This window comes from Lolium rigidum, chromosome 6 (assembly GCF_022539505.1).
Source record: "Lolium rigidum isolate FL_2022 chromosome 6, APGP_CSIRO_Lrig_0.1, whole genome shotgun sequence".
Classification (NCBI taxonomy): Eukaryota; Viridiplantae; Streptophyta; class Magnoliopsida; order Poales; family Poaceae; genus Lolium; species Lolium rigidum.
The window spans coordinates 257,705,514-257,777,602 of NC_061513.1; the positions used below are offsets into that span (position 1 = coordinate 257,705,514).

The 72,089-nt window shown below is 45.9% G+C and overlaps 1 protein-coding gene across 1 annotated transcript; it reads left to right on the plus strand.

Moving 5' to 3' along the window:
* Positions 1–13,021: 13,021 nt before the first annotated feature.
* LOC124660966 lies at positions 13,022–21,321 on the plus strand. The gene is made up of 3 exons (XM_047198817.1): positions 13,022–13,217; positions 13,301–13,718; positions 18,882–21,321. Exons 1-3 carry the CDS (start codon positions 13,192–13,194, stop codon positions 21,249–21,251), a joined length of 2,814 nt encoding a protein of 937 aa, XP_047054773.1. The 5' UTR covers positions 13,022–13,191; the 3' UTR covers positions 21,252–21,321.
* The last annotated feature ends 50,768 nt before the right edge of the window (positions 21,322–72,089 follow it).

The following is a 72,089-nucleotide window of genomic DNA, read 5'->3' on the forward strand; positions in this document are numbered from 1 at the left end:
ACCTAGGGTTTACCCAACCCCTTTGATATGACATGTCATCATATTGTTTGTGCATTGCATTGTTCCATGTCTTGACTGTGCTCTTCCTTTCCGCTATTTGGTTCTTCTCAATAGGAACTGAACGCGAGCCTGAGATCAACGCCAACGAAGAGCAGTACCCGAACAACGAGGGACAGGGCAAGCCGTGACCTCGTACTTACATATTCCATACGCTTCAAATATGTTTTTATCGGCAGTTGTAGTTGCTGAAGTCCGATCCATTACGTTATGCCGACATTATTATTATTATGTACTCGCGATTAACTCGAAATTATTCATGTACTTATCGATTTAATATTTTGCAGAAACAATGGATCCATTCCATCGAGACTTCGAACAGGAAGACATGGTTGAGGACATAATCTGCGAAGCCGACCGAGAAGCCGACGACTCCGTTGATGGAGAAGCCACCGAATCTGGTGAAGGAGAAGCCGACGGCTCCGATGAGGTATATATACATGTATATGATCACTAGAGCCATTAATGGAATTCTATATGTAAATGTATATAAATTAATGAATGTTTATTCTCTTAGGCCTCCCAAGATAAGTTGGACAAACGAGGCCCGGCCAAGAAGTTGGGCAAAAAAATACCACTTCACAATTACAGTTATATCACCTTGTGGCGAACCGATGGAACCCAAAAAGGCCGCAACGACATTTAGAAATTAGTGCGGAGTTATGGTTAGGGATCGCATCCCGATCAGTGTTAGAGAATGGAACAAGACCAAAAAGGTGCCCCAAAGTGGGTTTGTTGCCGATAGGTTCAGAGGCAATCTTTTTGACGACCTCGTGGCACATTTCACCCTGCCAGAATTGGAGATCCAGATTGAGATGGACAAACAGAGGGAGAAAGTGAAGAGGCTGGCTGTAATAAAGATGGGTGAACTATTCCGGCAATGGAAGAAGCGATTATGGGCAACTTATAAGAAGGACAAGAAACCTCGGCTATCTAGCGAAGCAGGAGCATAATTGGGATGCATTTGTGGAGTGCAAGACCTTAGAGGATGCTGAGGCATTGTCAAAGAAACGGGACGAGGGGGCTACAAAAAAGCCATGGCTAAGTGGGTTGAACAAGAGGCTGGGATGCTGCGGAATGGGGTCACTCCAGAACCCATCCGAGAAAACTAGGACTTGAGCACTCGAAATTGGTTCCTTGCGCATGGGTGTGAGTATGACATGCGAACAGGGAACCTTGTTCAAAGTGACAGCAAGATTAAGATACCTAGGGAAATATGGCTTCAAGTGACGGAAGATATTAAAACACGGAAATTGAAGTTTGCTCCCGATAAAGAGAATGACTTGCTGACGTTGGTCCTCGGGAATCCCAAAAAGGGAGGATGAACACGAGGCCTCGACCCTAGTTATCTGTGGTCGATTGGGTTTCCCAACGACGTGGAGGCCGAGCAAGAGCAAAAAAACGCCAGGAGGAGGTGTAGAATGACTGGTTATCCGAGTTCCAACGACGACTTGACCAACACCAGCGGGAGATTGACGAACTTAAAGGAGGGCGCCAGCTAGATAATACCGCCGACACATCTCAGCTGCAAAGCAGCGTAACTGACTCAGAGGTCCCGCCTGACGATCCACGGATGATAGATGGCGGTCCTGGCTACCCCGTGGATGGAATCAAGGGGCAGACACGTTGTGATCTCCATCAGGAGTTCAAGAACCTATCTCTGAAGGTGGCGGCCGGCTTTGTTTTACCTTCATTATGACTTGAAGGTAAGCCAGCACTATGGCATGGAAATGAGATTCCAGCTGGCTATGCTTGTGTCAGGGTGGATACAATTGTACCGTCATTTAAGTCAATGGAGCTTGTAATCCCTGGAGGTGAAGGTCAGGGTACACTCGGAGAAGTACTGGGTGACATCATTCTTTGGGAGAAGAAAAACATCAAGCTTCCAGGCTAGGTACTCCCTACGAGTCGTCGCGGGTCACCATCACCTCCTCCGAGTGGTCGCAGGTCACCATCACCCCATTACTACGACCACCACATCCCTAGTCCATCTTGATCTCCATCGCTGGCTCAGCCATCTTCGCCGCCGCTTGCGCCCAGTAAGCGGAAGCGTGACAAGAGTCCTATCCGCCGACTGTTGCCCCTCCCAGGAGTACCAAAGGTTACCCCCGTGCTTACGATCGTACTGAAGAGGAAAATGACACCATCGCAAAGAGCCAACTGCATGCACATTTTCATAAGGAAAAACCCGAGCCCCCAACGTCATACACCGAGAATAAAATAGAATATGTTCTTGATTTTCTTAACACATCATCGCAATATGACTTACACCAGAAGCAGGATGACTATACACGCACACTTGCGAAAGAAATTGAGCAGAGAAAAGAAAGGAAAAGTGCTAGCGGGAGCAAATCATCAACCAAAAGTGTAGGCAGGAACAAATCAAGTACAAAAAGTTCACCCCTCAAGGCCCATCAAGCGACAGCAAACAGAAAAAAGAAAGGACGTTTCCCAGCTCGGAGAACAGGCCAAATAATCAATCCCACACCTCAAGGTGTTAAATGTTCTCTTAGTGTACCCCAGGGGCAGGGTGGTTTGGATATGGAAGCAGCTGCGAAGCTAGCGGCTGAAATGAATTGTACTATGGAGGAATTGCTGAGTTCCCAAGATACTGCACTACCCTTTGGTGATATAGCCCCTAAATTGTCTACGGGGCCGACTTGGTCAACAAAAAGAGGCTGCAAGAACTACGAACGCATATACGGAACTTGCATCAATGGTACCTTGATGCGTGCAAGGTGGACCAAAGATACATCATGGTGAATGTCCCAAAAGAATATTACTTCCGAAGGGAGGACTCCATATTGAGATTTGCGAACTCTGGCAGTTATTCAATTTAGACGCCATCGACAAATCTCTCGTGAGTTGCTATTGCTTGTAAGTTGTTGAATTCATTGTCTACATATAAGTTCCTGTTCATTGCATGTAATTATACTCACTATATCCTTTTGTACTCTGTTATGCAGAATAAAGATCGATGAGTGCAAAACAAGGCATATAAACAGTATTGGGTTTGTTGACCTAGATAAAGTACATCATGACACGGTAAGGGATAACCCCAATGATACGGGGGCAAACCTTCTAAGGTTTTTAACGGAGCAACATTTCTGTGATTCAATACTGTTTCCTTACAACTACAGGTGAGAGTCTTACTGTATTGTACACATTCAGTTTTTCTTACTCGATGTTAAGTGTAATTCATGACGTATATATATATATATACGTGTGCAGTTTTCACCGAATTCTGCTAGACATTAAAGTTTATAAGGGAATATTCGAAGTAAGGTACCCATTGAATAGAGGCCTGGAAGGGTTCCGCAACTTGCATGACTTGCTCCGGAGGTAATTTCTATCATTGTCGCGCTATATCAATATCTTTTGTGAGATATCAGGTAATTATCCACTCATTCAATCATTCTTTTGCCTGGCAGGGTCTGGAGAGGATTCAAGAATATGGTTAAGGGTAGTAACTTCACAGAGAAGCTAACGTTTACTCATGTATCATGCGCCTAGCAGCCACAGGGGACGATCTATGTGGATACTACATTTGCGAGTCCATTCGCATGTCAACCATTGAGAAGGTCATCATAGATTCAACGTAAGCAATACATTCGCAACTTTAATTTATTACCGTCAATATTTTGTTATCAAGATTGATATATTCGTATTGATCTCATTTTCCTATATAGGTCGAGTTCATGCGGGAGAAGTTCCAACCACAGTAACACCTACTAGGAATTACGGAAGAACTGACGGGACTTTTGATGAAAGAAATAATAGACGACAATAGCTTGTTTAGTGTAAATAGGCGCTTCTAATGATCCCCGTGTAATAGTTCCATGTATGTAAGGGGAACATACGAATAGAGACTTTTACTTCGAATATTTGTTTGCTCGATCTATATATAATGCATGAACATGTACAGCTTGTAGTAGCGTACAAATATATGAAAATTATTTTAAAATGAAAAAATGAAATAAAAGGGGATGGATGCACCCCTGCCCCTACCGAACGCCTCCTAAACCCTAAACCCTAAAGGAGCAGCATCCTACGCACGCCACGTGGAGGCCCTTTTGTTTGGTCTGTGTTACCAACTGGGATAAAAGGTGGTGACCCCTGGGCACCCCGTGGAGGCCACGTGGCGGACTATATGTCCCGGCTGGTAAGCGAGCCAAGACAAAAGGTTGGACCTTTTGTTCCGCCTCCGTTGTTTCGGTTGGTCAGCCGGGACAAAAGCCTCTTACGGACCGACACAATAGGCCTGTTCTGTACTAGTGTGTTTATATTTTTTTAAACGTCTAACTTCTACTTTAATCTTCTATCACGTTTGTCCCAAAATACAAGATGTTTTAGTGGGATAAATTAACATACCAAAATGTCTTAAATATTTAAATTATATTTGGAAAATAAAATTCTTAATCATGGAGTTAATAACTATAATGCAACCCATATTGTTAACTTTACGTGATGTACACATTTTCTGTTGCAAAAGTAACTTCTGTAAATGATTCTTAAATCGTTTGTAGTTTTGTAATAAAATATCATAGGTTTGGCATGCACAATTAGAAACAAAAGAGAACACGGACGTTAAAAACCATTACCCCGTGTATCTCTTTACATGAACACCGACACCGCACCCATAGTCTCATCTGGTTGGCTAGAAGATATAAATAGTGTTTGCGTAAAACACATTTTTTACATTATTTTGCATTTGCAACGTAGTTCCACGTTTCTTGTGTGCACATATTAGAAACTTTTGAGAACTTCTGCTGAGTCGCAGGTTCATGTGGGAGTGCATGGACACTACCGGTGCATCTAGGAAATTTTCATATACCAATTTTTAAACAGACACTCTCCTTCCGCGATATCACACCGGACACTCTCGACGTGGTCATGTCGTTTTCCCTGCCCTCTCCCACCTCAAAATAAAATCCCCCAAGTGGCACAATTTTGATTAGACATGTGTCTCTTCGCTACTTGGTGCCAACACTCACTAGTGCCTCCTCTAAGTTCCACCCCTTTCCATGAAAGCGCTCTCTTCCTCTTTCTCTCCCCGCTCGCTCTGTGTTGCCCAAACAAGAGTAATGAGTATCCACGTTGTACCTGTGGTGCCCTCTCATTGCGGCGGTAGGAGATAGGGCTTGCCGTAGCATTATCACCGGCATCAGTGGCTGCCGCTTTGTGATGCTGCCAGGGTGTGCCGGTAAGCATGTTATACACGTTTTTGTCTAGGTGATGCGTCCATAAGTTTTTTTATTTAAAAAAAAGCGTTCTAATCGTAACTTTGGCATGTATAAATGGAAAGACCGAGAACCACTGGTGAATTGTAGTCTCGTGGGATGCCGTGCATGCACAATGCCAGCACACCCGGGAGTTATATCTTTTGTGGGCGAATATTTCTCATGTTTGTTTTCCTTTTACAAGAGAATAGTCTTCCGGTGTACCCAATTGGAAAGTCATGAGCACTAGCGCGTATCCATCGTCAATATGAACCTGCCATGCGTGTACACTACCAGCTCACTTCGCCAATTGTCTTACGCATATGTTCAGACATGCATTAACACCAAAATATAATCTTGTGCACTGTCGTGCGTGGCGGGTGCCCACTCATCTCGCCAAGTACACTGTACATGCTTTTACATCTGCAAGAATGTTGAACCGTAGTCTTATGCGGGGTCACGGATAGCCAACAATCGAATAATCGTGTTTACATGGAAACCAACACCAAAACTTAGTCTCGTGTGCCAATATGCCTAGTCGCGTCTAAGTTCGCCATCTTTGTACTTCCAAATACAAACAAATGATAAAATAAATGTCATATATAATACCATAAAATAGCTGATATTTTTTGAGGGAACATTAATTTTTTTTTGCGACGTACATTAATTTGAAAGAGTTGGCTTATATCTTTTTTTTTTTTTGACGCAAAATACAGTGGGGAAGACCCCCACTGCGTCATTTTCATATATGGTGCCCAAAAAAAGGCATGGTTATATACAAGTGGAGGGCAAGGTAAAAAGAGAGAAGAAGATAAAAAAGGATAAACCCTAAGAAAATTACAAAGTGTCTATCCATGCTTGCATGCCTTCTTTCAAACTAGGTTTCACTCTGTGTCTAATTTCCTGTATAGTAGCTTTGAAGAAGTAGTAACATTCTTGGACACTTTTCTGTTCATTCTCAAAAATAATCTTGTTTACGTGATTCCAAATACTCCAACATCCAGCCATCATTGCTATTTTGAAGAAGGGGTTACCAGATACGGTAGAATTTTCCAAGATCATATCAATAAGTTGAAGGTCTGTATTCCATTCCTCACCTATTTTCCACCATATCACCTGACTGAAGTCGCATGAGAAAAAGAGATGGACCAGTGTTTCTTCGGCGTTCTCCATACATAAAACACATTTGCTGGATTGTAGATGGAAATTATTCCTGGTTAATAGATCTCTTGTATTGAGTCTGTCTTGCAATAGAAGCCAGAAAAAGAATTTATGTTTCGGTAAACAAGGGGACTTCCAAATCCATTTGAAGGGTTTAGGAGCAGGGGGTTCTTTGATCGAATCCAAATACACATTCCTGGTAGAAAAATTGTTTCCTCCGAGTTGTAAGATTCCATTTGTCATGAGAGTTGATATTGTCAACGATGGAGTTGATGGCTATGTGGAGTTCATTAATTTCCTGGACAGCAATAAGAGATAGTGGTAATTGGAATTGATCATATAATTCATCCAGATTTAGATGTTTTACCTGCTGCAGAGTAATCTCCTTGTTCTTTGCAAATGAAAATAGATGGGGAGACTCTCATTCAGATACAAGTATCATACCATTTGTCCTTCCAGAGTATAATGGAACTTCCTGATTGTGGTGTGCAAGTGGTAATTTGTTTGAATATCTGCAGATGAGATATACAATTTTTCCACCAAAAGGATCCTCTGTTCTTCCTGGAAATATTGGATAAACCATCATTGTAATAAGCTCTCCATAAAAGATTCACCCATGGTATATTCGATGGTTGTAGAACTTGTAAAGATTCTTGATCAAGAGTGCCTTATTGTGTTCTCTCGGGTTTAATACACCTAATCCACCTGACTCTTTTGTCTTGCAAACATTATCCCACTTGACCAAACATTTTCCTTTAGAGCTCTTTTCAATATCTTTTCCATGCCAGAGGAATGTTCTAATAGATTTTTCAATGTGGTCAAGGTGTGTATAATGTACTTTTAGGGCACACATGATAAAATTAGGCATTGCGAGATAACGAGACTTAATAACCACTAGCCTAGAACAGTGGGATAATAAATTTGATAATCCTGCTAGTCTTACGTCCACTTTAGTAACCATAGGTGTCGGATCCTCGATGGTAGGTTTGGTAGTTCCCATAGGTAGACCTAAGTATGTAAATGGCATAGTTTCCTTTTTACATCCAAATAGAAGTGCTAGTTCATTGCATCTCGTCTTCGGTAATATTTATAGGCACCATAGATGATTTGTGGTAATTGATCTTGAGACCTGTAGCATCGGTGAAATCTTTCGGGATTCGTTTAAGTTCCAAAATCTGTGTTGGTTCAGCTGGCATGATTAGCAACGTGTCGTCCGCATATTGTAAAATAGGATAGCTCGACCATAAGATTCATCAATTGGTAGAGAGATAATGTTGTCTTCCCATGCATGATTGATAATTATCCGAAGTAATTCAGCCGCGAGTTACAAATAAAAGAGGTGACGAGTGGGTCACCTTGTCTTACACCCCTCTTACATTTGATGCTTTTTCCCGGAACTCCATTCGGAATAATAGAGGTAGAGGTCTGTGGTTAATATCATTTTGATCCAGGTCAAGAATTTATCTCCAAAACCCATGTGTTTGAGCATGGTAAGAACAGACCTTGTGTTCTACAAGATCAAAAGCTTTTTCAAAATCTAGCTTGATAATAATAATCTCCTTTTTTGATTTATGGCAGATATGGAGGTATTCAAAGGCCCATGCTATGCGGTCTTGAATTGTTCGTTTTTGATAAATCCATACTGAGTTCTTGTGAATCGGTGGTATAATAACATCTTGAACCCGGTTGGCAATTAATTTTGTCAAAACCTTCAATGCCATAGTGACCGAGAGAGATAGGCCTAAAATCGGAGGGATAAGCAGGGCAGCTGATTTTTGGTATTAATGTGATATATGCAGTATTGATACTAGTAAGATCCAAACTTCCATCATAGAATTTGTTGCACATATTGTAGAACTGATGCTTCATCGTATTCCAGAATTTTTTCATGAAAAGACCATTAAATCCGTCTGGTCCAGGGGCTTTATCATTTGGCATATGTTTTATAATATTATCAATCTCCTCATTGGTAAAGGGGGCTTCTACCTCACTTAAATCTTGAGGGATGATCATGCTCTGCGAGTCAAAATTCCATGATGTGTCTCTTGTCTGGCCAAGTCTTTCTTTAAAAGAATTCCATAGAATAGCAGCTTTGCTTTCATGGTCAGTAAATTCTATATCATGTTCATTTTTCAATACTGCAATGAGGTTGTGTCTGTAGTTCCTGGTAGCAAGCTGTATGGAAAAATTTTGTATTTTCATTCCCTAACTTTGCCCATCGATGTTAGCTCTTTTTCTCCAATAAATCCTCTTTGCCTCTATTAATTTTGTCAAGTGTTTCTTGACGATTTTTCTGAAATTTTTTTCCATAATAGTGAGATGTCTCTCGCTCCTCAATCCCATCTATTAGGGCCAATGTATAATTGCAGTTGTCCATAATACCTGATAATTTAGAGATATTTTTGCTCCATTTTTTCAGAGCATATCTTAAGTTCTTGAATCTGGCAGTAATGTCCTGAGCAGCATTATGATATAATCCATTATTGAACCATGCTTTTTCTACTTCTTCAGAGAATCCATCAAATTCTATCCAATATTCTTCAAATCTGAATATATTTGCTCTGTGAATCTCTGTTCCTATTTGAATTAAAATAGGGACATGGTCTGATCCCAATCTTGCCATAGGAGTTGCCAGGGTATTAGGGAAATGAACAGTCCAATTATGAGATGTGAAAATCCAGTCAAGTTTCTCTAAGAGAGGATTGTCTTGCATATTGGACCAGGTATAGTTTCTACCTTTCAGTGGGATTTCTTCCAAATCATGTTCTTGTATAATAGAGTTGAGCTGTAGGATATTAGCGAGATTGCCCCACAGTGCGTTTACGTCGGATGTGCTTCGGATCATATTAAAATCTCCCATAATCATCCGAGAGATCATACATGCTAGAATCAAGTGTCATAAACCAGTCAATAAATTCCGTTCTTCCTTCGAGTATCACGGGGAGCATATACATTAGTAATATATAAAATATCTTGTGAGGCATTGCATTGAAGTTTCACGAGTAATTTGGAATTTTGTCCGGCTGATAATCGTGCCGAGAAAGAGAGATCCATTCCATATAGTTATGATGCCACCGAGAAAGTCCAATAGAGGGTTGGCGGGCAAATTGGTTCGGACGTCTAGAACAGAATTTTTTGAGGTAAGCACTCGTCAAAAGATTCTTTCTTTGTTTCTTGGAGACGAGATAATGGAGGGATTGCTTTGGCTTATTTTATTAGCTAGATCATCACATCTTTACGTAGAATTAATACCTCCGACGTTCCAATCCATGATGTGTAGTGTTCTATTCATATTTATATTCTTTAAAAACGAGTAGTATGAATAATATCGAGTGCGACATTATAAACTCTTGCATGAACACATGAGGATACGGGGGCAAAGAGATGGAACAGGAGGATAGCAGGGGTGGTTTATTACTTCCCGAGAGATAGATCATAGGATATGTTCTAGAGCAAACACAGCCCAAAGGATAGCCATAAACAAATGATATCTCAAATATATGGAAACTCAAGGGATATATGGTTCTTACAAAGCAAGTAAAATTCGGAAATAACAAGCCGATAAGCAAAGATGGAAAACTAAGATAGTGATGTAGCTAGTGCCTCTACATCTAGGCCAGAGTACATTGCGGATTGACTTATTCATCGGAACTATCATAGTTCATGGCAGTCGTAGACATCTCACCGGGAGGTATCCGACAAAACCTTGTCCCAATAGCCTGCATCGTCTCAAGTGGCGGATCGGGTGGAGGAGCAGATCTCGTGGTTGGTCATTGTTGCCTCAAATCTGCTTCCCGGATTTAGGGGCTGAACCCCTTTGATAGTTACGAGCACTTGCACTGGCTTTGTCCTTGTATCCTTACGCCTTGATAGCAAGTCTCCTGCTCCTTACGATCGAACTAACATCTCTTGGTATCACTCGTTTACGTTTACGCTTGTTGAAATTGGCTGGTTCGAGATATGACCACCACATCACTGTCCGAATTATTGTCTTTGTGATTCCTGCTCTTGCTGTATTGGTTCGAGAAGGTGGTGCATAGTTTGCGAGTACGGTGTTGATCTCAATCATACACTTCATGACTTCCACCCCATTGACAACGGCTTCTTCCAGATTGATAGTGGCTCCATTAACCTGACTGCCTTTCAGTTTCTGTATCATCTCATGATCAACCTCAGTATCCATGATCCTGGTGATTAAATTGGTGAGATGAGTGATGGTGCTCGGGGCATGCTCAGCCTCCGGGCTCGGGATGAAGTTATCGTCTTGGGCGGAGTGCATTGGCTCTCGGATCTGCGGCAACGAGGAGTAGCAGGATTGATGTTCATCTCAGCAACATGTGCATTGGCTACTGGAACTGCAGCCTGATTCTGTGCCATAGGTATCTCATTCATCTCGTTATCCATGTTTAAATCATGCCAGAAACCAGCATGCACAAGTGGAATAGGATGAGGGTTGGCACCGTTTGGTGGTAACGGGTCTTCATCTCCAGCATATCCTCCAAGCATGGTGGTGGAGAGCAGAATCAAGGGACAGGTCCAAGTATCCACATGGCCGTCATCAGCCACATTCTTACCCACAACAATGCCGAGAGGCAAAGTGTCAATATTGTGTGCCCTAAATTTGACCAGGATCCTAGCTCCGTTGGACATATCCTTATTCCACACCGAAATCTCCCAAAAGGTACAAAGGTACGCATAACGATTCGGGTTCCCGAGTTCTTGTGGATAATTGAGCGACATACACCAAACATCATGTGTGAGAACAGAACTACGCTTATTAGTCCCACAATCCTCATTAACAAATCTAAGCACTGAATCTCCAATAAAATAAGGACTGCCTCCTACCGCAGCATCTCTATCTGTGACAGTGGAGAATCTGATCAGGGCTGTCCCCATGGCACATTTTGAGGTGCTGCGTACCTGAATACCAAGATCATGCAGATGCAGGCCGATCGTGGCCACCACTCCCAAGAAGTCTCCATCTTCGGGCTACGGTGTGAGAGTGGCGACGCCGGTCGTCGGCATGCATTGGTGGCTCACCACCGAGGAAGACATAGCTGCGTTGGGATCGTAGGGGGCCCGGAGGGATGGCTTGCATCCCAGCGAGGGACGTGAGGAGCTGGATCAAGCTGGATAGTTCGCCATGGAAGGTGTAGATGGAGGGGTTTCGAAACGTGAGAAGGGGTAGATTGTATCGCTGTAGATATCGGCGTAGGGTTTTGAGGGGATTTATATGCGGTCTCGGAATTCCGTTGTCGTGGGCACTTTTGATCCGATAGATTGGGTTTCTGTTTCGTCTGGATAAACAATTCTTGGCAATATGCCCATAATTATAGCAACTACGGCATCTGATTTGGTTTTTGCAGTCACGAACCCAATGATTATCTGCAAGACATTTGAAACAGAATCTATCTCTAGTACGTAAAAAATCATTTTGTTCTAGAGGCCCATTATCATATGCAGGCCGCGTGAGGTGATTAGGCAGAGATCCTGGTGAACGTTGCAGATTTGAATTTGAGACTACACCGTTGGCGATATCTGGAACCACTCTGTTGTTAGCCCGATGATCATCCTGTCTGTCAAGGGCAACTCTAGATCTAAAATATGGAGATGATCTCGCCATATCCTGGTGTCTTGGTCTACGAGGATATTCTTGATCTCTGAAAAATTGTGGACGAGGTGTCTTATGGCTTACCAGTGTCCATTCATTATCCTGTTCCAAATACCAACTTTTTTCTTCTCTCTTCCAATTCGGTCCACCATTACTCCATAGGTGAAAAAAACAGACGAAATCTTTGCATGAATAAGATTTGAGGTTGCAGATCATGAAGCCGATCTCTTTGGAACATACATCGAAAATGAACACACGATCTCTAATGCAGGCCACACGAAATGAATCAAAAGGATCTCCTAGACAAGCAGATAGTGCTAGACCCACATTGACATTGGTAAGATTAAAATTGGCACGTCCAAACGAGATCACCAAGGAAAAACCGTGGTATGGGGAAGAAGGGCACACTGATGAGTGGAATTTGTCACGAACCTGAGATCTGAATGAGTTTCCAGCGGTGAGATCTAGCCGGAGGGCAAGCAGATTGGAGTCTTCAGATCGATCCATGGTGTAGAGGAAGTTGATGCGTTGGCTAGGGTAGGTTTACTGGGGTGGGAAGTGCAGATCGCCATTGGAGTCGCCATGGGTGGGTGGAGAGGAGGGAGTCGCCATTGATAATGTTGGCTTATATCATATGGAGTACTTTTGAAACGCATGTAGCCGAGGCACAGAACCGTGACTGTACCTGTATGCTTGGGTAGGCCAGAGTTGTGAGCACACTAATTCACATCTACCCACGTCAACGACCACACAAATTAAAGGGAAAAACAACTTTTTTTTTTTTGAACTCAAAAGGGAAAAACAACTTGGGCGCTGTCCATCACACGTCGCTGTCTGCTGTAGTAAATGGGTTGTGGGTCTCATGCTCACGACACCGAGGCGAGCCAGGACAGTAAAAAAATGCTTAAGTCGCCAAATAATCGATGTGGGAGCGGGAAAGGGTAAATTATTCGCCTCGAAGTGCGAGCCATCCGGAATATTTAATTCCGTATCGTAAATTGCTGCGTGCTTTAAATACAATCTTCCTTTTCCATCCCGGGCACATCTTTTCTTCCTTCCTTCCAGTCTACTCCTCGTCTCCCCCAAAACTTGTGGCGAATCCCACGCAGATTTGCTCCGCCGGAGCCGGCCGACGTCGCATCCATGGCCGCCGCCGCGTTCTCCATCAGGTCCGTGTGGAAGACCCAACTTCTTCGGTTTTCTGGTAGTACTGCGTTTTTTTACCTGATCTCCGTCTGTGATCTGTCCTTAGGGGGTTCGCGGCGAGCAAGAGGACCGAACAAGCGGCGGAGGGGCGGCGTCCCCTGGGCATGAAGGCTCTCCCTCCTATCGAGGCCCCGAGGTTCCGGTGGTGGGCGGACGAGCTCGCCTCCGCCGTAGCTGCTGGTCCGTCGCCATCCCCGCGGAGGTCGCCAAAAGCGAAGCCGCCGAAGAAGAAGCGCTCCATCTCTGACCTCTTCGCCGCGGCACCCCCCTTGGCCGAGCCGCCCTCCGACGACGAGCAAACCGAGGCGGAGGACGACGAGGCGCTGCTGGCCATCGTGAGGCGGGCCAAGGAGGAGAAGAAGCGGAAGAGGAGACTGCAAGAGGAGGAGGGGGAGGATGAGGCGGCTGCGTCGGCGGACGGCAGCGGAGGTCGCGAGGCCGAGGGGAATTTCGAGACCAGAAAGGTACGTGGTCCAGCCCAGCCCAGGCCGAACCCATCTCTGTCGCTTGCCTGTCTATGCAATGATATCGTCTGCTATTATTCCTGCGTATTTTTAGCTGATTTTACTTTTGATCTGCTCGGTAGTCGGGTGAAATTATTGATTTAGATTTAGATTTAGATTGACTTGCTCCACAGTACTCGGTTGGTTTGATGCTTTCTTAGCTCTACAAGATCGAGGATTCGGACAATATCATTAGATTGTTGATGTCCCATGTCGCAATGTTATTGCTAGCTAGTATTAGTAGTAGCTAATCTGGTTGCAGTCTGTGGATGCATACTTATTATGGGGGCCAATTTATGGGACCGGCCTGTCGACTCGCAGGATATTTTATGTATGGATTGTGCGTACCGTGCCGAACTCGGTTGCTAATCTGAACCAGGCCTAGCTTGTTCTTCAACAAGGCTGCGACCTGTGGGCACTCAGCGCACGATGATTTGCTGGTCAAAGCTGCTAGCCTAGTGTGCTAAGCGATAAAGTTGGAATGCTCGTTATGTTTTCTTTCTTTGGCATCATTACATTTGCTACCCCGTGACTGTTTGGTATATGTGGATAGTGTTATTTCATGCTTAATTTGTTCACTGTTAACGATTGGATCGAGCTGGGTTGACACCATATTACAGTGTGGGGGACTTGGTGGTGAGATACTTACATTCTCGCAGCCACTCATGCACTGAAGTAAGATCAACAATCAATAATAATCGGCTAGACTATGATGACCAGCTAGACTTGTAGTTGTTGTACTCGACAGCTTAGCTGGTACTGCAGCAGCATTTGTACCATATCTTAATAGTACATGGTGTATCGTGTTGCCTTTTCTAACACCATGCACGGTGAGTTGTGAGCTGCGTACTTGTGTCCCCTCTTGAACATTTCAGCTGGGTCCCGACTACCGACCCATACACGAGACTTTATCACAAGAATGGGACGTGGAGCGGGCATTCTACCAAATCGCTTATCTGATACTGTACTTTTATTTGCGTTTTTCTGCGTTTTCCAATTGGATAAGGGACTTCACCATTGCTTATCTGATACTTTTATTCATCTCTTGTTTTAAAAACTGTTCTATAGTTTGTCAATGTCTAGAAATTGCGCATGATAGTAACCATATGAACAGTGCTTACAAGATGGTGGTGGTCACAGTCAGCCTATCACCGTATGTTTTCCATGATGCTGATGCATCGTCTGCTGTTTGTATTCTCTTAGGAAGTGTTCAAATAATTAGCTAGTTGACTGGGCTAGAGCAGGCACTCACATAATGTGTCATGAATTTAAGAGGATACTCTGTAGGGTGCTGTGGTTCTCAATATGTTCTCTTGATCATTCCATCACAATATAAAATATCAGCCTATCCTTTCATTTTCGTTACTTGATGGTTTGTTTTCCTTCTCTCTTTTCTCAAAAGTTAAAATCATAATAGTCATACTTTGGGATATGTATTACACATACTTACTAAATAAACTAATCAGGAGATGTTTACAAGAGATAGATATGGTGGGAAGGCATGGGCGCACTGCCCGGTGAACCCGGTGAATACAAACGTAGAATTGAGAGCAACCTATTTTTGAAACCTTTGGCCCAATGATATGGATTCCCTTAACGTGTGGATAAAAATATGTTCTCAACATATTTGTTTGACCATGACTTCATTGAGTATTTTTTACCTGACCTACTGACTATTTTTTTTATATTTGTTATTTACACTATTTTAAAATCTAGTAGGTGCGTGTATGGATATATTTATCACACAATTTGTTACTTAGTTTGCATATGGATGTGAACATGTCCAAACTATAAACTGTTTTTAGTTTAGTATCAATTCATGTTTGTTAAGATTAGTTTTTCATGCACTTAAGTATATTATTCCACCATTTTCCATCAGATTGATATTTTGGAATAGTTAGTTGGTATATATCTAACATGGGTATTAGAGCGCCTAGGTCTTGGGTTCAAGTCTCATTCCCCGTACCATTAATGGCCAATTTATCCACGACCTCGGTGGGCACGAACGGAGGAGTTATCCATGCCGGATGTGAAGGAGGGTTTCGTGCACGGTCTTGTCACTAGCCTGATGGTGGCGGAGCGGGCTTGATCAGCACCCTTCCGGTTGATATGCTTCTCAAGTCCTGGTTCGCATCTGCTACGCCTCTGCCCTCACCGCACCCCTGTCCCGCCGGTGGTGTGGCCAATGGACGTACGTCACCAACTCTCCTTCTGCGATATCACACCGGACACTCTCGACGTGGTCAGGTTGTTTTCCCTGCCCTCTCCCACCTCAAAATAAAAACCCCCCAAGTGGCACAATTTTGATTAGGCCTGTGTATATTCGCTACTTGGTGCTAACACTCACTAGTGCCTCCTCTAAGTTCCACCCCTTTCCATGAAAGCGCTCTCTTCCTCTTTCTCTCCCCGCTCGCTCTGTGTTGCCCAAACAAGAGTAATGAGTATCCACGTTGTACCTGTGGTGCCCTCTCATTGTGAAAGAATTGAGCGATGGAGCTGCGGTCGAGGTGTCACCTTAGGTTGCAACCACCTCCCGGAGCTCGCCGTTGTTGCTGGCCTTGTTGCTGCCCGGACGGCGATGGACCGGCTTAATCAGTATCCTTCTGGATGACATGCTTCTCAGGCTGGTTCGCCTCCATTGTGCCATGTTCCGCCGCCCTCTTCGCCGGTAGGGTGGCCTCTAGACGCACCTCACCAAGCTCTCCTTCCACGATATCGCGCGGGATGCTCTCGTTGCAGCCAGGTCGTTTGCCATGCCCACTCTCACCTCAAAATAAAAATTCCGAAGCGATACTCCTGCCCGCTTATCTTGGCTACTTGGTGCCAACACTCACTGGGTGCATCCTTTGGCCTCATATGTGGTCTCAACACTCACAGTGCCAACTTTTTCCATTAAAGCGCTCTCTTTCTCTCCCTTCTCTCTCTATGTTCCCCAAACAAGGCAACCGAGTATGCACGCATATCTGCGGTGTCCTGTGATTGTGAAAGTATTGAGCGATGGAGCTGCAGTCGACGTGTCGCCTCAGGTCACATCCCCATCCCTCAGCTCGCCCTCGTTGCCGGCCTCGTCGCTGTGCCTGACCGGGCTTGATGAGCACCCTTCCAGATGACATGCTGCTCAGGTCCTGGTTCGCCTCTATTGTGTTTGTGCCGCCTCCCTCTCCTGCCCATGGTGTGGCTTTTGGATGCACCTCACCGAGCTCTCTTTCCCTGATATAGCATTGGACGCTCTTAGTGCAGCCAGGTCGTTTGCCCTGACCTCTTCCACCTCAAAATAAAAATCTAAAAGCGACAGACCGTTGATCCTGCCCACATATCTTTGCTACTTGCTGCCAACAAGAGGCTTGCCCTGACGGATCTTGTCTTTGAGGTTTGGGGCCACACCAGAGATGGTGACATTGCTATCGAGCTCCCCTGCTCATCCACATTACCTCGATCAAAGCTGGATGCTGAAAACATCTATCTATTACCGCCGGCGGAGGTGTTCATTTCCCTGTGCTGGAGAGGCCATAGATCTCAGGCTGACATGCTCATTGCGGTGTCCTCACCTTCGCGAGCTAGAGGTATACCACAGCTGGGGCCTCAGCGCAATCAGAGTCTGCTCACCAACGATTGAAAATATTTCCATGCACCATGGATGCGTAGGAGGCATTGACATCATGGCTACCTTGCTTAAATGATTGAGGATGTGCGCCTACATGGAGACACATTTCAGTCTCATTCTCAGTCCCGATGCTGAAAATTCTCTGTTTGGGGTGCTTGTGTTTATTTCAAAATGTTGGGATTGGTGGTGTCTGCCATACATGCAACTTGAGATTGAGAAGAGTGTGTATGTCTTATATTTGTCCATAGATTCTCCTGTTCTGATGCTAGACACCATCCTGAACTTTTCTCAACAGTTAACAATACTGGATTAGAACTCTAGAATTCTGCTTTACACCTGGTTGTTACTTTTAGCTGACCCAACCTTCTGACATCTTGGGTCCACTTGGTGCACACGTTTGGCATCAGGTGGCATCAATTTGGATTGTCTTTGAACAGTGTAAGAGCAAAGTGCCCACATATTCGCTTACAACTGAGCGATTTTTTCTTAGATTTGCTCCTGGACAATTGGTATGCTTCCACACCTTTTTTCTGAGGTGCATGCAAGTGTGCCAGGATGTGGTTCAAGCGGTGTATGTTTAAAACACAACCTTTAGTACAATAACCCAGTACTATGAGGAATTATGTACAAAATTTTCTATCTGAACTGATATATGTGCACTTAGTCCTTTCGACTAAGCATATTTTAATTGCTGCTCGAATGCAGGACATGGTTCCATTTTTGTATATCATTCACAATGGTGTGTCTATTTAATGGCACTTGATTATGTAGAACCATACCGTAAAGTTTGGTGTCTCCAACAGGAGATTCTACTATTCGCATTTCAGCATTAGGTCCTAAATTCAAGCAGTATATAATCTATAACTCACTTGTATGTCTACTAACTAATATTTCTGCATCAACAATGTCGAACCTTGTAATTGTTTTTCACATTTATCCAACAGTACATAACCATGTTTGAATAAAAAAAAATCCTACATAAAGTGTTAGAGGCACATTAGGTCTCCATCACAACCCCTATATGTATCATGTCAATGTATTAGTGTTAACAGGAATGTTACTTTCGTATATGATCTTAAAGCTATCTTTTTCCTAAGGATAGACATTAACAAGCGAGGCTGACATTAAGTCATTAACAAGCTGTATCTACACAAGTACATTGAAGGTTGTGAATTTTACATGGGTGTAAAAGCATGGTTCATCACGTAGCTGCAAGCCTGCAACACCAACCTCATTTCTTTATAACACAGTTGTGATAACTTTTCCTATTCGAAATTAATTAAAATAACAGATTATATATATTCAATCACTTTTCCATCAAGAGTGTCCCATTTTCCCGGTGTTTTGTTTGAAAATGGTATACATGTCGTAATCATGAAGTGTGCCATTTATTTTTTTATGCAAAGTTATATGAATCCTATAGTTTCAATAATGTTCCTCGATTATGCTCATGAATTTTCTGTATTAACAGTTATATGTATGTGATGGTTTCCAATAATAATGCTCAATTATGTATGTAGGAAGCACTGGAAAATCCAAATATGGCTGATGGATTTGCTACAAAGCCATCGCAGAAACCTGAAGCTTCACAACATCTCAGAAAAGAGATTGAAAATATATCTAGGAAAAGGAAGCAGGAGAAGATCCATAATACAATGAAGAAGCCTGACACAGATAAGTGCATCGACAGTAATAAGGCTGACAAAGTGCGGAAACCACGAGACATGGAAAAACATCTCCCAAGGCAAAGCATACTGAAGATAAAGCGCACATCTGTCAAAATGGTCAAGGCGAAACGTGGCAATTCAAAAGGCAAGAAAGTGATAGAACTCTGCCGCAAATCAGTGAAGCGGGTCAAATTCTCTGAAGCGGATAATATACTTGGCAGTGATATGCAAAGTTGTGAGCTGCCCAAACGGCGAAGTCTCAGCAAGCTGTTTTCAGATGCTTTGGCTTCTTCGTCGTCGTCATCATCATCATCCGCGTCTACTGAAGGAGACAAATGCATAACTACAGACAATAGTAGTTTTCATATGCCCAAGGAAGTCGTCACTAAGACTAAAGAAGCAAATTTGTGTTCAAATCATGAGGATTCTTCTACTGAAGGAAACAAATGCATAATTGCAGAAAGTTGTAGTTCTCATATACCGGAGGAAGCCATCACTAAGAGTAAGGAAGCAAATCTGAATTCAAATCATGAGGATTCTCCTAAGCCTAGTAACACAGAGCTGTCCTTACATTTGCTTGATCTGAATGAGGAGGCTGTACCAGAAACTACGGATTTGAACTACACGTATAATTCAAATTCTGAGGTACCATATCTGCCTGATGGGAGAGAACACTGGAGGAATTTGTCTTTTGAGTCACACAGATTAGCAAACCAACTACCTGCAGCTGACTCAGGAAGTGTAAGGAACACAAGTTCAGGAGGCACATTGTTGCGAGCTGAGCAAGCCGAGGTTTCTGGCATAGATATTGTTGGTCCTCCATTGAGCTTAAGAGAGCTTGGTGAGACTCATCGTGACTGTGGTAATGTCTCAGTAAAAGATACTTTGACTACGAGTATGTCCCCTTGTGCATTGTCAGACCATACATTTCAGGGTTCATTTCAACAGCACCAGAATGTGTTCCACACTAATCTGAATTATGGTGGCTCCCAGCTCTCTACCCGCGGGAAATTTACTCCATTGAGCTTAAGAGAGCTTGGTGAGACTCATCGTGACCGCAGTAATGTTTCAGTAAAAGATGCTACCGCCATGAGTATGTCCCCTTGTGCATTGCCAGGCCATACATTTCAGGACTCAATTCAACAACACCAGAGTGGGTTCCGCACTAATCTGAATCATGGTGGCTCCCAGCTTTCGACCGGCGGGAGGCTTCCTTTCTGGTCATCTCGTGAGTTGAACATTCAGCGTGACTGTAGTCCTTCTATGGGACAGACACTTCGTTTGATGGGTAAAGATCTTGCAGTTTGCACAACCAGGGGTGAAACGTCTGCGGTGACTAGACAGAAACATACAGGTACCTCCACCAATGACTATGGGAAGACAAATGCTGTCCTGGAGTTGCCACGGCAAGGACAGCCTTTTCTCTCTTTACAACATCAAAGTTTCCCCGGTGTTACACTAAATCCTACCGGTACAATTCATTCTTCGAGATATCATTCAAGCACAAGTCAGGCACACCTGGGCTACAGGACTCCAAATGATTTCAGTCACCCAATCCCTGCAGCTAATTTATTTTCTGGAGATCGGTCGCCATATGAAAACAGGTTTGGCAATTTTCCAAACTCGCAGCCTAGTCAGCCTTTTCTATTGGGCTGTCCTCCTCTTCCCAATAACCGCAGTGCAGCACCACATCAGAATTCGCCGGCTCCTTGGCGTTATTATGCTGATCCTGTCAATAGGACAGAGTCACCCAGAGCCTCATTTTGGCCTACAACCAGACAGCATGGGACACCATCTTCAGTTTTCCATGGGAGTTTGCCACAGCATGGGACACAATCTTCAGTTCTCCATGGGAGTTTGCCACAGCAACATATTGTGCATCCACCAAGCTCTTCAGCTCGCCCTCTTAACTATGTGAATTCTACATTCAGCCATCCAACCCGTGTAGTTCAAGAAGCTTCTAACAGCATAAGAGATGCAGCCCATTCATCCAGAAATTCAGAGAATAGAATGGGGAGTGATGTTCCTGGCAGTTCCAATGCTTCATCGGTTGGTCGCTACCCGCAGAAGAGATCAGGCCCAGTGAAACTCACTCCTGGGGCGAAGCATATATTGGTGCCAAACGATACCACAGGTGATGGCAATTCTTTGCCGGTGTACTCCTGTGTTTCCTTTGGTAGTAGGAGCGCAAATGCTTCGGCGTCTCAGAACAAAGGAGCATAATAACCTCTGTGGAACTTTTGGTTACTGGAAGCTGCATGAATCTATAAACATTGGCACTGCTTTTATTCAATTTCGTTCTTCTAGTTCTCTCGCCTTCTGAAAAATGTTCACTGCATTTTGCTTACAAGTGTAGAGAGTGCAGCTCAAAGGCGACAAGCGTGTGCGTGTCCCTCTCGTGACGCGCGCTGCCAGCAGGCGGATCAGGGCCACATCCACATGCTGGTAGGTCAGGGTGATAAGGTGATACGGCAACAGTAAGTTGGTACATGATGTACATCCCGCGAGGAAATCGTCGTCGTCATCGCTGACGCGTCGCATGCACGCACGACCATGACTGAATCTCGAGAACGACACGGCGGAATCAGGGTACGTTCCTACCTTTTTAAATAGAAGGCCTCTTGGTCGACGTACAACACCAAATGCAAAGGTACGATCCCACGTAGATCCATCAGGGCATATATAGTGCAGGATAGACACACACTGAAACTAGATAGCAAGCTGAAGCCGGTGAAGATCAGTAGTCAAGTGTGCTCAGTCCGTACCCGCGCGTACACGATGTCTCCCACTGCCAAGTCCAAGTCCAGGAGCTTCTTGTCCTTCCGTCTGACCCGTCTGACTAGAATCCTCCAGCACTGCATGTGAATCGACATTTGATAGAACACGTCAGCCGGGCTACCAATCAATTTTCCTTCTATAGTTAGTTTATTGCGCACTATCCAGGTCCAACATTGGGCCGCCACACTAGCCTACGAAGGGGACCTAACAAGCCCTGAGCGAGTGCTATGAAGTCCCCAGCCCTTGTTGGGTTTGAGTCACACGTGAGGAGTTCCCTAACTCCCACACACATCAGTCTAACGATGGGGCATGAGAAGAAAATATGATTGCAGTCCTCCCATTCTCCGCACAAGGAGCAAAGTCCGTTGGATGGGCCCTGTCGCTTGACGAGCTGCTCACATGAGGGAAGCCGCCCCCGGGCTTGATCTTAGGTGCAACTCTGGTGCGTCATACATCCCTGAATGACATCACTGTCGCCCCCTTGCGATAGTCTAAGGTACACTAAATTAGTGGAGAAGATCCTGGAGGGATCAAGGGCACATGAGACAGCGTCCTCCAAATCAGTGGGAAGCGCCCGAACCTCCCGGCATAGGTTGTCCCATTTGACTGCCCCTGCGAGACCGAATTGCCTCCTAAACCAGATGCGCCACTCCCCGGGCTCCCTGTCTAGCACCCTAGCCCCCAAGACTGAGATGAACGGTAACATCCTAGGCAATCTGGCTCGGAGTGGGCCTGACCCTGACCACCAGTCAAACCAGAAAAAGGTTCGCTGCCCATTGCGAACCTTATGTTTGCCCCCAATTTGAAATACCATTTTATCTTCTGGATGGCATTCTAAAACTGAGAGCCGTGAGTGGGCACCTCACTCGAGTAGAGGTCCCTCCCTCCCATGTACTTAGCGTGGAGGAGGTCAACCCAAAAGCCCTCCGCCCCTGGTATAATTTCTAGATCCATTTAAAAATTAATGCAATGTTCATGAATTTGGTGCCGAGGATCCCAGACCCCAAGCTCCTTTGGCTTGCACACCGTGGCCCAGTCCCCAGTTAAGGCGAGCAATGTCTACCCTCCCCAGGGCGAAGTCATTGAGGATTTGTAGGATTGGGCCTCTCAAGATTCCCTAGAATCTCTTTAAAAAGAGGACCAACAGGCCGTCCGGGCCTGGTGCCGAGTCAGGCTTCATGTTGAGGAGCACCTCCTGCAGCTCCTCATCAGTGAAGGTGAGCTCCATAGCTAGATTGTCATCATATGAGATCGCCTTATCGTTATCCCAAAGATGCTGATCGAGCGCAAACACCCTACTTTTACCCTTCGACCCCATCAGGCCCCTCGTAAAAATGGTAGATATAATCCATCGGGTCCAGTTGATCATGGACTTCCCCTGGTCCGTGATAAGTCTAGGGATTGAACATTTCCGCCTACGCCCGCTCGCAATGGTGTGAAGTAGGCTGTGCAGGAATCGCGCCCCCTAAGTGTCAATATCACACGCCTGCGTTTCCTCCAGTATTCCTCACCGGCCTTATCGAGAGCGAGGATATCATCTCCCAGGTGATATCGGAGGGCACATCCCTCCTCGTCCAAGCCCATGGAGTCTGCAACCATATCAAGGTTGGCTGCCTGCAGGAGGAGGATGGCCTCGATGTCCCATTTTTCTCGTCCAAAGTTGGCTCGCACATTGCCAGAGAGACACATTGCCAGAGCTCGACACAACATCTATGGGTACGTTCCCACGTCACCTGTCCAAGCAGCCTCCGTTAATTCTTTGGCCGACGCAGATGGATCGAGTTTGTACTAGTGCTATTGTTAGGGTATCTCCTACCGCCCCCTATAGCACCTAACACATGAGGGGCGAGCGGGGGCTCCAGATGGGACAGACAAAACTTCTCGGGGTCTCTCACGCCTGTTATTGACATGCCTATTGTTCGGTGCTTCGTCTCTCATGCCTTGTCTTCACGCACGAAGTAAATGATGTCGAACCACGGGGTAGGTTTTTCAGGCGAGTGGCCCTCCCATCCAATCGAGGAGCACGCAACGACATTATTGTGCGCCACCGCTCACCTTCCCGCTTGTTCCCACTGCTTGGCTCCGCGCCCTTTTCTTCCCTTAATAAGGCCCTCCTAACCTCACCGCTCGTCACTCTGTTGCCTCTCTGCTCGGTTTTGGTCACCTCACCGCCTCATCAACGCCGAAGCACCAACACCGAATAAACAGAAAGAAGCCACGCCTAAGGGATTCTATGGTGATCCAGTGGCGGCCAACGACTTCGGCCGACCCTAACTCCATGAGTAGGAGGTCTGCCGCATGTACGAGGTATGCTACATGGTGCCGCAAGACAAGCTTTGCCATGGCAAATGGAGGCTTAGCGCCAGTGAGATCCCTATCCCGCCGGTGCAGCAAGGCGCGGAGCAATAGCGGCCATCCACCAGTACATCTACGACAAGCTCGAGCCGGAGCAACCCAATGATCCTCAGAGGAATCCGAAGAACAACACCACTTGGTCCGTCTTCTTCCAGGAGCATCGGGAGAGGGACTTGGCGGATTACGACTGCATCAGTGCCACACCGAAGAACAAGAACATGGCAGGTCCCATGCTCGTGGTGGTACTCGACCAGATAGCCACGGGGGGGGGGGCACGGGTGCACTACTCACCACCGCACAACCGTCTTTGCAGGCACCGCGTAGGTGTGATGTCGCAAACCCCTTACGCCTCTCCCCTCATCTTTGTCGAGGATGCCCATGAGGAAAAGCTGAACAAATTCTCCAACTGTGGCATCCTCGCCATCCGCGAGTCGATGGAGCCTCAGGGCACATTGCCACCGCGTGGCCGCATGCGCCCCGTAAAACCGAAGAGGCAGGCCAGCTCCTTTAGGCGAAGCAGGATGAGCCAGTCTGGGCGCTGCCGCAAGAGTACACCACCCGCCATCTATAGTTTCAGGCCCCCAAAGACCCAAAGGAGTCTCCCTCTACGACATCGCGATGCCTACAAACATGTTCTACGAGGCCCGGTGGAGGATCGAAGCAAAGAATGAGGTGGTTGAACGTGTGCGGCCTCTTATTCTTCCTTGACCTCAGAGGTCACAAGTATTTTGGCGTGCAGTCTTGCCTTACATTTTGGACCATACTAGAGATCTATACATCGACCCCTACTACCGTGACCCTGTGCTGCAGCAGCACCCCGTCGCTCAGGGGTCCCACCGCCAGCCATTCTAGCCCCCTCCCCACCCTTTTCTCCTCCCTCCACCACCACTAAAGGCGTCACCAGCCAAAGGTTGCGGGGCATGACGGTTGCAGGCGCCCACTGGGAGCAACCAAGGGGGCGAGGCGGCACCCTCCCCACCTCTGCAACCATTATGATGCACGGTGACGGTGGCTGGAGGCAACGGCGTCCAGCAGAGTTGCCACATCATGTGGGCGTCGGCCTTGAACAAGTCTGCGTCGACTACCTCGTCCGGAGGTAGAAGGCCATGTTGGGACCTGGTGTGGGGTATCTTGGTATACCACACCGATCATGCGATGAAGATCCAGTTGACGACAAGCTTGGGGTGACGAGGGTAGCCGGTGAAAACTGCACTTCGACTTCGGTCTTGCGGGGCGATGGCGGCGTTTCTTAGCATCGTTACCTTGTCAAAGGCATCGTCTTTGCTTGTCTCATCACTACACTTGGTGAGTTGTGGATGCACGGCTGCCGGTGAAAACCGTGCTCCGACCTTGGTCTTGGTGGGCGATGGCGACATTACGTGTCGTTACCTTCTTGAAGGCATTTACGTCGCAGCATGTGTTTACGTCGCAGCCTATTTGTCATGTCCTGAGATTGACGTGCTCTTACCCGATCTAATAAAAACATGATCTATATATAGCAGCTAGCAAACCCTAGATATTTACACCAATTAATATATATATGGCCTATGTCGATCATGTTGAATAACATCTCCCTGAGATTCATTAAATAATTATATATTTATTGTTGATAAATTGATTAACTTGAATTTTGACAAGTTCTCTCGAATATGAAAACACATTTGATTAAGTTGCCTCATAATATATATATATATATATATATATATATAATTAGTGTGCATGCATGGCCTACAATGCATGCATGCATATATTTTTATATACATTTGAACATATATATATATATATATTCTTGGGGATTTCAATCTCTCTCTCTTGATCTATCGTTGGTGGCCAAAACAACACACATATATATGCATGCACTTTGATGCGCAAAGGCGCAGCTGCATGCCTCTAATAATGTGTGCGTGCATGCACTCGATCGATGATCCCTAAACCCTTAATCCCTAAACCCTAAACACTAAACACTAAACCCCTAGCTAAACCCTAAACCCTCAATCCATAATCCCTAAACCCTAAACACTAAACCCCTAGCTAAACCCTAAACCTAACCCTAAACCCTAGCTAACCCGGCATAAACCCTAAACCCTAACCCCTAATCCTAATTAAACCCTATACATAGGCCAACGACACTTAATTAATTAAATGCGCATCGTTGCTCAATGTTGCCTTCCCCGTGTAGGCAATCCGACGTGGCAAAGATTGTGACGATTTGAAAACGTCGTTATTTGAAATCAGCCCGATCCATTCAGTCTGTTGTATGGGCCAAGCCCAGTAACGTTGAATTTTTTTTCCTTTGTTGGGCCATGACCTGTTACGAGCCCAATTTTTGTTGGATTTTTTTTTATTTTTAATTTCCTTTTTTTACCAATTGTTTTCGGGCCATGTGTTTTTCGCAGCATGTCGAATTGGGCGTTGTCCTTTTTGAGGTCCATTAGAGTTTTGGGCCTTGGCATGTTTGGTGTCCATTTCGGTTTTATGCTCTGGCCTTTTTATGGTCCAGTTATTTTACGGGCTTTTGCCTTTTTCAGCATTTTTTAATTCCTGCTTTTATGAAATGCACGCATACTAATCAATTTTTTGTTGGGATGTACCCTTTTAAGAGCCCATATATTTCCAGGCTACTTTGGGCCTTTGCCTTTTAACAAACAACAAATAGCCCAACTACACATCATTTAAGAGCATCTCCAGCCGCGTCCCCCAAAGCGTCCCCCAAACCACACCGGATTGAGCGTTTGGGGGACGTGTTTTGTTCGTGCCGCGTTTGGGGGACGTCGCTCCCCAGCCGCGTCCCCCAAACGCCTCCCCCAAACATTTAAAATACTTTTTTTTTGCTTTTTTATTTCAATTTCCACAAACTAATACATAATTTGGAACGTGGTTTACATGAAAACACAGTTAGGCACATGGTTTTCCACAAACTAATACATAGTTTGAACCGTCGTGGACACAAATATAAAATTTTGCAAAGAAACTAAACCTAACTAGGCCGTGCATCGAAGGTTTCTCGTGTTCGCTGCTAAGAAAGAACACTCGAGGGCACACCCAGTCACCTAAACTGGAAAATCCAGCGGGAGGATGGTGCCCTTGTTGGTTCTACCGATGAGACGAACATCCAGAAACCTCCGTGCACGTGTTCGCTGCGAAGAAAGAACACTCAGTCGTCCTCCTCGTTGGTGCTGTCGCCCTGGTAGTCCCGGCGGCACCGGGTCTCGTCGAAGACCTTGACGCTCATGTCCCTGTCGCCGAAGTAGGAGAACAGGAGGATGAAGCCAGCTTGGAGGCTGTGGTGCCGCGCGAACTTCTCCCAGCCGATGTTGAGGTACATCTTGCCGCGCGCGTCGTAGATCACGTCGACGATCCACCGGTAGTAGCCGCACGCAGCCTCCCGCAGATGCATCGTGCGCGGGCGATCGTCGCCGGCGACGTAGTCGGCGAAGGAGTCCGGCAGCCTCTGGATGCCGCGCGGGTCGCCCTTGAGGACGAGGACGAACTCGAACCGCACGTCCGGCTCCACGTCCATCTCCGACGATGATGAAGCCGGCGGCGTGTGACGTGGGCATAACCCTTCGGGTACTCGACATTGCCATACCCGATGCAAATTATGAAGGTGGACCAGCACGAGGACTCGACAAGCTGGACCTGTACGCGCGTCAACTTGGACTACAAGGAAAGAAGACTCCAATACGAATCCTACTAGGACTCTTGTAAACCCTAACTTGGCTAATATATAAAGCCAGGCAGGGGCACCCCTTAGGGACACACACAATCGGAAACATAATCATAGAGGCGACACGCCTAGACACCGCAACCCGCGGACTAGAACTAGACTAGATCCAACAACTCCGCCTATGGCGGCCCCCTGTACCTATATATTCATATAGTGGATTGCTAGCAGGACGTAGCGATCCTCCACCGCGGGGACGTGAACCTGGGTACGTCGTGTACCGCCTCGCTCCCGGAACTTCCGTCGTCGCCTTTCTCTAAAACCCAAGCCCCTCATGGTGGGCATTGCCGAGGAACCGCCTCAACAATTGACGCCGTATGTGGGAAAGCGACGACTGGATTTTGTCATCTGGGCGGGACCCTTCATCGACATCTGCAACAAGATCTTCATCGGCTTCTTCACCCGCGCCGACCGACGTGTTCAAACATCATCATCATAATCGTTCCGGCTGGATCGCATTTAAATCGGCTGCGTCATCGCCAACAATGGCGGACGTCTTCTGGATTCTCTAGCGAAAACAGTGTGCATGGCGGCACGGTGCATCTATCGACCAGGAGGCAAACGAATTTGCAAAAAGAAAAGAGGAAAGAGCAGCTCGGGAGCATCAGCCTGCCGCAAGCTGTCAGGTCACTAGCATCTGCGCTAGGGCGTTTCCTCAGGTTTCAAGGAGAAAATCATGACTGAAACGTACTATCCATCGGATGCAATCATGGCAGGAGGACCAGCTTAATCCGTACAGGTGCAAAGAAGAAAAAAGAAGCATTGCTTGGACGTGGCCGACGACAAGTCTAATTTGTTGGGCGATACTTCATGCAAGCAAGAAGACTACCAGTCTTCCGAGTTCATTACAAACTCGCCATCCGACGAAAAATACCAGGTGCTATACTTCCAGTTAATTACTACTCGCAAAATTTTATTTCGACAAATATTCTTTGGCTCGTCATCGTTATTTGCGCGCAGGTTTTTGCGCCAGTAACATAACCGCAGATTGAAGCAAAACTTTGATTATTCTGTTCGGTCGACCGCGCCCGCCGTCACGCACTCGCCATCGCACACTCGGGGCTCGCGTGTCTTGGACCCGATATCGCGGACTCGTCTTACTCGGGGGCTCGCCTGCCGCAGACCCGACATTACGGACCCGATATATTCGGATGCTCACCCGCAGCGGATCAGCTATGTCAATCGCGTCCTCTTCATCGGCTACGTCAGCTAGGCGCCGCGTGGACTATCTCTGGCCGCGGAATTATTGCGGCTGCGCCTGCCGCATGGACTATCTCTGGCCGCGGAATTATTTCGGCTGCGCCTGCCGCATGTTCTATCTCTGGCCGCGGAATTATTTGGGCTGAGCCTGCCGCATGGACTATCTCTGGCCGCGGGATTATTTCGGCTGCACCCGCCGGCATGAATTATCTTGGATGGCGCAATTATTTCGGCTGCGCCTGCAGAACTAAATGTTCCTCTTCCTTTCGCCACACCCGATGATTGGGGAGGCGCCATTACATCGTTACCTCCAAGTACTTTCGGTGAATTTATTTTCCCCGAATCGGTGGATTTATTTTCTTCATCATCTATGACTACTCGATGGACTTATCTTCTTCGGCTCTGGACATATCTTCTCCCGATGCACTCTCGGGTTGGTGGATTCATCATCTAGAATATTCAATGGATATCATCTTATTTAATATCGACCCGATGCGATCCCATTGGGAGCGCTGGAATTACTCGGGGGCTCTTCGAGCTATTGCGGTTACTCCTATCGGGAGCGCTGGTTCACTGGAACCCAAGAAGATTTGAAGACTATTACTCCCATCGGGAGCGCCGGTTTGTTGGAACCCAAGAAGATATGAAGACTATTACTCCCATCGGGAGCGCCGGTTCGCTGGAACCTAAGAAGATATGAAGACTATTACTCCTATCGGGAGCGCCGGTTCGCTGGACCCTAAGAAGATATGAAGACTCAAGTTTGAAGAATTGCAGTAATTCGGGACACCCGAACTACATCGTCAGGAACCTTGTTCGTATATTTCAACGAACATCGGTGCGATGGAAATACGCCCAGAGATTGCACTCTAAAAAAGCCTCTGAAACTACGAGTGCTATGATGCAAAATCAACGGGGACATTGCTCTTTTCCTTTGCTATAGATGCCTCAAAGAGTGCCGCAAATAGCAAGGACCATGAAGCAACGAAGACCTTGCTCTTTTCCTTTGCTATAGATGCCTCAAAGGGTGCCGCAAATAGCAAGGATCATGAAGCAACAGGGACCTTGCTCTTTTTCTTTGCTATAGATGCCTCAAAGAGTGCCGCAGATAGCAAGGATCATGAAACACGTACGAAAACGACCCACGGTCAAAACATACATCGGTTGAAAGCGAAGTTGCACATACAACGGGTTTAGCAAGACCTGCAACACGAGCTGATCACTCAAACAATTTGCTGACCAACGAATACACATACGCTTAAACGGGCAATTAAGATTTGCTCCTTCAAAATTTGCCAACGGCATTGACACGGTAAAAGTGCATATACATGTACCTACCAAAAAACTTACAAACAATGGCATCAACGATGCTCAAGGTGTGTTTTGCCCCTTGAAATAAACAACAATGTGTCAACGGCACCTGAAGAAAACTATAAACATCGGGTTGCTCGACTTGAGTCTACTCACGGTTGCAAGCATCAGTGCCCAGACTCGGGGGCTACTTCCATCGGGAGCACTGGACGCGCACCCGATAAAATTATCGGCTCGTCTTGGCCATCATCCGAATCATCGGCTTCTCCTGGGTATCATCCGAATCATCGGCTCCTCTGGGCCATCATCCCAATCATCGGCTCCTTTGGGCCATCATCTCAATCATCGTCTTCTCAGGACCATCATCTCAATCATCGGCTCCTCTGGGATATCATCTGAATCATCAACTCCTCTATCTATGGCATCATCAGAGTCATCGGCATCAATTTCTCGGAACTTGAAAAAGTCTACGGTGTTTGACTTAGCATTTTTTACACCCTATACATAACTATTTCATATTTATCTACGAGCTCGGGGCTACTCCCATCGGGAGCGCTAGTTGCGCACCCGATAAAAAAAATATGGCAACCTCGCCAACAAAGAAGAATAAAGTTGAAGATATCGGCATCAACAATCAAGATCTTCGAGTAGTACAACTTGAGTCTATGCGTGGCTGCAAGCACCCGCCCATAGACTTGGGGGCTACTCCCATCGGGAGCGCTTCGCGCACCCGAAAGAAAGCAACTTCGACTCTACATCAAGCACAAGATTCAACAGATGATCAAGACATTCGGCGAAGACAAACTTTAGTCCCTGCCCGAAGCTTCACTTCGGCCAGACACTCGGGGGCTACTGACGTGGGCATAACCCTTCGGGTACTCGACATTGCCATACCCGGTGCAAACTATGAAGGTGGACCAGCACGAGGACTCGACAAGCTGGACCTGTACGCGCCTCAACTTGGACTACAAGGAAAGAAGACTCCAATACAAATCCTACTAGGACTCTTGTAAACCCTAGCTTGGCTAATATATAAAGCCAGGCAGGGGCACCCCTTAGGGACACACACAATCGGAAACATAATCATAGAGGCGACACGCCTAGACACCGCAACCCGCGGACTAGAACTAGACTAGATCCAACAACTCCGCCTATGGCGGCCCCCTGTATCTATATATTCATATAGTGGATTGCTAGCAGGACATAGCGATCCTCCACCGCGGGGACGTGAACCTGGGTACGTTGTGTACCGCCTCGCTCCCAGAACTTCCGTCGTTGCCTTTCTCTAAAACCCAAGCCCCTCATGGTGGGCATTGCCGAGGAACCGCCTCGACAGCGTGGAAGGCGACGGCGAGCGCTCAGCTCTGCCGCGGCCATGCCCACGACCACGACCATGGCCGCGAGGTCGGCCTCCGCCTCTACCGGACATAGCGTCGAGTCTTGTTGAGATGGTGGCGACTAGGGTTTGGGAGAGAGGCGCAAGGGTTTGTGTGTGAGAGGGACGATGAGAGGCGGCCCTTTTATAGGCCGGAGGGAGGCGGGGGAGCGGTGGCGCGCATTAACGCCGGCACGCAAAGCTAGGCGCGACGGGACGCGTCGCTGCGTCGCTGCGGGAACTGCACCGCCAATAACTTCCGTCGCGAGGTAGGCGACGGTTAGGTTAAAAATTTATTGTGCGGCTGACGAGTCGACCCCGCCACTCCCCGTCTCGCTTTTCGTTGTGTCCGGCGTCCCCGGTGCGTCCCCTGTGGGACGGGGACGGGCTCGGGGCGCCGGACACCGTATGGGGGCGCGCCGGACAAAAATGGGCTTTGGGGGACGCGGCTGGAACGCATTTTTTGTCCGGCGCGCCCCAAATCCCTTTAGGGGACGCATTGGGGGACGCGGCTGGAGATGGTCTAAATTATGAAATTCAGCAGCTAAATACAAAAATCAACATTGCAAATCTGTTCACAGCAGCACATAATTCACAGCAGCATCACAACATGTTCACAGATTCATCAAAATGACCAGGTTCACATGTTCACAGATTCACCAACATGGTGCACAAAAACACCAACCCAACAGGACATAAGACCAAGTTTTTCACACCAAAAGACAGAGAACCAGCACACAACAAAACCCTCTAATTCCCAGTAGATCTAGCTCCAAACAACGCCATCATCTGAGCAACCCTTGCATCGTTTTCTTCAGTCCAAATGAGCAGCGCCTGGTAATCCTTGTCACATTCTTCAGGATGTCACATCAAGCATTCTTGATGACATCCGACTTTGTGTCCATGTTGAAATTTTCCTACAAAGCAAACAAGGGAAATGACACAAAGTTAGTTATCATGAGCTTTTAACAATCAGAGCAAGCACTCCTATCAGTTTAACCAATCAACTGGTGATCAAGAAGATTACCCCCACTTTCCCAATGAAGTTGGTCAACATATTCTTGTCCTTCTTGTACTCCTTGTAATGCATAAAGACTGGCATCTGGTCTCTGATGACCCACAAGTATAGGGGGTGTATCGCAGTATCTTCGATAAGTAAGAATGTCGATCCCAACGAGGAGCAGAAGGTGTTGACAAGCAGTTTCGATGAAGGATTCACTGTAAATGCTCACAGACAAGTATTCAGAGGTTTTTGATATAACAGATGAATAAAATACGAGTAAGTAAAGTGCGAGAGTAACAATTGCAGCGAGTGGCCCAATCCTTTTTAGCACAAAGGACAAGCCGGTTTGTTTACTTATAATGACTAAACGTTCTCGAGGACACACGGGATTTTAGTCTAGTGCTTTCGCTACATACGGCTAATTAATCTTCATTGTTTTGATAAGTGTTGTGTGGGTGAACCTATGCTAATGTACCGCCCTTCCTAGGACTAATACATACTTGTGATTATACCCCTTGCAAGCATCCGCAACTACAAGAAAGTAATTAAGATAAATCTAACCACAGACCTTAAACTCGAGATCCCGCGATCCCTCCCGCATCGATATACCAACGGGGCTCGGGTTTCTGTCACTCGGCAACCCCACAATTGGCAAACGAGTACAAGATGCATTCCCCTAGGCCCATAAAGGTGAAGTGTCGTGTAGTCGACGTTCACACGACACCACTAGAAGAATAACACCACAACTTAAATATCATAACATTGAATATTACTCAACCATACTTCACTACTAACATTTAGACTTCACCCATGTCCTCAAGAACTAAACGAACTACTCACGAGAAATCATATGTAACATGATCAGAGGTGATATGATAATGAATAACAATCTGAACATAAACCTTGGTTCAACGGTTTCACTCAATAGCATCAATAACATGTAGAAATCAACACCCGGAGAGTTTCCCCTATCAAACAATCAAGATCAAACCCAAATTGCTACAGCGGTGACGAGGTGCAGCGGTGGAGACGGCGGTGATGATGATGAAGATGATGGTGATGGTGATGGAGATGATGTCCAGCTCGATGACGGTGACGATGGCGTCGATTTCCGCCCTCCGGGAGGGAATTTCCCCGGCGGATTCCTGCCCGCCGGAGAGCTCTTTCTCTCTGGTGTTCTCCGCCCCGCAGAGGCGGCTGTGACTCTTCGCGACGTACCCCCTCTGGCTTAGGTTTTCGGGACGAAGGAGTACGCGAAGAAAAGGAGGCGAGAGGGGGCTGTGGGCCCCCTCCTCACAGGGCGGCGCGGCCAGGGCAGGGCCCGCGCCGGCCTGTGAGGGGGGCCCATGGCGGCCCTCCTCAGCTCCCCCTTCTGGCTCCCTTCGTCATCTGGAAAAATAGGAGTTTTCGTGTAATTCCCGTCAATTGTTGATCTTCCGAAATATTGCGTTCTGACGATGCTTTTTCCAGCAGAATCCTGGCTCCGGTGCGCGATCCCCAAATAATCATGAAACATGCAAAATGGATGAAATAACATAAGTATCCTCTCCAAATATGAAATATATCAATGAATAACAGCAAATTATGATATAAAATAGTGATGCAAATTGGACGTATCAACTCCCCCCAAGCTTAGACCTCGCTTGTCCCCAAGCGAAACTGAACTCGGTAAACAGGACCACATGTTTATGGAGTGAAGAGTCGATAAATCAAATACGGACAAGAAGCATCATATTCATTCACACAAGACATTCTAGTAGACAACTTCCTCATATAACTCAACTTGAAATAAGTATAAGGTAATCACAAATAAAGGTGCATAAGAAATCATAATTGGTGATGGCAAACTTTGTTCTTGGTCAGAGAACAGTTAACAGATTATACTTATCTATTGAGCATCGCTCTCATATTAAAGCTTATGGTAAACTTGCATACTCAATCATAGTAATCATTGATGACTTTCAAAGCTATATTCATTCAGGTAAAACTTGTACTAAACAATAAAAGACATGATGAAGCAAATCACAATATAATAGTTTGATCACAACAACTAAAATGCTTGCTTGAGATGGAGGGAAATTGGTTTACTGACTCAACATAAAGTAAAAGACAGGCCCTTCGCAGAGGGAAGCAGGGATTAAATCATGTGCTAGAGCTTTTTTAGTTTTGAAATCATATAAAGAGAATAAAAGTAAAGTTTTAAGAGGTGTTTGTTGTTGTCAACGACTGGTAGCGGGTACTCTAACCCCCTTGCCAAACAGACCTCCAAAGAGCGGCTCCCATGAAGGACGTTATCTCTACCAACAAAGTAGATCATCCCTCTTCTCTTTTGTTTACACATGTACTTTAGTTTATTTAAGGATGACACTCCCCCAACCTTTGCTTACACAAGCCATGGCTAACCGAATCCTCGGGTGCCTTCCAACAATCTCATACCATGGAGGAGTGTCTATTGCAAAATTAAGTTGCTTACCGATGAATCGGAGCAAAACATGTGAAGAGAATCATTAATGAAAGTTGATTAATTGGGGCTGGGAACCCCGTTGCCGACTCTTTTTGCAAAATTATAGGATAAGTGGATGAAGCCACTAGTCCATTAGTGGAAGCTGCCTAACAAGACTCGAAAGATAAAACACCACATACTTCCTCATGAGCTATAAAACATTGACACAAATAAGAAGTAATAAATTTTGAATTGTTTAAAGGTAGCACATGAAGTATTTACTTGGAATGGCAAGAAATACCATGCAGTAGGTAGATATGGTGGACACAAATGGCATAGGTTTGGGTTCGAGGTTTGGATGTACGAGAAGCATTCCCTCTCGGCATGGTGTCTTTGGCTAGCAAGGTTAATTAGCAAGCATAAGAGTTGAGGGAAACAAACGAATATACATGTGATAGAAACAATCATGCATCTTTCTTGCAAGCACAAACAATTTTAACTTCAGAATAATAAGCTATGAGCTAACAAGAAAGGAAGACAATGAAACAACTATATGTATTTCTCTTTTCTACTTAAACCTCAAGGTGTTGTTGCTATTGACCAATGCTAAGTTTGCCAAAACCAAATAGATTTACTCAATGCTCCCAAAGTGGTACCAATACTAAAATCAAGATCAATCATATAATAGAGATTGCAAACTAAAATAAGGTGTGCAATATGTAAATGGTAAGACTTCCCATTAATATTTCATATCGATAACTCACACCAAGGGATGCATAGACAACCAACTAAAGGAGAGATACTTCCAAACTGCAACCCATCTTATATGATAACTTCCCTACTCATGATATGACACTACTTGATAGTAAAAAGTAAAAGGGTGGTGATGATGTGATACCGCGGCACTCCCCCAAGCTTGGAACAAACCAAGAGGATGCCAATACCGATGATGAATTAATCCTTTGGCGATGGTGGTGATGAATTCCCGTCTTCAGACTTCCAAGAAAGAGGCTCTCCATCAACAAATGACATCTTGGTCTCGGGAATCCTCGAAACTAGCAAGCATGGCTTATGTGTTTAAACCTGTTTTCATACTCACGCTTCTGATTATGAACGTCATAGAGTTGAGCTTGGAGTTTGTTGACAGTGTCGTGAAGTGAGAGGATGTCGCCCCATAGCTTTGCAGCTTTCCTTCTCGTGTTCAGCAATGAGTTCGTACACAATCTTGTGGAAGATATCCACTTCACGCTCGGCCATCTTCTTGTAGTTGAAGACCTCTTGTTCTAGCTTCTCCATCCTGTCTTCCAAGGTTCCTTCTCCTTTGGGACCCTGAACATCTTTGATCTGCAGCTCCCCATCAACGAGCAGCAACTCCTTGGGATGCATCCTCAGCTCGTCCATGTACAAGTTGCCAAAGTCCTTGCGGGAGCTGTCCTTCGGAGTTTCTGACGAAGACATCACACCTCTAGATCCGAAGCGAATCCTAGCAGAAACAGCTCGAAACAAAACGCGTCGAGAAAACGATATACGGACCTCCAGGGGTCCGGGGGATTATATAGCAAAAAATTTCACAACAAACGGAAAGTACCAGGTCGAACCAGAGTCGGAGAGGGGCAACGAGGCGGTGTCCTCATAGGGCGGCGCGGCCAAGCTGGGGCCCGCGCCGGCCTATGGGGGCACCTCCTCGTGCGCCTCCTCCACTCCGTTTCGATCTCGTAATTTTTCATATTTTCCAAAAACAGCAAAAACATTGTTCGGAAAGTAAATTGCGAACTCTTTATTACCTGTACTGTTACCTATTCAAAGTCGGGTTCTGGCGGACTGTCAATTTGACCTTTGATGAAAGCCTCCGGTGTTTCCACTTGAATAACATCAACATCTACATTATAAGAATCACCTGAGATATAATGCTTGAGTCTTTGTCCATTCACCACTTGCGTGGCATTGCCTTGGAGAGAACTAATTTTAATTGCTCCTGATCGATACACCTCCTCAACAACATACGGTCCTTCCCATTTCGAGAGTAATTTCCCTGCAAAGAATCTGAGACGAGACCGATACAACAGGACTTTATCCCCAATATTAAACTCTCTTTTGATAATCCTTATATCATGCCATTTCTTAACTTTCTCTTTAAAGAGTTTAGCATTTTCATAAGCTTCACTTCTCCATTCATCTAGAGAACTTAATTGCAACAACCTCTTATTACCGGCTAGTTTAGGATCTTTATTTAATTCTCTAACAACCCAATAAGCTTTGTGCTCTAGTTCTAAAGGTAAATGACAAGCTTTTCCATAGACCATTTTATAAGGTGACATTCCCATGGGGTTTTTATAAGCAGTTCTATAAGCCCATAGCGCTTCCTTCAATTTACTAGCCCAATTCTTTCTAGTTTTATTAACGAGTCTTTTGCAAGATAGATTTAATTTCTCTATTTGATAGTTCTACTTGCCCACTAGTTTGAGGATGATAAGCGGAAGCAATTCTATGATTAATACCATATTTAGCAAGAGTTTTTCTAAAACCACCATGAATAAAATGCGAACCTCCATCTATCATAATATATCTAGGAACTCCAAATCTAGGAAAAATAATGTCTAAAAGCATTCTTAAAGAGGTCTCACCATCAGCACCTTTTTGTAGGTATGGCTTCCACCCATTTAGTAACATAATCAACAACAACAAGTATATGAGTGTTACCTTCTGAAGAGGGAAAAGGTCCCATGAAGTCAAATCCCCAACAATCAAATGGTTCAATAACAAGAGTATAATTCATAGACATTTCATTGCGTCTGGAGATATTACCAATCCTTTGACATTCATCACAAGATAAAATAAACTTCCTTGCATCTTTGAAGAGAGTTGGCCAATAAAATCTGATTGTAGAACCTTTTGCGCGGTTCTATCTCCGGTGTGATGTCCTCCATAAGCACTACCATGACATTTACTCAATATCTCTTGTTGTTCATATTCGGGAACACATCTTCGCAGAATACCATCCACTCCTTCTTTATATAAGTGTGGGTCATCCCAAAAATAATGCCTCAAGTCATAAAAGAATTTCCTCCTTTGTTGAGCTGAAAAGGTTGGAGGCAAGTACTTGGAAACAATAAAGTTAGCATAATCAGCATACCAAGGACTGTCTCACGAGCTCACCTTTATTACAGCCAATTGTTCATTTGGAAAACTATCATTAACAGGAACAGGATCATAAGCAATATTTTCCAATCTAGACAAATTATCAGCAACAGGATTATCAGCACCTTTCATATCTACAATATGCAAATCAAATTCTTGCAAAAGAAGTACCCATCTAATAAGCCTTGGCTTAGCATCTTTCTTTGTCATAAGATATCTAATTGCAGCATGATCAGTATGAATTGTAACTTTCGAATCAACAATATAAGATCTAAATTTATCACAAGCAAAGACTACAGCTAACAATTCTTTTTCAGTAGTAGCATAATTTCTTTGAGCAGCATCAAGAGTTTTACTAGCATAATGAATAACATTCAGTTTCTTATCTACCCGCTGTCCAAGAACATCGCCTATAGCAAAATCACTAGCATCACACATAATTTCAAATGGTAAGTTCCAATCAGGAGGTTCAACTATAGGGGCAGTTGTTAAGGCCTTTTTTAGAGTTTCAAAAGCTTCCATACAATCATCATCAAAAACAAAAGGTACATCTTTTTGAAGAAGATTAGTAAGAGGCTTTAAAATCTTAGAGAAGTCTTTAATAAACCTCCTATAAAACCCAGCATGACCAAGAACACTACGAATACCTTTAACATCCCTAGGATAGGGCATCTTCTCAATAGCTTCAACTTTAGCTCTATCAACTTCAATACCTCTCTCGGAAATTTTATGTCCCAATACAATTCCTTCATTAACCATAAAGTGGCATTTCTCCCAATTAAGAACAAGGTTAGTTTCTTCACATCTCTCGCAAAACTTTATCAAGGTTTCGCAAGCAACTATCAAAAAGAATTCCCATAGACGAGAAAACTCATCCATGAATACCTCCACAATACTCTCACAAAAGCCATGAAAAATAGCAGACATGCATCTTTGAAAAGTAGCAGGAGCATTACATAAACCAAAAGGCATACGCCTATAAGCATAAGTTCCATAGGGACAAGTGAAAGTGGTTTTCTCTTGATCTTTAGTTTTAACAACAATTTGTGAAAACCCAGAATAACCATCAAGAAAGAAAAAATGAGTATTTTTAGATAACCTTTCTAACATTTGATCAATAAAAGGCAAAGGGTAATGATCTTTCTTAGTAACCTTATTAAATTTTCGGTAATCAATGCACATTCTATAACCTACAACTACTCTTTGAGGTATGAGCTCATCATTATCATTAGGCACAACAGTCATCCCTCCTTTCTTAGGAACACAATGCACAGTACTAACCCATCTACTATCAGCAATAGGATATATAATACTAGCTTCAAGGAGTCTTAATACCTCATTTCTTACCACATCCTTCATTTTAGGAATTAGACGACGCTGGGGTTCAACAACAGGCTTCGCATCATCTTCCATATTAATGGTGTGTTGGCAAATAGACGGAGAAATCCCCTTCAAGTCATCAAGAGTGTAGCCAATAGCACCTCGGTGTTTCTTCAGTATTTCCAATAACCTTTCTTCTTCAAACTCTGAAAGCTTAGAACTAATAATAACAGGATATATTTTCTTATCATCAATATGAGCATATTTAAGATTATCGAGCAATGGTTTTAAATCAAAGACAGGATCTTCCTTTGGTGGTGGTGTTGTACCCAAATCTTCCACTCGGTAAATCATGCTTAAGAATAGGTTGACGAAGGAAAATTTCATCAAGCTCATTTCTTTCTTCCCTAAAAACTTCACTCTCACTATTCTCCAAATGTTGCTGCAAAGGATTATTAGGAGCAAGAACAATAGATGCACACTGTTCAACTTTAAAATCACTATTAGGCGAATCAATTTTATAAGGAGTTTTGGTAAATTTAGAGAAGTTAAACTCATAAGATTCACCAGCAAATTTAGTCAAAATTTTCTCTTTCTTGCAATCTATAATAGCTCCACAAGTATTTAGAAAAGGTCTACCCAAAATGATAGGACAATATTTACTAGCAGCAGAACCAAGTACCAAAAAGTCAGCAGGATATTTAATCTTACCACATAGAACTTCAACATCTCGAATAATACCAATTGGAGAGATAGTTTCTCTATTAGCCAGCCGAATAACCACATCAATATCTTCAAGTTCACAAGAACCAATTTCGTGCATAATCTCCGTGTAAAGCTCATAAGGAATAGCACTAATACTTGCACCAATATCACATAAACCATAATAACAATGATCACCAATTCTAACAGATAGCATAGGAACACTAGCTTTCCTAGACTTATTAGGATGCGAAACAATATTAGAAGCATCTTCACAAAAAATAATATGACCATCTTCTACGTTTTCAGTCACAAGATCTTTAACAATTGCAACAGCAGGTTCAACTTTTATTTGTTCTTCACGTTCTATAGGTTTCTTTTCACTTTTATGAACCGCACTATTTATAACAGAATACTCCTTCATTTTAGCAGGGAAAGGAGTTTTTTCAATATAAGCTTCGTGAATAACATGATCAACAGTTTCAACTACAACACATTTATTTATAGATGAATCAATTTTATCTTTATACGGTTCATGATACTTATCAAAGTTCTTCTTAGGCAATTCATAATGAGAGGCAAAAGCTTTATAAAGATTTGCGGCAACTTGAGAATCAAGACCATAAGTAGCACTCATATTACGAAATTTATCGGTATCCATAAAAGCTTCAATGCATTTATAATCATAAATTATACCCGGTTCTCTATCCTTGTCGTTCTCCCATCCTTCGAGTATTTTCTTGGATCCGGTTAAGAAGGTCCCTTTTAAACTCTTCCTTGTTGCGTGTAAATGATCCGAGAACAAGAAGTATCCAGCAAGGTCTTGTCTTGAAAAGAAAGTCTTGCATAGAAATTATCAATAATAATATTACCAGGAAGCTCATGAATGGGGCATTTGAGCATTAAAGACTTCAATCTCCCCCACGCTTGGGCAATACTTTCTCCTTCATGAGGCCAAAAATTATATATGCGATTCCGATCTTTGTGAATCTCACTTGGAGGATAGAACTTAGAATAAAACCGGGGCACAATATCATTCCATTCAAGAGAATCCCCATTATCCAAGTAATTTATACCAATGCGCCGCTTTACCGGACAACGATACGAGAGAATAATTTCTTCCTCACTTCATCCATAGCAATACCTGCACACTTGAATAAACCGCATAATTCATGTAAGAACAGTAAATGATCTCCAGGGTGGACAGTTCCATCCCCTGTATAACGGTTACCCACTACACGTTCAATAATTTTCATAGGTATTTTGTATGGTAATTCTTTCTTACCTGCTCATCCACTACCTTTGCAGTAGTAGTAGATTTCCCAAATAAACACTCAAGAGAAGATCTCTCCATAATGAGTTATAGCAACAGGCAGAAAATAAAATCAGCACAAACGGTAGAAATTTCCCTTACCAATTCCACTTACCAATAGCGCTTCACTCACCGGCAACGGCGCCGGAAAATAGTCTTGATGACCCACAAGTATAGGGGGTGTATCGCAGATATCTTCGATAAGTAAGAATGTCGATCCCAACGAGGAGCGAGAAGGTGTTGACAAGCAGTTTCGATGAAGGATTCACTGTAAATGCTCACAGACAAGTATTCAGGGGGTTTTGATATAACAGATGAATAAAATACGAGTAAGTAAAGTGCGAGAGTAACAATTGCAGCGAGTGGCCCAATCCTTTTTAGCACAAAGGACAAGCCGGTTTGTTTACTTATAATGACCAAACATTCTCGAGACACACGGGATTTTAGTCTAGTGCTTTCGCTACATACGGCTAATTAATCTTCATTGTTTTGATAAGTGTTGTGTGGGTGAACCTATGCTAATGTACCGCCCTTCCTAGGACTAATACATACTTGTGATTATACCCCTTGCAAGCATCCGCAACTACAAGAAAGTAATTAAGATAAATCTAACCACAGCCTTAAACTCGAGATCCTGCGATCCCTCCCGCATCGATATACCAACGGGGCTCAGGTTTCGTCACTCCGGCAACCCCGCAATTGGCAAACGAGTACAAGATGCATTCTCCTAGGCCCATAAAGGTGAAGTGTCGTGTAGTCGACGTTCACACGACACCACTAGAAGAATAACACCACAACTTAAATATCATAACATTGAATATTACTCAACGATACTTCACTACTAACATTTAGACTTCACCCATGTCCTCAAGAACTAAACGAACTACTCACGAGACATCATATGGAACATGATCAGAGGTGATATGATAATGAATAACAATCTGAACATAAACCTTGGTTCAACGGTTTCACTCAATAGCATCAATAACATGTAGAAATCAACACCGGGAGAGTTTCCCCTATCAAACAATCAAGATCAAACCCAAATTGCTACAGCGGTGACGACGTGCAGCGGTGGAGACAGCGGTGATGATGATGAAGATGATGGTGATGGTGATGGAGATGATGTCCAGCTCGATGACGGTGACGATGGCGTCGATTTCCCCCTCCGGGAGGGAATTTCCCCGGCGGATTCCTGCCCGCCGGAGAGCTCTTTTCTCTCGGTGTTCTCCGCCCCGCAGAGCGCGGCCGTGACTCTTCGCGACGTACCCCCTCGGCTTGGGTTTTCGGGACGAAGTAGTACGCGAAGAAAAGGAGGCGAGAGGGGGCTGTGGGCCCCCTCCTCATAGGGCGGCGCGGCCGAGGCAGGGCCCGCGCCGGCCTCGTGAGGGGGCCCATGGCGGCCCTCCTCGGCTCCCCCTTCCGGCTCACTTCGTCATCTGGAAAAATAGGAGTTTTCGTGTAATTCCCGTCAATTGTTGATCTTCCGAAATATTGCGTTCTGACGATGCTTTTTCCAGCAGAATCCTGGCTCCGGTGCGCGATCCCCAAATAATCATGAAACATGCAAAATGGATGAAATAACATAAGTATCCTCTCCAAATATGAAATATATCAATGAATAACAGCAAATTATGATATAAAATAGTGATGCAAATTGGACGTATCAGTCTCTTGCAATCAATCCACCCTCCGATGCAAACTTGGCAGCCGACAAAGGCTTCTCAGGACGTTTCATCCCTTCAGGAATCTCAACGGAAACCTTGCCTCCCAACCCTTGGGTAATCTTCTCCAACCCTTTGCCCTTCCTTTTACGCTTGACAATAGTAGATGGTGTGGTTGCATCTGAATAGCATACATACAAAGATCATGTTATAAAACAACACACATCCAAAAGAGTCTAGAAAGATAACAAATGCAGATGATAGCATGGACAACTGTCCAAAGGAAAACTTGCCTGCATCACTGAATTCAACCTCGGGATCAAGGAAGCCATCAGAGTCAAAGTGCTCATGACCCCTGCCAGCAGATGCAGTAGGACTGGGCCCCCTGCGCATAATACTTCCTTCATCCATTGACTGAGATCCTTCATCCATCTTCGCTGAGCTTCTGTGATTGTTGCGGAGCGGGGTATCTTCATGATTGGTTGCAGACACCTCCGTCGCTGACCTCCTGGAGACTCTTTTGGGAGGAAGTTCATCAAGAACTTCCAGAGGCCTCTTTGTTGCACCTGGAGCATCAGCAAACACTCTTCCGGAAGGCATTGAACTTGGTGTTTCTTGGAACCTCTTACTCCTCCTTGGGGCTGCTGGCTTTTTAACACCATCCTTCTTCTTTCTACTCTTGTGAATCTTCAATACCTCGTACAAATAGCAAAAACAATGGCATTACATAATAGGTTATAGCAAAACAAAAATAAGCAAGCAGATAAAAGTAATCCCAGCCCTCCAACAATGATGAGGAGTATGCACCTGCACAATCCCCTCTCCTAAATGTCCTGAACCTCCTCCTCCTCCTCAGTTACTTGGTCATCTCTCGGATTATAGTTAGAGCTCTTGCCTTGTGTTATGGAAGATGACCCATCACTTGAAAGTGGGCTACCACATCGTCCACCTTGTGTCTTCCTAATCATTGACACTATGGCGGGAATACCGAGGGACTCTAAGATGCGGTTGTTCCGCATAATTGCGGTAGCTCTGATGTTCTCTATTTCAGTGAGGGGCGCTTCTTTACATGTATAAGAAAAAATGTAACCATTCGATGAATGGTTGAAATGCATAGGGGAGCAAGACAACTCAAAAAACAAAGGTAAATTGTTTAATCGTAGCAAGTACCAGCTTTTAGTTTCATTTAATCCTGGTAGACTATTTAGGTACACAATTATTCAGAATGGAACACTAAACTTCAATTACCAGCCACCTGCTTCTTCCCAGTTTATGAGCATTAGACACAATGATGTTAAAGGATGAAGTTCCATACCAGCCACCCGCTTCTCCCCATTCTTTGCCATGACTGTTGTTGAGGGCTTGGATCTGTGTTGGCAAAACAAAATGAATACGAATTAGTGACAACAGATACATCATATGGTATGCAATTAAAAGATCCAAGCAACATAGATTCATGTTGATCAACCATCACCTGGTTCTCCTTGCTCCTTGAAGTTGATCAAACCTTGATAGTATTACCTAAAAAATAGCAGGTTAGAATCATTACACAAATAACCTCATACAACAATATATAGACATGTACCAGTAAAGCGGTAGGAGGCATGTATATGCTCATGTTCTACAAAGGTTCATCAACGAAATACAAAAGGGCATGCGTTGGTAAACATCAACGCAGGATAACAGGGCAATACAAAGGTTCATCAACGAAATATAAAAGGGCATGCCATGGTAAACATCTCTAGCATGTAATCATGTATGTACTGGTTGCAGCAAGCATGATCCGTAGCAGGTATTCATGTATATATGGACTGCAGTAAACGAGATCCACAATCTACAGAGCCTAAGCCAAGCAAGATCTGCAACAATCATGGACTGGTTGCAGCAAGACCTATGCCAAGCAAGATCTGCAGCAATCATGGACTGGTTGCCGCAAGAACCATGCCAGGCCGAGCAAACCCTAACCCTAGGCAGGCCGAGCAAACAAGCCGTGCCATGAAATCCCTAACCCTAGCCATGCCACGAAATCCCTAACCCTAGCCATGGACCCTAGCCAGCCCGAATAAACCATAAGCAGGCCAAGAAAAAGCCATGGAGGAGGGAGCAGGGGTCGGGAGGAGCAGGGAACTCGGCTGTAGATCTTGCGGCCATCGTCGACGTGCTGTCGTTCTCCGCTCGTCCGCTCGTCGGTGGCCATCGCCGGGTGGAGATGTGTGTGTGGGTGGGGAATTTGGGATTGAAATTTGTGTGTGGGTGGGCAATTTCGGTGGGTGGGGATGTGTGTGTGTGTGGATAGAACGATGTCTGGGCGTGATTTGTCCGAAATGTCCCTCCTTTTCAGCTTAGGTGGGGGTGTTTCGGTCATTTGCATGTCCTCTTTACAGATTTTGTGAGTGGCGGGAGAATTCAAATGGAATTGGGTTTTGGGTTTGGTGAGTGGCGGGAGGGAGCTACAGGCGGGAGAGTTTTGGGGGTTTGGGGTTTCTTTGGAACGGTTTGGGGCCTATCATTTCATGTGCAAATAATTAATTGGGAGGGAAGTTTTGGGAAACAAAAATTAAATGTGCAATAATAATGCATTGTGTATTCTTTGATGTAGGTTAGAATATTCAGAAAATAATATATATATATATATATATACCAGCACTATTCTGCAACCGGTTGCAGAATAATATTTTGAGCACCGACTTGTACTTTCCTGGACACAAGGTTGTACTTCCCTGATAACAGGGTTCAACTTTCTGTCGAACTTACCTGAACTTCCCGTTTTCTTCAAAGGTACTGATTATACCTCGAGTTTCTCAACCATTTGTCGGAACTATGAAAATGATATACCGTTGGATAGATAATGAAAAACCGCAACTTTTTCATGTTCACACTTTTCACAGATTTTGCACGGTTTAAATTTAATTTTGAAAATACGAAAACGCTTCTATATGGCCAGAAAACGAACTTTCAGTTCGATTTTCGAATCGCTTATCGAAACTGTGCAAATGATATACCGTTGGAAAGATAATGAAATTGCGCAACTTTTTCATGTTTTAAGTTTTTTCAAAATCCTCACAGTTTTTGAACAATTTTGAAAATACCGAAATTCGGACGTACTCAAAAACGAGCGGACAGTAATTTGGATGAATTTTTTCAACCGTTTGTCGGAATGATGCAAATGATATGGCGTTGGAAAGCTATGGACTAGGCGCAACTTTCCTATTCAAATTCTTTTCTCTAATTCCTTACAGTTTAAGAGAATAACTCGAATTACTGTCCGCCCATTTTATGTGACGGGCCCGAATGATTTCCCCGCGATTTCCATTCGGATTATTTAAACAATGGAAATGATATACGGTTGGAAAGCTGTCAAAATGGCGCATCTTTTTTGTATTTACCATTTTTGCCAAATCCGAACGGTTTAAAACTAATTTTAGAACTTTTGAAATCATGTTTCCGGTATATTTTGTGGGATAACGGTTTGAATTTGATGGCTTAGATCCATTTATTTGTTGTAAATATTGTAGGTAATAAAATTAGACATATACTCTACCATATAAAGCTTTTGGTGACAATGATTGAAGTGGTTGGTGATTAATTCGATGAGATTTGGACAATAGATTTCCGCCCCGTAAAAACAGATCATTGAACTTCCCTCAACATGAACTTGTACTTATTGGGAAATACGGTTGTACTTCTTGGTGCAATTTCATGAAATTGTTCAGTAAAACAGAGCTATAATTTTCACCACACAAAATGTGCAGCACAACCACGTGCATCTGAACTTCTCGCGACATGTCCTTGAACTTCTTGGGCTTCGTGGTTGTACTTCCGGAAATATTTTGATACATGTGTGTTTTACAATAATTAAACATGTGTTTCGGAATGATAGTTTAAGATTTTCCCTAGCCTCTATTTAAGAGATTTTGCACTTCCTAGATCTTAATATCTGAACTTCCCAACATTGATATGTGAACTTATGTGTGATTATTTTCTTTATACAATTTGCAGTTTCTGTAATTACTGCTTGTACTTCCTGTAGTCTCCGCTTGTACTTCCCGGAATAACTCCTTGTACTTCCTCGCGGATGACGGGATTATTTTGTTTTTTCTACATTTGAATTATGTCAGTTTCTTGTACTTTCTATATTAAGTGGGTGTACTGCTGGTGTCAGACGGGTGTACTTCTCATCGACATGTTTGAACTTACCCGCGGATGACGAGATTATTTTGTTTTTCTACATTTAGATTTTGCCAGCTTTCTTGTACTTTCTATAATAAGTGGGTGTACTTATCGTCTCGAATGGTTGTACTTCTCATCGTCAAGATTTTAAACTTCCTTGGGATGACGGGATTATTTGTTTTTCTTCTACATTTGGATTTTGTCAGTTTTCTTGTACTTCCTATATTAAGTAGGTGTACTGCTCATGGCGAATGGTTGTACTTTTCAACGTCAAGTATTTAAATTTCAACGCGGATGATGGGATGATTTTTTCTAAACAGAAATGTGAAGCGGTAGATGCAGCGAGTGAATTCGTAACTCCAATCAAATCACCTATTATCCTGTGCAATTGAAGTGAATTTCAACGACTTTATACATTGTAGGTGAGTTTTTAGCAAAAGTAATAGTTTGGTGTATATTTTGTATTAGATACTTGCTCACATCTTTTCTCCACATATTGATGTACTTTTTTCTTTCTCTGCCACTCTTTCAAATATTGGCAGTGAAGTACAATTGCAAGTACCTTAGCAAGTACCTTTGGATTGGGCGCTATACCCAGGAGAATTAAAATTTGCTTTAAACTCGTGGCATGAACTGCCGACACAAATAATGTGCGCTGCGGTGTTAACAGTATAAATACTTCGGGGATTCACTTTTCTCCTGGTATACAGTTAAACTTCTTTTGTTTTTTTGGATTTATTTTTCTGATCAACGGGAGATGTACTTCCTGGTAACAATTTCTTGTACTGATGTCAATTATACAGTTAAACTTCTTTTGTTTTTTCGGATTTATTTTTCTGATCGACAGGAGATGTACTTCCTGGTAACAATTTCTTGTACTGATGTCAATTACTTCCTGATACCCATTTCGTGTAATTTGTGGGGAAGATTTTTTCTTAGGAACGATGATTTGACTGCCTGGGTCGATCGTGTGCTCTTGATGCACTTTGTGTACTTACACGCTGGCGCATTTGTACTCTACACTACCACTCATCCAGAATGTTGGAAAACAAAGCTGAAATCAAGAGGAATATTACAAAAAGAAAAAGAAAAAGTCAATGGCAGTGGCAGTGGCAGTGGTGCCATCGGAGAGACGGAGAACTCATCCCCGAGCTCGCCTCGCCGTAGCCGACTATGGCAAGAGCTGGGCTTGTGGTGGCCGCCGCGCCGGATCCCATGGGAGGAAAACCGGTGGGAGGCCGCTTGCACCACCGCGGCCATGGACTACTGCAACGCCGTTCAATTGCTTGTACTTCTCGATTCGGGGGCGCCGATGCGGTGAGGTTCTGGGGCGGCGGCTCAAGTCGCGGAGCAACCGACGGTGGCGGCGCGGTCGCTGAGGCGCCCGTTGGTGGCGGCGCAGCCGCGGTGACACACGACGGTGATCTGCCGCCGTGCATCGAGGGGCGATCTTGGTGGCGTGCGGGGAGGCCAGCGATGCAAGGGGCCCCGGCGGCGGAGCCGTGTAAGAGGAACGCGGAGGTGCGAGGACCTCGAGGCGGCGGCCAGGGGACGGTGGGGTATCCGGGGATGGTGGGGTGGCCGGCGGCGGTGGGGGTGGCCGGCGTGTGGGAGGAGGGGGATCTAGACGGCCGCGGCCAGGGGACGGTCCAGGCCAGCGGTGGCCCTGGACACACCGTCAAGTATTTGAAGTTCCTTGTGGATGCCGAGATTTTTTTGTTTTTTCTACATTTAGAACTTGAACTTGCTAGTCTTGTGTACTTCCCGTTGGGATTTTTAATTAGTCAAATATAAAATACATTCCAAGTTTTTCTATTTCTACACTCTAGAAGTCCAACCAACTATGTGCCTGTTTGCTTCGATGCGTCTACTCTAACATGTGGCATTTTTTTATTGTCAGCACCACGTGAAGCGACTCTGAATTTAGCAAACGGAAAACTGAGACGGTGACAAATGCGAAAAGATCATCAATCAAATGCTTTAAAGTTAATGTATTTCAGCCTACAATATGGCCGTACTGCCAGAATTACCCAACCAAATGAGTATGCAAACTTCCGCAATTTAATTTTAATCTCTGCTGGCCATACAATTAGATGTTTTTGTTTCTTATTTTTTTGATTTATTTTTTGAGCGGGAGGTGTACTTCCTGGTAGCAAGTTCTTGTGCTTCTCCATTGTTGTTTCTTATACTTCTTCGTACAGTTTTTTTTTATATTCGTACAAATTTCTTCTAATTCCCATCAAGGAAATTTCTTGGAAGTATAATTTCTTTGATCAAAGAATACAGGGAATATAGGGAATTTGTGCCCAAATGATCTCTTAATCATGTATAATTTTGAAACAGCACAAATAAAATTCAGAAAAAGAATACAGGGAAGAAATTTTGAAACAGCACTAATCTAAGGTCCATAAGAACGCCATACACAAATCGTATAGGATTTGCCGTACACATAGCAATGGTCTACTTCCTTACAGCCTGGCAGGAGGAACGGACCTCAACGGCCACGGTGCCGCAAGCGCTCTAGTCCTACAGCCGACTAGTTCTTTGCATGTACTTTTGTTCTGAATTGCCTGTACTGCTTAATCCTGCAAAAAAATGTAGAGAAACAACAACATCTCGCCCGAGCATCTCGCAGAGCTTGCGGAGTACTTCTGTTAACCGAGCTACAGAGCAGAGCGATGGGCCGGCACACGTCGTGTAGGCAGTACAACCTTCGTGAGTCAACAGTACAACCATTCACAGGAAAGAAAATTCATCGGCTAGCTCGCAGGAGATTGGGAAGGGAATTCGGGTGAGGTTGGGGGTGAATGGGACGGCCTCCCTCGCCTCGTGCTAGTGTAGCGAGGTCGGCAGAATCCCGCCTCCAACATTACATCGCGTGCCGCCCGGCCCCTGCAGGTTCGTGGGATTGGCGTTGGCTGTCGGCGGCGCTCCTTGATGGCGGCATGGCGGCATGGCGGGCAGGGGTATGGAGCAGAGCGTGGGGTGGTCGAGCTCAAACATGGCGGGCAGGCACCAGGGCATCTCCATGCGGCGCGGAGGATGGAGGTCGGCGAACTTTGGACGCCGTTAATGCGCAGGATTCGATGCAGAGCAGAGCGCCATGGGGCGGCCGCAGGCGGCGCGGGGATGGGACCAGCGGCGCGCAGAGAAGGGGGCGGCGACGCGCGGGGCAGGACGCCAGCGGCACGCGTGGGAGGTGGTCGCCGGCGGCGCGGGGATGGGGCCGGCGCCTCGCGGAGAAGGGGGCGCCGATGCGCGGGGGAGATGGGCCGGCGACGCGCGGGGCAGGTGGTCACCGGCGACGGGGGAGGTGGTCGCCGGCAGCGCGTAGAAGGGGGCGGCGATGCACGGTGCAGGCGGCGCGGTTGCCGCACGCGGACGGGGAAGCCGGTGGCGGCTGTTGGGGAAACGAGGCGTGGTTTCCTTTTTTTCCTGGGAGAAGTTGGTGCTGGTGGGAGCGGTTAAGTGGTGGTGGAGCGGGTCGGGAGGAGTTGGATGGATTTTTTCCAGATCGCGCCCTTATATGTCGGTTGGTGCTCAGAATATTATTCTGAGCACCGGTTTCAGAATAGTGCGACCCTATATATATATATATATATATATTAATTAACGTGTCATTTCTTTGACATATATGTGAAACTATCAAATTCTTAATAAATTATATAAAAATATTTCATATATCAACAATCAATGTGTGAACAACCTTGTCATTGGTGAACTTTGAGTGGGAAAATATGGATAAAGTGACGATTGACAACCTTTCATATATATTAACTTTGAGGGTTTTCCACAACCCTTGTTTCGGCACCTCCCAAAACCATGGGTTCACCATGAAACACAAAACCAACTTGGAAAACCCTACCTAAAAAGGGTGGGGCACCACCCCACCATGCACAAGTGTGCCAAAAATTGCCACCATCCAAAGGTGGTTGTTTTAATTTATGTCAGGTTTGACCCCTTAGCATTTGCCCCTAAATAAGGGTTTTAGGATCAAAGGGGGTCTAATTGGCCTAAAACATAAAAACCCACCTTGCATGGTGCCTATATTGGGAACTTGTGCATGGTGGGATTCCCCACACTTGCTACCTTGGGTTTTCTAGGTTGGTTGTGTGTTTCATGGTGATCCCATGGTGGGAAGGTGCCGAAACAAGGGTTTACATAGGGTCAAACAGGGGTCTAATTAGCCTAAAACATAGAAACCCACCTTGGATGGTGCCAACATTTGGCACACTTGTGCACGGTGGCATGCCCCACCCTTTATAACTTGGGTTTTCTAGGTTGGTTGTGTGTTTCCTGGTGATCCCATGGTTGGGACGTGCCGAAACAAGAGGTTTTAATCAATTTTAGGGTCAAAAGGGGTCTACCTTGGCCTAAACTATAGCAAGCCACCTTGGATGGTGCCAATATTGGGAACACATTTGCATGGTGGCATGACCCACACTTTCTGCGTAGGGTTTTCTAGTTTGGTTGTGTGTTTCATGGTGATCCCATGGTGGGGTGGTGCCGATAGAAGGGTTTTAGGGTCAAAGAAGTCAAATTGGTCTATAACATAGAAACCCACCTTGGATGGTGCCTATATGACACATTTGTGCATGGTGGGATTCCCCACACTTTCTACCTTGGGTTTTCTAGGTTGGTTGTGTGTTTCATGGTGATCCCATGGTGGGGAGGTGCCGAAACAAGGGTTTTAGGGTCAAACAGGGGTCTAATTAGCCTGAAACACAGAAACCCACCTTGGATGGTGCCAACATTTGGCACACTTGTGCATGGTTGCATGACCCACCCTTTATAATTTGTCTTTTCTAGGTTGGTTGTGTGTTTCATGGCGATTCCATGGTTGGGAGGTGCCGAAACAAGGGGTTAATCAATTTTAGGGTCAAAAGGGGTCTACCCTGGCCTAAACTATAGCAAGCTACCTTGGATGGTGCCAATATTGGGAAGACTTGTGCATGGTGGCATGACCCACACTTTTTATGTAGGTTTTTCTATGTTGTTTGTGTGTTTCATGGTGATCCCATGGTTGGGTGGTGCCGAAACAAGGGTTTTAGGGTCAAAAGGGGTCTAATTGGCCTATAACATAGAAACCCACCTGGATGGTGCCTATATTGGGAACTTGTGCGTGGTGGGATTCCCCACACTTGCTACCTTGGGTTTTCTAGGTTGTTTGTGTGTTTCATGGTGATCCCTTGGTGGGGAGGTGCCGAAACAAGGGTTTAATTAGGGTCAAACATGGGTCTAATTAGCCCAAAACATAGAAACCCACCTTGGATGGTGCCAACATTTGGCACACTTGTGCACGGTGGCATGCCCCACCCTTTATAACTTGGGTTTTCTAGGTTGGTTGTGTGTTTCCTGGTGATCCCATGGTTGGGACGTGCCGAAACAAGAGGTTTTAATCAATTTTAGGGTCAAAAGGGGTCTACCTTGGCCTAAACTATAGCAAGCCACCTTGGATGGTGCCAATATTGGGAACACATTTGCATGGTGGCATGACCCACACTTTCTGCGTAGGGTTTTCTAGTTTGGTTGTGTGTTTCATGGTGATCCCATGGTGGGGTGGTGCCGATAGAAGGGTTTTAGGGTCAAAGAAGTCAAATTGGTCTATAACATAGAAACCCACCTTGGATGGTGCCTATATGACACATTTGTGCATGGTGGGATTCCCCACACTTTCTACATTGGGTTTTCTAGGTTGGTTGTGTGTTTCATGGTGATCCCATGGTGGGGAGGTGCCGAAACAAGGGTTTTAGGGTCAAACAGGGGTCTAATTAGTCTAAAACACAGAAACCCACCTTGGATGGTGCCAACATTTCGCACACTTGTGCATCGTTGCATGACCCACCCTTTATAATTTTGGTTTTCTAGGTTGGTTGTGTGTTTCGTGGTGATTCCATGGTTGGGAGGTGCCGAAACAAGGGGTTAATCAATTTTAGGGTCAAAAGGGGTCTAACCTGGCCTAAACTATAGCAAGCTACCTTGGATGGTTCCAATATTGGGAACACTTGTGCATGGTGGCATACCCCACACTTTCTACGTAGGTTTTTCTAGGTTGGTTGTGTGTTTCATGGTGATCCCATGGTGGGGTGGTGCCGAAACAAGGGTTTTAGGGTCAAAAGGGGTCTAATTGGCCTATATATTATAGAAACCCACCTTGGATGGTGCCTATATTGGGCTTGTGCATGGTGGGATTCCCCACACTTTCTACCTTGGGTTTCCTAGGTTGGTTGTGTATTTCATGGTGATCCCATGGTGGGGAGGTGCCAAAACAAGGGTTTTAGGGTCAAAAGGGGTCTAATTGGCCTAAAACATAGAAACCCACCTTAGATGGTGCCTATATTGGACACACTTATGCATGGTGGGATTACCCGCACATTCTACATTGGGTTTTCTAGGTTGGTTGTGTGTTTCATGGTGATCCCATGGTGGGGAGGTGCCGAAACAAGGGTTTAGGGTCAAACATGGGTCTAATTAACCTAAAACATAGAAACCCACCTTGGATGGTTCCAATATTTGGCACACTTGTCCATGGTGGCATTCCCACCCTTTCTAACATGGGTTTTCTAGGTTGTTTGTGTGTTTCATGGTGATACCATGGTTGGGAGGTGCCGAAACAAGGGGGTTTAAACAATTTTAGGTCAAAAGGGGTCTACCTTGGCCTAAACTATAGCAAGCCACCTTGGATGGTGCCAATATTGGGAACACTTGTGCATGGTGGCGTGACCCACACTTGCTACGGAGGGTTTTCTAGATTGGTTGTGTGTTTCATGGTGATCCCATGGTGGGGTGGTGCCGAAACAAGGGTTTTAGGGTAAAAAATGGGTCTAATTGGCCTATAAGATAGAAACCCACCTTGGATGGTGCCTATATTAGACACACTTGTGTATGGTGGGATTCCCCAAACTTTCTACCTTCGATTTTCTAGGTTGTTTGTGTGTGTTTCATAGTGATCCCATGGTGGGAAGGTGCCGAAACAAGGATTTTTTTGCGGGTCCCTGGATCTCCATGTTGTAGTCATCAAAAGGAAAAGAAAGTTAATGAAAGCAAGAGTCCAGACCAGTACTGATGGGACTGGTATAGGAACGCCAGATCTGAGCAAGAGAAATAATCCATGGAGATGTGACCCCGCACAACTTGGCGAAGCAATTTGACAATGAAAAGCGAGGGTTTCCGGCGTTTCATGCCACTGGAGCACATGAGACACCGTGTTTGTTGTCGTAAGTTTTACTCTCGCTCATACAATGGTCACTTCATATTCCCGATCTCGGAAGTTTTACTCTGCTCGATCGGCACCGCGAGTAGAGATGGCACCATGTAGCGTTGTTATAAGGGTGTCTGCGCCGTTCGGCGCCCGTAGGTCTACCGACATCCAACACAAGAGCGCATCAACTAGGTTTACCAAAGACTGAGAACTCGAGACCATTGAATCAATTACGCACAAGCCAGCCACTGGTATCCAGGTAAATATGAACCATGCACACTGTTGCGGTCAGAAACCCACCGGCGGGCAGCGACTGGCAACACCGTAGAGCCGGGAACAACTCAGGGCTGCGGCTGGCCCCAGTCCCTCAGAGCGACGGCCCGCAAAGCCTTCTGGTCACACGTCCGATGCTCGTCGCAAGGGCGTGCCACCTGACCTATACCCGGTCGGGAAGGTGTTAGATGATGCCTCGCTTAGTTTCCTGCATGGCATACACGTAAACGTTAAATACGAGCCTCGATCGGCTCTCGGGTTGTCCCGTGAATCGGCTCAAAGAGCCGATCCACCCATGATTCGTACGAGGTGTACGAATATATGGTGGTCCTGCTTGATCAAGATAAAGCTAAAGCGATCTACGACGATTTAGGGTTTTCACCGCATAATCGGATCATCCTACTCACGTTTGGGCCTCGCGCTCGCGTACGGTGATCGTAAGCCGATCCTAGACAGGGCCTAAAAACCAACACGAGGTTGATCCCCGGAACATCCTCGTCTAGGGCTAGCAAACTACACCCTACACGCCGCTGGATCCTCCAACCCTTTGTAAGGCCTAACTATTGCGGATATTAAACTAATCCTTGAAGAACAAGGAGCAACCGTAACGGATCGGATCTACTAAACAATGATCAAGCGGGTGCCGCCCCTACACCTAAGATAGGTGTAAGGGCGGCTAGATGTATAAGGGTTGCACTACGACAAGATATGATACGAAGAACAATGCTAACCCTAACACATCTAAGATAACTACGTTGCTCGCCATCAAAAAGGCTTCAACACGAGCAACGCATGAACAACGTGAATAAGCTTATGCTGCCTAGATCGCAAGATGCGATCTAGGCAGCATGGTGCTTACCGGGAGAAACCCTCGAGACGAAGGAGTTGGCGATGCGCCGAGATTGATTGTGTTGAACGTTGGTTGTTGTTTATTCCATAAACCCTAGATACATATTTATAGTCCGTAGACTTTCTAATTCAGGCGTGCACCTAACCGTGCACGGGTAAAACTCCAACTTCTAAATTAAGATGCGATCAACTATAATACAGATACATGGGCAATTTAGCCCAACTTCCCCGTGCCAGGCCGCTTCAAAGATCCCCCACGCGTACATCCTTCAAGCCTATCTCTCTTACGGCCCATCTCCTGATTTGGCCAAAATCTGGTGATAACACATGCCCCCCTGGTTTTGGTAATGATAATTTCAAAACCACTCGGCTTTTTCTCCGAGGGGTCATGTCGTGGCGAAGCAGAACCGTCGCAGTATTTTTCATCATGACGACTTGCCTTCCCAACTTCTCTCGCACGATTTGACAGTTTTTTGGCACCACCTCCTCGAAAGCTGTTCGAACATTAAACCCCCACTTCTTTTATTTAACCGCACCGAACAGTTCTCCTCCTCATCCTCTCCGCATTAGCACTCCAAAAGCCCTTCTGCGCACCATGTCTTCTTCTTCCTCCGCCTCATCGGGCCTCTCCCTCGAGTCCTCTTCCTCCCACGAGCTGACGCCAGAACGGGACCCACAAGAGGTCCATGCGGCCAACACCCGCCGCGCCATAGAGGCCGGGGAGGAGCCCGGCCATGACTTCTCCATCTGGTCCGAGGACGACAAGTCCTCGACGGACGGGGAGAGCGACCTCCGCTTCCTCGCCGACGGGGAATCGGAGGAGGAGAGCGATGACGATCGCTTCTCTTGGGATGACTTCACCACCTCCGAGGAGGTGAAGGAGGAGGAGGAGGAGGACGACGACGACAGCCCCTCCGACGAGCCGCCGGCCAAGCGCCACTGCCCCTAGCCGGGGAATCTCAGTGACTACGACAGCGACGACGACGACGATGACGAGGAGGATGAGGACAACGAAGGTCCTGCCGGCGGCCGCTACAGCAGCGACGACGAGCCCACCGGGAGCAGCGCCGACAGCGGCGACGAGGGTGACGACGAGGGCAGCGACGGCCCGTAGATAGGACCCTTAGCATAGGATCAGTAGTAGTAGACGGGGCAATGTATCCCCTTAGTACTCCCTTTTGAGAGCAATCAGCTCTTCTATGTAAGAAATCTCGTTTATCAATGAAGAAATTCCCCAATTTGATTTTGCCGATTTCCTTTATGCCAATTTAGCCGATTTCCTTCATACTGATTCCGCCGATCGTCACTTAGCCAATGCTCAATAAGCCGATGACAACGCATCGGTCTCTCATGATCCGTTCTCCATCTCTTTGACGTCGGAGTGATCGTAAACTTGATCAATGCTCAAAAGCTGATGTTAACATATCAACCCTTCACGATCTATCTTTCACCTTTTTCGACCGATGACTTTGAGCTCTGGTGGACAACGAGGCAGACCAACGCCTTTAAGAGAGCCCCAGAACCGCTGCTGAAACGACTTGATGCTGAAACCGATACCTCTGGACATTCAGATATTCAGTGATACTTCTTCAAACCTGCCCAATCCCCTTGATGGAGGGCCATCCGATGAAATCTCAATCGGCTTCTTAAGAACAGAATATCTACGCAGTCAGTTGCCCCCCGAGCCTCCATCAAGGCGAGAACAGCAGTGGGCCAACCAAACGTGCTACCACCGGTTTCCAAGTCATGATGCAGAGCCAGCCGATTTCAACAAAATCGGCTCCCTATAGCAAAGGGTCCTTCAGGACAAGCTGCCCCCCGAGCTTCTTCAGTCCACTTCTCGCGCCTTGCAGGTCAGATCGGCTCCTTTGGCGGATCTGATGCAATCCATCCTTAACCTGATTTGCACGTCCAGGCTGCTCTTGGCATTGGTCAGGGTCATGATCCCTCAAACTCGGACTCGAATACTTGCATGAGGAGTTCTTCCAGTAGTCATGCATCGGCTTTCTATCCTTGAGTCGATGTCTGCGCATCGGCTGTGCTTAAAATTTTTTGAATTTTTTTACGGCCGATTTATGTATCGGCCCCCATACTTCAATACCCATCATCAAAGAATATCTTGGGCTGCTGGGCATTTGAAAGATACTCCTACTTCATATCCTCGTGTTTTATCCACCTGGGTGCCCCCGAGCCGATTCTTTCAAGGGACTTGATGGTATCGGCTCTTCGGTATTCCCTTGTTGGATCGAATGTTGAACCCAGGTAGAATGGATGGTGAGGATAATTTTGGCCGATTGCTGGAATCGGCCTCCACGTTGCTTGTTCGATGAAGGTTTTGTAATGTTCCTCCATAAATCCTTGGGGCCGATTTCCTGGATCGGCATCGCCATGTTTGTCCATAGACGCTGCGTTCGCTACACGGTCGGGCCCGTGGATAAGACCAACCTAGTCCCATCCTGTGTCACGTTGATGCGCTCGCAGTCGTCGAAATTGGGTGCCTCGTGTAATCCTGGAGCACCAAACTCCGTTGGAAGGACGAGCACCATGTTTGTGCCGACCGATGTCTCATCATCGGCTTTCCTTTGCTTGGGCGCCACTCTTTTCTTTGTGGCCGACCTTCTTCGTCTAGGGTTCGCTGAATTTTGGCGGCCGGATCAGGCCGTGCCTTCCTCAACGTGTGCAGGTATAACCTTTCAGCTTCTTCCAACCCACGTAGACGCTGAACCCTTCGCTTATGGGAACGGCTGAGCCCATCAGGGCACCACCTTGGCCGATGATACTTGTCTTCTTCATCATCGTCCTCTAGTTTTTCGAGATCTTCCACCCGAGCAGACTCAGCATGCTTGTTCCGAGGCGGGAGAGGTCCTAGACGTTTGAACACGGACACGTTAGCTGCATCCTTCTTCTTCTGTTTGCATTCTGGGCAATTGCCGATTGTAGGCAATCGGCTCATTCCTGAATCCCAGCAGTGTCTGAAGAAGGGGCAGTCCCAGTGCCTATCCACGTCGTCTTGCTCCCTCGACTTTTCCTTGGCGTGGCGCTCGTATCGCTCCTCGTCGTGATCATGCCGACGACGTCTCCTGTCGTCCCTAGCCAGACGATCCTTTTCATCATCGTCGTTGTATCGTCGGCGTTGGTCATGCCGACTCACATACTTGTTGAGGAGGTGATCGGAGAGAGGTCGCCGATATCTTATGTTCTTCACTTCTCCCTCCGTGACGTAGCGCTTGCCGTCGTGGCGGAGCCGATCGCGTGGAGCGGCTTCCTCTGTGTCTTTGCTATGAGAGCAGCTGCCCTCATCTCCGTCCTTACCAGAGTAGTGCCCAGGTCCCACCATGTTGATATTGCACGAGAAATCTGGCTGGCACTCTCCATGGTAAGTACACTCCACCATGTTAACGGCGGGGAAGGGGTGTGTGTCGACCTTCATGGCGTACTGGTTGAAAATTAGCCGCCCTTTTTCTATCACCATTTGGATCTGCTGACGCCACACCCTGCAGTCGTTAGTGGTGTGGGTGAACGTGTTATGCCACTTGCAGTATGGCTTTCCGTTCAGCTCCTGCACCGTAGGGATCTTGTGGCCTTCGGGTACCTTTATATGCTTCTCCGTGAGTAAGAGATCGAAAATCTGCTCAGTTTTGGTCACGTCGAAGTCGAACCCTTTTGGAGGGCCTTGTGGTTTAACCCACTTGCAGGACACGGGGCCTGCCGCCCGAGTCCACTCAGCCACTGCTACCTCTCGATCTCCCGCAGCACCTTCGTCCTCGTTCGCCTCAACCGGGACTACCGCACGCTTGAATTTGTCCCGGTAAACATCCGGGTGGCGCCTGTTCATATGCGACGGCTTCGCACCATGTGCGCCAATGAAGGGTAGTCTCGCTTGGGAGGCCACGTCCTTGATCGATGATGAGAGACCCACCACCGCCAACTCGACCGCTTCTTTTTCACTTACGTGAACCGAATAGCATCGGTTCCTCATGGTCCTGAAGCGCTGGATGTATTCTGACACTGTTTCCCCGCGCTTCTGTCGTACTTGTGCTAGATCGGCAATGCCAGCCTCGGAAGCCTCTGAGTGATACTGCTCATGGAACCGCTCTTCCAACTGCTTCCAAGTCCGGATTGAGTTCGGTGGCAGCGATGTGTACCACCCGAAAGCCGATCCTGTGAGGGACTGTGCGAAGAACCTCACACGCAGCTCGTCTGATGCTGAGATCGTGCCCAGCTGTGCCAAATATCGGCTCACATGCTCGATGGAGCTGGAACCATCCGATCCACTAAACTTTGTAAAGTCGGGGAGCCGATATTTGGGTTGTAGCGGGATCAATTCGTACTCGTTGGGGTACGGCTTGGTATAGCCGAACGTCTTCCTTTTCGGCATCATGCCGAACCGATCTTTCGGAATTGTACAAATCTGATCCGCGGTGATGGCTGAAGGTGTCGAACCCCGAAGATTCGCCGGGGTGGCATACTTAGCCAGCCATGCTTGCTTTTCCGGTTCGGAGCCAAGCTGCGGGAGCTGAGCTCGGAGGTTTGTCGAGTGGCGTACTTAGCTAACCACGTTTGCTTCTCAAGATCCGCTTCCGACGTTCCTCCCGCTGTTCCGGAGGCCCCGGCTGCGTGCAGCCTGGTTCGAGAGTGCCCGGTACTGCGGTCCGGTACGTATGCGCACGTGTATCCGTGCGGGATCTCCTTGGGCGCCTCGGGTAGGAATTGGTAGTCACTAGGGTCACCACCAATCTTGTAGACGACGTATGCCGATGAGTTCGGCACTTCGGTGCTGCCAACGCGAACGGCAGCGGTGGACGGGACCGGAATGGTATTTCTCCTTTGTAAGTCCCCGAGCTGGTCCCGACGGAGAATACCGATGGCTCATGATTTCCTGGATCACGCGCAGAGCGACACGCTCCAAAGTGTTCACCAGGGCTCTCACAGTGGCGGTGCAGCGAATGAGCCACCATGAAGTTGATCTCCTGACGCAGCGACCTGGTGCGTTCTTCTGACGGGGTGGACAGGTCCACTCCATCGAGCACGCCTTCAGGTGAGAACCCCTTCCACCTGATGCCATGGGAGCGGGTTCTGTGGAAAGAGCCGATGAGGTCGGCTTCGAGGACTGCCTTGATCTCGTCATGCTTCTTCTTGAGCTCGTCAGTCAGATCCTCGTACTTGACCGGAGTGCCTTCCGCCATCTCAGATGTAGATGGCGATGCGGTGGATGTCGAAGATGGTCCCACCGGGCGTGCCGAAATGTGTTGCGGTCGAAACCCACCGGCGGGCAGCGACCGGCAGCACCGTAGAGCCGGGAACAACTCGGGGCTGCGGCTGGCCCCGGCCCCTCGGAGCGATGGCCCACAAAGCCTTCCGGTCACACGTCCGATGCCGTCGCAAGGGCGTGCCACCTGACCTATACCTGGTCGGGGAAGGTGTTAGATGATGCCTCGCTTAGTTTCCTGCATGGCATACACGTAAACGTTAAATACGAGCCTCGATCGGCTCTCAGGTTGTCCTGTGAATCGGCTCAAAGAGCCGATCCACCCATGATTCGTACGAGGTGTACGAATATATGGTGGTCCTTCTTGATCAAGATAAAGCTAAAGCGATCTACGACGATTTAAGGTTTCACCGCATAATCGGATCATCCTACTCACGATTGGGCCTCGCGCTCGCGTACGGTGATCGTAAGCCGATCCTAGACAGGGCCTAAAAACCAACACGAGGTTGATCCCCGGAACATCCTGTCTAGGGCTAGCAAACTACACCCTACACGCCGTTGGATCCTCCAACCCTTTGTAAGGCCTAACTATTGCGGATATTAAACTAATCCTTGAAGAACAAGGAGCAACCGTAACGGATCGGATCTACTAAACAATGATCAAGCGGGGTGCCGCCCCTACACCTAAGATAGGTGTAAGGGCGGCTAGATGTATAAGGGTTGCACTACGATAGCATATGATACGAAGAACAATGCTAACCCTAACACATCTAAGATAACTACGTTGCTCGCCATCAAAAAGGCTTCAGGCACGAGCAACGCATGAACAACGTGAATAAGCTTATGCTGCCTAGATCGGAAGATGCGATCTAGGCAGCATGGTGCTTACCGGGAGAAACCCTCGAGACGAAGGAGTTGGCGATGCGCCGAGATTGATTGTGTTGAACGTTGGTTGTTGTTTATTCCATAAACCCTAGATACATATTTATAGTCCGGGGGACTTTCTAATTCAGGCGTGCACCTAACCGTGCACGGGTAAAACTCCAACTTCTAAATTAAGATGCGATCTACTATAATACAGATACATGGGCAATTTAGCCCAACTTGCCCGTGCCAGGCCGCTTCAAAGATCCTCCACGCGTACATCCTTCAAGCCTATCTCTCTTACGGCCCATCTCCTGAGTTGACCTGATTTGAATGCATACATGGACATGAGCGACTAAGTTGACTAGAATGGTAGGATCCCTATGAACAACACAAGGTATGCATTCAAGGTAGCTATCTATCCTTATTTAATCTTGATGACTCAATACTCATACAGACTGCTGCTTCAGAGGAGGTGAGTTCAACTAATGGTGAAGATTAGACAATGTAAAACCAACGAATTTGGATAGATCGCTGCGCACCAAAAAAAAAAAAGGCGTGTAAAACCAGGGTCAGCAAGAAAAAACTGAATAGACATCCCTTCCAGCACGTATGCAACACCCACACACGAAAAAACAACAAGGCGTACAAAACTTGAATCGGTTACGAAAAAACCTCAATAGATATCCATACCAGGCTACCAGCACGTATGCAAAACCATGTGATTTAGATTAAAATCGGTACGAGAAGAAGACGTACAAAACCAGGACCACTTAGAAATAACTGAATAGATATCACACCAGCACATATACAATCCATTCAATGTATGCTGAGTTTGTGAGCCGACTTCAAATCTTCTTGAAACTAACCAGCGTTATCGACACCTCAATATCCGGCTTACTTCAACCTACATATCCGGCCGATTGAAACGCGCACCTCCTGTGGCTGGACCGGTGAAGCGTAAGCAAACCATAAACAAACGCTTCCCCACAATCGGTAGATCAAAGTTGGAAAATCAATTCATCCATACGACCATACATTGTCGACGTTCAGGCTTCCGGAAGCGGGCACATGGAAAGCAGGGCATCAGCGAACCCAATAATACAAGCTCAAGAGACGCTAGGGCGCCGAATAGATCGAAGGCTCAACAACAACGTTGTCGATTTTAGGTAATATCTGCCGGTAAATCAATCTGTAGATCTTCACGGTGTACTCATCAAATGGAAAATAATAAAATCACGGCAAGATTCCGAATACAACCAAGATTTTAATCAATCCCTGGATCTCCATGTTTTTTTTGCGGGTCCCTGGATCTCCATGTTGTAGTCATCAAAAGGAAAAGAAAGTTAATGAAAGCAAGAGTCCGGAACAGATCTTGATGGGACTGGTATAGGAACGCCGGATCTGAGCAAGAGAAATAATCCATGGAGATGTGACCCCGCACAACTTGGCGAAGCAATTTGACAATGAAAAGCGAGGGTTTCCGGCGTTTCATGCCACCTGGAGCACATGAGACACCGTGTTTGTTGTCATAAGTTTTACTCTGCTCATACAATGGTCACTTCATATTCCTGGTCTCGGAAGTTTTACTCTGCTCGATCGGCACCGCGAGTAGAGATGGCACCATGTAGCGTTGTTATAAGGGTGCTGCGCCGTTCAGCGCCACGTAGGTCTACCGACATCCAACACAAGAGCGCATCAACTAGGTTTACCAAAGACCGAGAACTCGAGACCATTGAATCAATTACGCACAAGCCAGCCATTGGTATCCGGGTAAATATGAACCATGCACACATACATGGACATGAGCGACTAAGTTGACTAGAATGGTAGGATCCCTATGAACAACACAAGGTATGCATTCAAGGTAGCTATCTATCCTTATTTAATCTTGATGACTCAATACTCATACAGACTGCTGCTTCAGAGGAGGTGAGTTCAACTAATGGTGAAGATTAGACAATGTAAAACCAACGAATTTGGATAGATCGCTGCGCACCAAAAAAAAAAGGCGTGTAAAACCAGGGCCAGCAAGAAAAAACTGAATAGACATCCCTTCCAGCACGTATGCAACACCCACACACGAAAAAACAACAAGGCGTACAAAACTTGAATCGGTTACGAAAAAACCTCAATAGATATCCATACCAGGCTACCAGCACGTATGCAAAACCATGTGATTTAGATTAAAAATCGGTACGAGAAGAAGACGTACAAAACCAGGACCACTTAGAAATAACTGAATAGATATCACACCAGCACATATACAATCCATTCAATGTATGCTGAGTTTGTGAGCCGACTTCAAATCTTCTTGAAACTAACCAGCGTTATCGACACCTCAATATCCGGCTTACTTCAACCTACATATCCGGCCGATTGAAACGCGCACCTCCTGTGGCTGGACCGGTGAAGCGTAAGCAAACCATAAACAAACGCTTCCCCACATTCGGTAGATCAAAGTTGGAAAATCAATTCATCCATACGACCATACATTGTCGCCGTTCGAGCTTCCGGAAGCGGGCGCATGGAAAGCGGGGCATCAGCGAACCCAATAATACAAGCTCAAGAGACGCCAGGGCGCCGAATAGATCGAAGGCTCAACAACAACGTTGTCGATTTTAGGTAATATCTGCCGGTAAATCAATCTGTAGATCTTCACGGTGTACTCATCAAATGGAAAATAATAAAATCACGGCAAGATTCCGAATACAACCAAGATTTTAATCAATCCCTGGATCTCCATGTTTTTTTTGCGGGTCCCTGGATCTCCATGTTGTAGTCATCAAAAGGAAAAGAAAGTTAATGAAAGCAAGAGTCCCGAACGAGTGCGATGGGACTGGTATAGGAACGCCGGATCTGAGCAAGAGAAATAATCCATGGAGATGTGACCCCGCACAACTTGGCGAAGCAATTTGACAATGAAAAGCGAGGGTTTCCGGCGTTTCATGCCACTGGAGCACATGAGACACCGTGTTTGTTGTCGTAAGTTTTACTCTGCTCATACAATGGTCACTTCATATTCCTGGTCTCGGAAGTTTTACTCTGCTCGATCGGCACCGCGAGTAGAGATGGCACCATGTAGCGTTGTTATAAGGGTGCTGCGCCGTTCAGCGCCCTGTAGGTCTACCGACATCCAACACAAGAGCGCATCAACTAGGTTTACCAAAGACTGAGAACTCGAGACCATTGAATCAATTACGCACAAGCCAGCCACTGGTATCCAGGTAAATATGAACCATGCACACATACATGGACATGAGCGACTAAGTTGACTAGAATGGTAGGATCCCTATGAACAACACAAGGTATGCATTCAAGGTAGCTATCTATCCTTATTTAATCTTGATGACTCAATACTCATACGGACTGCTGCTTCAGAGGAGGTGAGTTCAACTAATGGTGAAGATTAGACAATGTAAAACCAACGAATTTGGATAGATCGCTGCGCACCAAAAAAAAAGGCGTGTAAAACCAGGGCCAGCAAGAAAAAACTGAATAGACATCCCTTCCAGCACGTATGCAACACCCACACATGCACGAAAAAACAACAAGGCGTACAAAACTTGAATCGGTTACGAAAAAACCTCAATAGATATCCATACCAGGCTACCAGCACGTATGCAAAACCATGTGATTTAGATTAAAAATCGGTACGAGAAGAAGACGTACAAAACCAGGACCACTTAGAAATAACTGAATAGATATCACACCAGCACATATACAATCCATTCAATGTATGCTGAGTTTGTGAGCCGACTTCAAATCTTCTTGAAACTAACCAGCGTTATCGACACCTCAATATCCGGCTTACTTCAACCTACATATCCGGCCGATTGAAACGCGCACCTCCTGTGGCTGGACCGGTGAAGCGTAAGCAAACCATAAACAAACGCTTCCCCACATTCGGTAGATCAAAGTTGGAAAATCAATTCATCCATACAACCATACATTGTCGCCGTTCAGGCTTCCGGAAGCGGGCGCATGGAAAGCAGGGCATCAGCGAACCCAATAATACAAGCTCAAGAGACGCCAGGGTGCCGAATAGATCGAAGGCTCAACAACAACGTTGTCGATTTTAGGTAATATCTGCCGGTAAATCAATCTGTAGATCTTCACGGTGTACTCATCAAATGGAAAATAATAAAATCACGGCAAGATTCCGAATACAACCAAGATTTTAATCAATCCCTGGATCTCCATGTTTTTTTTGCGGGTCCCTGGATCTCCATGTTGTAGTCATCAAAAGGAAAAGAAAGTTAATGAAAGCAAGAGTCCAGAACAGTACTGATGGGACTGGTATAGGAACGCCAGATCTGAGCAAGAGAAATAATCCATGGAGATGTGACCCCGCACAACTTGGCGAAGCAATTTGACAATGAAAAGCGAGGGTTTCCGGCGTTTCATGCCACTGGAGCACATGAGACACCGTGTTTGTTGTCGTAAGTTTTACTCTGCTCATACAATGGTCACTTCATATTCCTGGTCTCGGAAGTTTTACTCTGCTCGATCGGCACCGCGAGTAGAGATGGCACCATGTAGCGTTGTTATAAGGGTGCTGCGCCGTTCAGCGCCCTGTAGGTCTACCGACATCCAACACAAGAGCGCATCAACTAGGTTTACCAAAGACTGAGAACTCGAGACCATTGAATCAATTACGCACAAGCCAGCCACTGGTATCCAGGTAAATATGAACCATGCACACATACATGGACATGAGCGACTAAGTTGACTAGAATGGTAGGATCCCTATGAACAACACAAGGTATGCATTCAAGGTAGCTATCTATCCTTATTTAATCTTGATGACTCAATACTCATACAGACTGCTGCTTCAGAGGAGGTGAGTTCAACTAATGGTGAAGATTAGACAATGTAAAACCAACGAATTTGGATAGATCGCTGCGCACCAAAAAAAAAGGCGTGTAAAACCAGGGCCAGCAAGAAAAAACTGAATAGACATCCCTTCCAGCACGTATGCAACACCCACACACGAAAAAACAACAAGGCGTACAAAACTTGAATCGGTTACGAAAAAACCTCAATAGATATCCATACCAGGCTACCGAGCACGTATGCAAAACCATGTGATTTAGATTAAAAATCGGTACGAGAAGAAGACGTACAAAACCAGGACCACTTAGAAATAACTGAATAGATATCACACCAGCACATATACAATCCATTCAATGTATGCTGAGTTTGTGAGCCGACTTCAAATCTTCTTGAAACTAACCAGCGTTATCGACACCTCAATATCCGGCTTACTTCAACCTACATATCCGGCCGATTGAAACGCGCACCTCCTGTGGCTGGACCGGTGAAGCGTAAGCAAACCATAAACAAACGCTTCCCCACAATCGGTAGATCAAAGTTGGAAAATCAATTCATCCATACGACCATACATTGTCGCCGTTCAGGCTTCCGGAAGCGGGCGCATGGAAAGCAGGGCATCAGCGAACCCAATAATACAAGCTCAAGAGACGCCAGGGCGCCGAATAGATCGAAGGCTCAACAACAACGTTGTCGATTTTAGTTAATATCTGCCGGTAAATCAATCTGTAGATCTTCACGGTGTACTCATCAAATGGAAAATAATAAAATCACGGCAAGATTCCGAATACAACCAAGATTTTAATCAATCCCTGGATCTCCATGTTTTTTGCGGGTCCCTGGATCTCCATGTTGTAGTCATCAAAAGGAAAAGAAAGTTAATGAAAGCAAGAGTCCAGACCAGTACTGATGGGACTGGTATAGGAACGCCAGATCTGAGCAAGAGAAATAATCCATGGAGATGTGATCCCGCACAACTTGGCGAAGCAATTTGACAATGAAAAGCGAGGGTTTCCGGCGTTTCGTGCCACTGGAGCACATGAGACACCGTGTTTGTTGTCGTAAGTTTTACTCTGCTCATACAATGGTCACTTCATATTCCTGGTCTCGGAAGTTTTACTCTGCTCGATCGGCACCGCGAGTAGAGATGGCACCATGTAGCGTTGTTATAAGGGTGCTGCGCCGTTCAGCGCCCGTAGGTCTACCGACATCCAACACAAGAGCGCATCAACTAGGTTTACCAAAGACTGAGAACTCGAGACCATTGAATCAATTACGCACAAGCCAGCCACTGGTATCCAGGTAAATATGAACCATGCACACATACATGGACATGAGCGACTAAGTTGACTAGAATGGTAGGATCCCTATGAACAACACAAGGTATGCATTCAAGGTAGCTATCTATCCTTATTTAATCTTGATGACTCAATACTCATACAGACTGCTGCTTCAGAGGAGGTGAGTTCAGATCATGGACATCATCCCATGCAGAAGGCAAATAGTTGAGAACATGCACGGAGTTCATGGCCAGAAGTGCAAGCACATGTGCATGAATCTCTACTAGAGGATATGAAGCCCGCCAAAGGGAGAGTTTGATTTGTTCACTATGTTGGATGAAATTTCACTATACTCAAGTGTAGGTTCTTTTTATCACAACACACATATATGTATAGATTTTGCTGCAACTCAGAAACTCATTCGTCATGTCGCAAAACCGGATCATCCAGCATGGCTAAATTGTCCAGAGATGTTCCTGCAGTTCGAGTATCACATTAACACGTCAAGTAGATAAGTTACGACTTATTTCCTGAATCAAATAGAGCTATTATTGGCTGAGTAAGGCTTAGAAAAACTGAATTGTGACCGAGCGAAAAAAATGGTCTATGACTAAAAGGAAAAGATAAAAAAGTAGGATAAAATCTAAATAGTGAACGACTAGCAAAGGTATCTAAGCTATAATGGATTAGAAAAAAATTGAGCACAAACTGAATACCACATATGTAAATCCATGTAATAGGACTATACACATGCCATGATAAAATGATGAACACACATAAAGCACATCAAACTACATGTATTCTTTCTGTTCTTTGTAAAGTACATAGCCATGCTCTTATTTAGAGAATGATACAAAAGAATATAAATATCTAGCCGCGCAAATGCGCGGGTCATCATGCTAGTTAGCCTAAAACACAGAAACCCACCTAGGATGGTGCCAACATTTGGCACACTTGTGCATGGTGGCATTCCCAACCCTTTCTAACTTGGGTTTTCTAGGTTGGTTGTGTGTTTCATGGTGATCCCATGGTTGGGAGGTGCCGAAACAAGGGGTTTTAAATCAATTTTAGGGTCAAAAGGGGTCTACCTTGGCCTAAACTATAGCAAGACACCTTGGATGGTGCCAATATTGGGAACACTTTTGCATGGTGGCATGACCCACACTTTATATGTAGGGTTTTCTAGGTTGGTTGTGTGTTTCATGGTGATCCCATGGTGGGGTGGTGTCGAACAGGGGTTTTAGGGTCAAAAGGGGTTTAATTGGCCTATAACATAGAAACCAACCTTTGATGGTGCCTATATTGGACACACTTGTGCATGGAGGGATTTCCCACACTTCCTACCTTGGGTTTTCTAGGTTGGTTGTGTGTTTCATGGTGATCCATGGTGGGGAGGTGCCGAAACAAGGGTTTAGGGTCAAACATGGGTCTAATTAACCTAAAACATGGAAACCCACCTTGGATGGTGCAAACATTTGGCACACTTGTGAATGGTGGCATGCCCCACCCTTTCTAACATGGGTTTTCTAGGTTGCTTGTGAGTTTCATGGTGATCCCATGGTTGGGAGGTGCCGAAACAAGGGGTTTAAAACAATTTTAGGGTCAAAAGGGGTCTACCTTGGCCTAAAATATAGCAAGCCACCTTGGAACACTTGTGCATGGTGGAATGACCCACACTTTCTATGGAGGGTTCTCTAGGTTGGTTGTGTGTTTCATGGTGATAACATGGTGGGGTGGTGCCGAAACATGGGTTTTAGGGTCAAAAGGGGTCTAATTGGCCTATAAGATAGAAACCCACCTTGAATGGTGCCTATATTGGACACACTTGTGCATGGTGTGATTCCCCACACTTGGTTTTCTAGGTTGGTTGTGTGTTTCATGGTGATCCCATGGTGGGGAGGTGCCGAAACAAGGGTTTTAGGGTCAAACAGGGGTCTAATTAGCCTAAAACACAGAAACCCACCTTGGATGGTGCCAACATTTGGCACACTTGTGCATGGTGGCATGACCCACCCTTGATAACATGGGTTTTCTAGGTTGGTTGTGTGTTTCATGGTGATCCCATGGTTGGGAGGTGCCGAAACAAGGGGGTTTTTAATCAATTTTAGGGTCAAAAGGGGTCTACCTTGGCCTAAACTATAGCAAGCCACCTTGGATGGTGCCAATATTGGGAACACTTTTGCATGGTGGCATGACCCACACTCGCTGCGCCGCCAGTTGCGCGTAGAACTCGAGCTCCTCTGCGAGGTGCTGTGGATGCGCCGCACGGAAGGCTACCATTTCCGCCTCATCGCGGTTCCGGATGGACATCCGCATGTATTCCCGGCGAACGGTGCTCTCCTCGGCGCGGGTAAATACGCTGAACGGTGGCGCCACGAACTCGGTCACCGCGAGGTTGTCGACGTCGAAGAAGTTCCATGGCCCGGCGGCGCCGTTGTAGCGCCACACCATGACAACGTACGCGCGGGCGGCGAGTTCGACTGAGTCGAACGTCCCCGGCCAAAACCGCTCGCCACCGCGCATGATCTCGGCACCCCATCGGCCGGAGAGGCGGTGACGCACGCCATGGTAGCCGGTGGAGGAGCGCGGCAGGGCGCGGTGCGGCGGCATCTCCACCAAAGGCGGAGGCGGGGCGTAGTAGGAGGCGGGGCGACAGGGTTCGGCGGCGAGGCGGGGCAGCGCAGCTTAGGGAGGTGTGGAAGGCGGTGGGCGGCAGGTACGACTTGGGAGGTCGCGAATCGGGGTGGCGGGCAGCGGGGAGGCGCGGATCCGAGGGCGGGGGAGCTCGCGGTGGCGGCAGGTGTCGAGGGGAGGCGGGCGGCGGCCGGAATCGCGGCGGATGCGGGAAATTTCCCGCGCGACGAGGAAGAGATATTTTTGTAACCATTTGGTTCCTATCTTTGGTAAGTAAATTCCTATTTTGGCTGTGATATTTGTTGTGATATTTTTGGAATAAGTAACTTCCTATCTTTGCTATATCAACGACCGAAGCGTAGCGCAACGGCTCGGTCAAGTGTTCGTGCTCGGTCGAGGGTTCGACTCCTCGTAATAGCAGTTTTTGCCTATTAATTTGCGCGACCGCAGTGCATCCACCGCATGGGCCATCGGACTAGCTATTCATTCACCGCTTGGGCCGTCGTGATAACAGTGGGGCTGGCCCATTAAAATAGAGATATATCATAAAGAGCCCAATAGAGGACAACCCAACAGAGGAGGATATCACCAGCAGCCCTACACAAGGGTGGCCAGCACGGGGAAAAAATTAGCGAGATGCATAGGTCCCACATGTGTGAGGAAAAGTGATGACATGGCAGCCAAGTCACAGCTTCAATTACGCGGAAAGCCGAACGACGATCTTGTTTCGTCGCAATAGGCTGCACTAGAGCGTCGTAATCCATCCTGGTTAGATTATGACGTTTCCGTTTACGCGGCTAACGACGTTTCTGCCCCAGAACGTCACTATTTTCAATGGTTTCCCCCCTCCAGCGGCCAACGACGGTGTGGCTCAAAAACGTCACGAAATTATGACGTTTTCCTACAACGTCACTATTAAAACATCATAGTTGGACAGTTTTCTTGTAGTTTTGCTATTCGCAGCACTCGCGTAGTCTTGAGGCTTTAGCAAAGGATATTTGTGTATTATAGGTCCCGCTTGTTTTACCTTCTATTGCAGCACTCTTATTTTCAGAGGCTTTAGATGGTAATATCAGGTATAGTCTTGGACAACGACCCTCAAACTTTTTTTATCGAGTTTGTATGGGTCAAAGTCAATGTTCGTTGTAGTATACGAAAAAGTCTTGATGAACCTGCTCGGGTGTCCCGAATCAACTTATATAAACTAAACTTGAGTCTTCAATAGTAAGATAAACTAAAAACGATACGGCTAAAAAATCCTTATTGAAAATAAAAACTTCTAAGAGGAAAAATTAAAGATGCATAACGCCGCTCGTCTTGTTTAAACAAGAGGAGGATCCTTCTTATCTTGAGTCTTGTCTAAGGAGCCGGTGGCTTTGGAGATGCCGACGATTTTATCAGAAGCACTTGCGACAAGCGCCAA

Bases quoted from the DNA above. Each gene is read 5' to 3' on its own strand.
- LOC124660966 (XM_047198817.1), top strand. From the start codon at position 13,192: ATGGCCGCCGCCGCGTTCTCCATCAG. The intron at 13,218-13,300 runs GTCCGTGTGGAA...ATCTGTCCTTAG, and splicing joins GCCGCCGCGTTCTCCATCAG to GGGGTTCGCGGCGAGCAAGA. The intron at 13,719-18,881 runs GTACGTGGTCCA...TTATGTATGTAG, and splicing joins GGAATTTCGAGACCAGAAAG to GAAGCACTGGAAAATCCAAA.